The sequence below is a fragment of the Helianthus annuus genome, chromosome 9 (genome assembly GCF_002127325.2).
Source record: "Helianthus annuus cultivar XRQ/B chromosome 9, HanXRQr2.0-SUNRISE, whole genome shotgun sequence".
NCBI lineage: Eukaryota > Viridiplantae > Streptophyta > Magnoliopsida > Asterales > Asteraceae > Helianthus > Helianthus annuus.
In genome coordinates, this window is record NC_035441.2 from 34,593,962 (window position 1) to 34,666,050 (window position 72,089).

The 72,089-nt window shown below is 38.7% G+C and overlaps 2 protein-coding genes, 1 non-coding gene and 1 pseudogene across 3 annotated transcripts; 3 read left to right on the forward strand and 1 right to left on the reverse strand.

The window, feature by feature from the left end:
- The first annotated feature begins 2,608 nt into the window (after nucleotides 1–2,608).
- Nucleotides 2,609–2,797, forward strand: LOC118482429. The gene has a single exon (XR_004868468.1). It is a non-coding gene; the product is annotated as a U2 spliceosomal RNA (small nuclear RNA).
- A 347-nt stretch (nucleotides 2,798–3,144) lies between these two features.
- LOC118482440 lies at nucleotides 3,145–3,312 on the forward strand (annotated as a pseudogene).
- Nucleotides 3,313–11,424: 8,112 nt separating this feature from the next.
- Nucleotides 11,425–16,203, forward strand: LOC110877407 (sugar carrier protein A). Its single transcript, XM_022125543.2, has 4 exons — nucleotides 11,425–11,722; nucleotides 12,939–13,258; nucleotides 14,263–14,889; nucleotides 15,624–16,203. Exons 1-4 carry the CDS (start codon nucleotides 11,578–11,580, stop codon nucleotides 16,086–16,088), a joined length of 1,557 nt encoding a protein of 518 aa, XP_021981235.1. The 5' UTR covers nucleotides 11,425–11,577; the 3' UTR covers nucleotides 16,089–16,203.
- Nucleotides 16,204–23,744: 7,541 nt separating this feature from the next.
- Nucleotides 23,745–24,234, reverse strand: LOC110875484 (uncharacterized mitochondrial protein AtMg00860-like). Its single transcript, XM_022123682.1, has 2 exons — nucleotides 23,862–24,234; nucleotides 23,745–23,770 (listed from the first exon to the last, which is right to left on the reverse strand). The coding sequence occupies exons 1-2, from the start codon at nucleotides 24,232–24,234 to the stop codon at nucleotides 23,745–23,747; spliced, it is 399 nt and encodes a 132-aa protein (XP_021979374.1).
- Between the last annotated feature and the right edge of the window lie 47,855 nt (nucleotides 24,235–72,089).

Sequence of the window (72,089 nt, forward strand, 5' to 3'; positions counted from 1 at the left end):
TCTGGAAATATCGCTATTCCCTACGTCCCGGTTGCGTTTATTGTTACGCTTGGACCCTTGGTTGCAAGTTTCGGCCTGGTGCTCCGCCTTTGCCATATGCGGTTCAAGGGACCGCTGTGTCTGGGCATATGTCTTGACTGCGGCCATGACATCTTCCCATTTTTTAGGCAAGCCTTCTTTGCCGGAGATGGTCATAACCATCTGCTTATCCTTCACGGCCCTGATGAAATGGTTCCGTGCCATTTGATCTGCCACGTCGCCTATTTCTAGGCACTCTTTATTGTATCGGACAACGAATGCTTCTAAAGATTCGTTGTCTCTGCGCCAGATATTCATGACGTCCAACGAGTCACGCGCGTGACGTCGTTGCTGGCTGAAATGAGCGAGGAACTTTGCATGAAAGTCCTCGAATGAGGCCAGTGATCCCACTAGCAAAGAATCGAACCAAGCCCTGGCCAGACCCGTAAGGGTCTGGGGGAAAAAATTGCACCAAGTGGGTTCGTCCCACTGGCCATTGCACCTTGCGCCTATGAAAAGGTTCATGTGGTCGTCCGGGTCAGATGAACCACTGTATTTCCCAACGTTGAATGGGAATTTTGTTGTAGTGACATGGGCGCGGGCAATTCGCGGAGCGAATTTGGAGTTTTCGGCCGCAGCCTTTGGTCTGTAGGGTTTATTCTCAGGGCGCTTTGCAGCCCTGAGGTATGTACTGCGGGGGTGAGTGTGAGGAACATAGTTGCGTCCTCCCGGTCTGCTGCAGGTGTCATGCGAATCCCCACAATATGTACGGTCGTCCGGGTCGGTACGACCATACCCTTCGGTGTATGGCTGTGGGCCCAACCGGCTCTGAATTCCAGAGCCATGTCGGGATGCGGATCGTTGCCTGTCCTCAACGTAGGGACCTAGGCGGGTATGCACTGGTCCCCTGGTGTGGGACCCGTATGCGGAATCATCCTCGTTGATCGTGTGGACCGAACAGGCGGGTATGCACTGGTCCCCTGGGTGAATGTGCCCTGCCTGCGTATTGTAAAATACGATCGGCGGGGGTGTGCGGTGCTGGGGTGGTCCCAGCTTGTATCTGCGCTTCCGCACAAGCGCAGTTGTATGTTGCTGTCAGCAAGACTGCCTGCTGGTCGTACCAGGCGTGAACGTCCATGCCTGGTGGGATCACAGATGCGTACTGTGATAAGTCATGTCCAAACGTAAGGGAGGGACCCCTTTGTGTGGACGTGCCGATGTGTCCGGGTTGCGATGTTGAGGGATTGACCCCTACCGGACTTAGATTTGTGGGATTTTGGTTATCCCCGGTGTTGTTTTGGTGATCAGTCATGATGTGAGAGAGGGAAAAGGATGGTTTGAAAAGTGCTATGAGTAGCGGTGGGCGCCAATGATGAAACAATGGTTAACCGGGCAGAGTTAACTCACTGGTCTCGTCAAGAAGGGTTAATCCCTTCCTCTCGAGGATCGCTGGCTGGATCACCGGTGGGTTGATCTCCTGCACAAGGAAACAAACCGTGACTCGTAACAAGGAGGATGGGGTGGGGGTGCTCCTTGTTACCACTCTCCGGCGTGAGAATCAGTAATTTGCTTGAGAAGCAAAGTAAGATAGTAGTAGTAGTGAGAGAGTTGTGAAGAGATACCTCAAACCTGGTTTGGGGTTGGTATTTATAGCCGAGGAGTGAAGGAGGAGGTGGATGGATAGACTGACGGCAAGCTGCACCTTTGCAGGTGTGTCAGACATGTCGGCCGGGGAGACGACGCCACGTCAGTTTGTCGCTTACGTAGACCTGACAGGTGACTGCCATTGGTTCCACTTGCACTGTGGTGTCAGTCCCACTTGTTGAGCGTATAGGATGCGGTGCGGGCCGCATCGCTGCCTGCGGTAACATCTGATGTTATCGCGTCTCTTGCTTGTGATCAAGAAATACGCGAGATGCGGTGCTGGCCGCATCGTCGCCTGTGGTGACTGTTGCTGTTATCCAGTTTCCTTGTATTGATAGAAGTGTTCACTGGACGCGGTGCGAAGCCGCATCGCTGTGAATACTTCCGTTTTCATACATCAGATGTGATGCTATGTCGCATCACTCTACCGTTCTCATGTTCCAGGTAAGTCCTCCTTCATCACTAGATGGATTGGATTCAACCCTTGTGTCGACGCGTTCTCGCATGGGCACAAGTAGGTTGTTGGCTGGTGGGGGTTTTGATAAGGGTAATGGTCACTCGCGGTCGATGCTGACGCGAGATCTGGGACCATACCCCTTCAATTTGTCTCTTAGCTTCTTCACAAAAAAAATGTTATTACTACTATAAATTGTGAAAGTAGGTAACTAAAAATTAAACTGACCCATGATTATTATGTATAGGAGTAACAAGAGTGAATAATGTCTCTTAGCTTCTTCACAAAAAAAAAATGAAAATGGTAATATCACAATTTCTTTGTATTCTGATGCTGCGGATTCTGTATTAGTTTACCCTTGTATTGGTAGATTGTTAAAGTGACATACCAAAGGAAAAAATTAAAATAATCTCACAATCCCACATTGGCTGATTGAAGAAAATAGAGATAAAGGGTCTGCCTATAGTAACAGTAGCCCAATAATAAAAAGGTGTACCTTTCTCGGTCTGTTGGCTACGTTCAAGTGTAGTATCTGTTCTTATCAGATTAGTGTATAATATGTGGGCCATCGGCCCACTTGATGTTAATCTTACTTTTTTATAGAGAAAAGCCCATCATAATAGCTTGCTATTGGGGCCTTTGAGTATTGCCTTGTGTTGCACTTGGCCTGACACACCCCTTCAATACATAGTTCAATTTTTGTTAAAATTATTACTATTAAGTTAAATGATAACTTATGTTTCTTGATAATATATTAAAATGTTGGTAAATGGTTTAACTTGAATTGAGCTGCGCTATTAATGATTTGTTCATAAAATGTTCAAGCCATCTCAAACAATAAATTAGGTTTTTTTTTTTTTTTTTCTTTTCTTTTCTTTTCTGCCACAACATCATGTTTATGGGAAGCAAGCTTTTGACTGTTGAACCACCAAAGGGAAAACATATCTCATAATTCCACATCGGTCTAGTGAATAACAAAAAGAGACGGGTGCTGCTTATATAAACAATAGTCCAAAACAAGAAAAAGCATACATTTCTCGGCCTTTTGGCTAAGATCAAGTGTAATATTTGTTCTTATTAGTTTAATATTTGATATGCTGGTCATCGCCCCACTTGAGCATCCACCGGCATCACTTGTGTGTTGTATGTGTTTTAATTTGTATGTATGCCGAAATACAAAACGTAAAACAAACAAAAGGAAACTAGTGAATGCCACGTAACATCCACTGATTTGTTACACCGCCGTACTCAATCAATAGCACGCAATTACTTTTTTAAACTTCTTTTCTTTGATATATAGTATAATGTCAAAGAGGCATCTAACGAAACTTCATTTTTGTCGTTTTTTAAAACTGGAAATTTCACATATACAACTCTAAACTTTGTAATATCATATATACCTAATCAAACTTTAAATATCAAATATACATCTTTCTAATGATTGTGGGAGGGCAACATCTGGTTCCTACCCTCTGGAACCACGAACCCGAACCACTAGATCCATGAGAAAGGAATGTACAAGCCAAATGGTTAGATCCAATTTCCCAAATTGACGGTTTTGGGTCGATTCCGATATCTACCCATGAATAACCATTTAAGAACCACAACGGAGAACAATGACACTGGTAATAACGTAACGTGTTAGTTTTTCTTTAATTAAATAAAACTATATTAATGCCATACTCAAATTAAGGAAAAAATAAAATGCCCGTTTTTATAGTGTATTTATTTTTAAACATTTAGAGGGTGTTTGGGATTGAGTTTGAAAATGACTTATTGACTTATTCGCTTTTTGAAAAAAAGCCAATAAGGTATGTCAGGTTACCTTTCCTTCTCGTTACACGCATTATGATATAAGAGGGAGTTCATTTGAGAAAAAAATTAAATTGAGAAGAAAAACAACAAATGGTACAATTGTAAAACATTAAATAGTTTTTCTCTCATCTCATTTATTATTATCTTTAACTAATTAATTAGTCATAAACACTACCATCCTCCACACTAAAATTGTTGTCTAGACACCTCAAAATTTATCCTACACGTTTTTTAAATTTATCCTATACATATTGAAATTTATCACACACAACTCGTAATTTATCTTACACACCTCATAATTTATTGTGACAACTCGAGTTTCCAAGATTCTACTTCCGCATTAATTGCACGTTAATTGTTTAGTTGTTTGCTTGTTTGCCTTGTAATTGTACACGCTGAATTATATGTGGAGATGTTTGTTTGATATGTTATGTATTTAATATGATTAGAGTGTTTAAGATTAAGAACTAACCGATGAAACAACTCGATGGAACAAAGAGTTTCGCCATCAAACAACCCGACGAAACAACTGTGTTTCGCCATAGATCATTTCGACGAAACAGGGCGTTTCGTCATCTTTACCTCGACGAAACAGGCGTTTCGCCGGCCCAATGTACGCCGAAGCCCAGTTAGGGCCCAGTACGTTGTTTCGTGTATAATTACGTGAAACGGTTTCAGTTTCACACACCTTTGGCAAAAATCGAAACCCTAGAGCTCTCTCTTCTGTGTGACGGCAGTTTGAAGTTCTCGAAGCTATTCTTAGTGATCAACCCGTTATTTCTCCTATCTCGGTTAGTGTTAATCATTGTTGATTGAATCATTGTTGACTGTGTAATTGAAATCGGATTTAATTGATTACTATGTAAGGTTCATGTTCATGATTGGATGATGTTTTGATTATAATAGGATCTAGATTAACGGATTACGGATTCGTATGTCGAGAGTGGATTGCTTGATGATTTGTGACTAGTAGATAGGGTTGATATTCTGTCTCGAACCATTTAGACTAAACTCGATGCTCTTGAATGAAATTGTTATGCCACGGTTTATGTTTTGGTTGATATTTTGCATACCATGATCATCACTGGATTGAATATTAAACGAATATACGTTATAACTTTGTGGGTATCAATGATTATTGTGTTGAATGATTACCGTATGATTGATGATGTTGATGACGGCAGTTAGGGTTTATGTGTTTTACGAAACTGTTATGTGATGTAACTGGCATTGTGGACGAAACGCAAATCACGGCGAAACAGAGGGTGTTTCGCCGAGAGCAAATATGACGAAACAGAGGGTGTTTCGCCGAAGGGGTCACGACGAAACAAAGGGTATTTCGTCGAAGAGTTGCACGACGAAACAAGTATGTTTCGTCAAGGGTTTAATCTGCACAGTAAACTTAGTTTCTTTCTGTTAACGGGGTTAGCTAACTGCTGTTAAATGTTAAGCATGACTTGTATGAGCTTGAATACGTGCTTCGTGTTATTTTGGTGATCACTGATTCAATACCCACTGCGATTGTATTTATACGTGAACTTTGTGAATGTAAACTGATTATGTACACGTGCGTACTTTAGGCCTTGACTGATTATTTGTAAGCACATACTTTAGCATACCGAGCAAACCAAGGTGAGTTCACACTCTTTCCAAGGGATGGGATTCCCAAGGGTTGGGAATGGGTAAATGAACTAAACGGTAATTACGACCATCCTTCGTGGGTAGGATGCCAAGAATACACACTGGACCAAACCTCTATCATGAAGTCCCTCATTTATATCGACTTAATCGCCGAGGCCTATGGCGAGCGGGTTATTAGTTAATAGCGCTATTAGGTTTAACAAACCTCACACCGTGTCGTTCGAACGGGCGTGTACTAATGGACTATGGGCAAAGGGTCAATGCTGATAGACATTGACTTAGGGCACCTCTTACATTTTCGTAGCAGTCAATACACACGGTCTAGTAACACATGGGAAGCCCCCACTAATCTTCGCATACATGTCTGGGAGACCGCATTAATACGATACATGGTTTACAAAACGAACATATGATTTACGAAACGAACACTATAACTAAACAACCAACTGTGAACTCGCTCAACTTTGTTGTTGACTCGTTGTTACATGCCTTGCAGGTCGTTAGGTACTTATGGAGCTTGCACAGGGAGGCGCGGTCGTTGTGGGACATGGCAGTGTGTGCCATGCTAAAAACATTACTTTATTTCGTACTTAATACTTACATTGGGTTTTACAATTATGCTTCCGCTAAACACTTAACTATGTTTTTGATTTGAAACACCTTTCATATTGTGTGGTTGAATTTTACTTATTACTTGTTATGTTCAATATGATTGGTGGCTTGATCCTGGCCAGTCACGCCTCCAGGCGGTGGTACTCCGCGTGTGGATTTTGGGGGTGTGACATTTATCCTACACTTTAAATTAATTTTTTGTTTAGAAAAGATTTTTTTTTTTTTTGAAAATAAGTTACAAATTTAATTTAGTTAGCTATTAAAAGGAAGACTAACAATTAATGATCTATCTAAGTTTACCAATATACCCTTACCTCATATTAAATACAAAAATTAAATGAAGTAAAATGAAGCATTCTTACTGGGTGAAATTAGTTCTTTTTTATTCTTACAAAAAAAAATTTCTCATTTGAACCCTCCACTATGATCTAAGACCACCCGTAGTGGTGCCTTTTTGGGCATTTTTTTGTAAAACAATGCCCAACCACACCCACCCAACCGCCCCCTGGGGCGTTTTTGAACATAAAGTTTGAGAAGCGTTTTAAAAACAACGCTCTTGCCCCATTTTGAAGATGTTGTTGGCCCAATCACATGTAACCCTCTTCTTCTTTAGCCAATTATTCTTTTTCAAGGTTTTTTTTATTTCTTTAATTCTTTACACCCATTTTAACATAATGTCCACATTCCCACTACACCCATTTTAGAAAAACGTCCCTTTACTGACTAGGATGACACGTGGCGGACAACGCCCAATGGTGGGACATTATTCACCATAACCACTACACATGGTCTAATACTCAAATACTAATAAAAGAGTATACTTAATGCCAAATGACATTCTCATACTAATAAAAGGCTCGCCAATGATCCTTTGGTGGAGTGGTGGAAAGAATCTATGCCATGTGAGTGGCGCCGGTTCGATCCCCACCTCCATCAAAGGTGAGGCATTGTGGTTTTCCCCAACCCAATGATGGTTTGGACTCCGGTTCGAGCCTGAGGGAACCCGAGTTTTCTACTAGGGTGCATTTACTCCAGCGAGTCGGTCAGTCTCGACAGGCGGCGGCTCGTGTGGAGGGTACAACTTTTGTCGAGTGGCAGGGGGCCTGAAATTTTCTCGGGGAAAGCCAAATGTTCCATTCTACTGAGGCGTGGACCCGATTAAGACAACATAGTCCTCGAGACAGAATGGGGCGGGGCCAGGACTTCTGGCGTAAATTATCCGTCTGTTGAGAAATTTACATTTCAAAAAAAAAAAAATACTAATAAAAGGGTCTAATGCTACATGACATTCTCTCATTCAATTCACTAATATTATTATTATTAGTTAATTAATACAAAACAATGAAAAATTCCTTAACAACTTAATACTAATAAATGTTTTATTGTTTACTTAAGTGTTAATAATTTACTTTTGACTTATCTAAAATACATAATTAGTTATTAGTAACAATTTACTTATAATAAACAATTTCAAATAATGTCAATGTGACAAGATCTTCTTATTCTTTAAAATGATTTTTTACCATATGTTAAAAACATCTATTAAATAAATTGTTATTTTATATTATAATAATAAAAATGGTAAAGAATAGGTTAATCCGATAGTTGAAAACCGGTTTACTTCCATGCTTTGAAAATACTTTAAATGTTATTTAACCCGTGCAATACACGGGTTTAAGGATAGAATTTCTTCTTAATAATTTTGATGTAAGTATATACTCACTCGATGTCCTAAATAGAGTTATATTTTTAGGCTTGCAAACCCATTAAAAATTACCAAAGGTCAGTGTTCCAGTGATGTTATCAAGTAATATTGATCGAAAGAATGGTTTATGTAATGGCACTCGACTACAAGTCCTATCACTAGGTGATCAGGTTATTGTGGCACTCATATTATCCGAAAGTTACTGGCACTCGAACGTTTATCCCTAGATTTCGTTTAATACCGCCAAATAAAAGGATTCCATCTAAATTGAAAAGAAGACAGTTTCCTCTCGTCTATATTTAGCCATAATAATAAATAAAAGTATAAGACAAAAAAATCCACTTATCTAAATTTACGAAGAAAATGTAAAATTAAATAATATAGATAGATGCTAGTAATATATATAACTAGGTGATGCCCCGTCCGCGTTGCGGGGCAATGGCCGAATAATTCTCAACCAATTAAAAAAAAACAGTATTATAGTTTTGCTAGAAAGAAATAGTAAAATGAGTGTTAGGCAGCTTTTTAACACGATTTTTAGATGGGGGCAAAGTCATATTTTTATTTTTACTTGGGGAAAAATCAAAAAATTTTTCCCGAGGGTAAAATCCTAATTTTGAGCTTGGGGACAACCATTTTTTTATTTTGCAATGAGGGCAAAAACGTAATTTTGAATTGGGGGTGATAGTGTAATTTTGCACCCGAGTGGAAGTTCATAAGTTTTAGATGTGGGTAAAAGCGTAAATTTATTTTGAACTGGGGGCAAATACGTAATTTTAAACAGTGGACAAAGCCGTAATTTTAAAGTAGGTATAAAATAATAAACTGGTGTAAAATCGTAATTTTGAACCGGGGGGGGGGAAACAAAATTTTTTTTTGAACTGGGGCGAAAACGTTATTTTCGCTGAGGGTAAAAGCGTAATTTTTTTTACCGAGGGCGAGCAAAAGCGTATTTTTTAACAGAGGGCAAAATCGTAGATTTAAGCCGGAAGGCAAAGTATATATTTAATTTGGAGCAATATCGTAATTTTAAACAGGGGATAAAAATCGTAATTTGACGGGACTTATAAATAACTATTTTATGAAAAAAAAAATTAAACATGGCCCACTTTTGGCCAACCATGTGATTTCCCTATTCCCTTACGTCATCAATCTTGTGATTGTATGTATGGATAATATAGATAGAAGCTAACATTTATTAACGAAAAAAAAAGAAAAAAAAGTAAGGCATAACGAGAAAGCATGTGTTTTTAGTTATAACTTTAGAAACCAATAATTAATTATAAACCAATAATTAATAAAGTAGGTTTAAAGTGTGGTTACGATAATTGTTAAATATAAGAGTTTAACTTTTTAACAAATAATTGTTACATAAGGTTAGATTATAGTGTGAAAGGGAAGAAAAAGAAACATAAAGGTTGAAAAGAGAAATGTGTGCAATTAATTAGCTGTGCTCTATGATGTACTTAAGTCTTATAAGACAACCGAAAATTTGATAAAATATTTGTCACACCAAATATTCTTAATTAACATAATTCGACCAAAAGTAATATGCAAAATGCACAATCTAATTTATTTATATTTTTATTGATAACTATTAACTGATTGATTTTTAAACAACTAATTATATGTAAAAATGATTTGTTTTTTGCACCAAAATAACATAGGCAAATATAACAAAATGGTGTAGAAGTTAGGTAATATAATGGTAACACGATCTGGAACTCCCAAATTCCAACCTTCCTAAGTAGGCCAGCACACATGTGATTTGATAGGTATCAATCATGAACAATTCTCAACTGAAAATGTTTAATATATAGTGAGAGACTTTACAATAAATTCAAGAGTAACTTAGGGTGAGCGGTTACGCACACCCAATCAGGTTATACCACGTTAACTCCCCCCTTAAACTCCCCTCACACCCCAATTTAATGGCGGCACTCCCCTCTTAGGTGAGTTGTTTTTTTATTAAAAAAAAAAATTCATTGGTTGTTACAAGCTATGGCCCCACCTTCTCTCTCCCTCTTCTTTGGTGACTTCTCCCCGAATTCCCTCCCCTCTTGGTTGGCGGCACCATCACCGCTCGGCAACATCATTCCCCGAAGGGAGTCACCGAGGGTGCCCCCCTCACCCTTATATCAAAAATTTTTTTATCAACCTACTAAATCACCAGATAAACATCCTAACATGCTTTCAATCGAGCAAATTAATCCTTTCCTCAATAACGGTCAGAGTTGGATTCATACCCGAGTCACCAGTTCTGGGAAAACCCGCCGCCCGAAAGCTTACTGCGGTAAAATCCGGTTCGGCTCGGTTTCGAACTGGCGATCTCCAAAGAGGCCTAGTTCCAAGCTTCATTGTCATCACCAATGTCCTTCAGAGTGATGCTAATGAAAGTTGAAGTTGAACTTGAAACCTCAAGTAGAGAAACCAAGTGACTAACTATTAGATCAATTTGTGATTAAGTAACTTGTATCATTTTATTTTCTTATTCTGATTTATATTTAACAAGAGATGATGACACTTGTTTACATTTTTCTCTCACATCTTTATTTCTCTTCATCTTTTCATGTGGGTTATTAAGTATAAAAAATAGAACGATATATCATTTCGATATGCAAATAAATTGTCATAAATGGTAAAAGAAGTTGAGTTAAGTGAAAGGATTTTTCTTCATTAAATCATGGATGAAAATATAGAATTCACTTGTTTAGAAAACACCTCTATACTAAAAATAACCATAAAATACATATCACTGGAAATTAGGTGTAATTCTTAAAAACATGAGTTAGATATTGTTTAGGAAATTAATTCTTAAAGTATTACATAGTAGGGGAAGTTTCATTTAAAAAAAATTTAACGTGAGAAGAAAAAGAAGAAAGAGCGTAATGGTAAAACATTAAATAGTTTATAACTCCTCTCATTAATTATGTTATCTCTTATTAATAAAGCAAAAAAACATTTTATCCCACACAATTCAAAATTTGTCCTACATATATCTTACACTTACCGAAATTTACCCTACGCATATCTAAATTTATCATACACATTTATGGATTTTATCCTACACATACTAAAATTTATCCTACACATGTCGAACATTGCCCTTCACCATAGATTATTTTATCTTGAAAGAGTATATTTAAAAGTGAGTTAACAATTTAGTTAGTTAATTATTAATTACAATTAGAAAATTACCTATATAGTATATACCCTTATTAATTACATTGAATACACATATTAAATGAAGTAAATGAAACATTTCAATTAGTTTAAAACTTATTCTTATAAAAAAAAATTTCTCATTTGAACCTTCCACTACCTCCGTATTCTATTATCAAATTAAAGTGTATGAATTTTTATTAATTAATTAATGGATAAAATATGCCACACAGTTGTCAAAAAACTATCTCTTTGTATAAAAAAACAAATATATAAACATATATTTAGAAATAGTTGTAATGACCATCAAAAAAACTTAATCAATACTCTAAAATAAATAGATTAAAGCAGAAGTGAGATATTTGTTTTGGCAACCATAAAGATGAGGTCACCTCAACAAGCACTTATTTATTTCTAGGACCCTCATATCAACAAACCTCATAACAAATTTAATTATTATTGACTACTGAAACTTGAGTCTATCTTTAAAACACCTTTTGTGTGTGTGTTTTGTGTGTGTGTGGAGATGGCAGGGGGGTCATTTGCACCGGCAGGTGTAGCAAAGGACAGAGCAGAGCAATATGAAGGAAAAGTGACTGCATATGTCATCATTGCTTGCATTGTTGCTGCTGTTGGTGGATCCATTTTTGGTTATGATATTGGAATTTCAGGTGATTTTATCTTTTAAAGTTGTTCAACTTAATTATGAATTGAAATTCAAATAAATTGACATCCTTCTGGTATTCTGTTGTTCTGGTGAGTTATGGTTCAGAAAGTTTGATAAGATAGTAATCTAACTTTTTCTATGAGTTGGAATTTGGACCACTTATTACACATTTTTGACAAAATTTATGATTAGATAAATTTTAAGACTATTTAAGTGGTGGTTAAAATAAAAAGAGTAAGTTAATCAGGATTAAGCTTAATGGGTCGAAATTCGCTCAAGGTTAATCTTTAATACATAAAACCACGGGTGCTTATAAACCGATGAAACCGAACAAACCATCCAAATCGAAGCAAGTTGGCCGGTTTGGCTGGTTTAAGATTCATGCGATTGGTTTTGGCGGTGTGATGGTTCAAAACAGGGGTGCAAACGAGCGCGAGCCCGAGCTTGTTTAAATTATGAAAGCTCGAGCTCGGCTCTTTTTTAAATTTATATATAATTTAATTATTTTTTATAACTTAACAAATAATAATTATATATATATTAAATATATTAATTACAAATTATATGAATAATGGGCTCGTTTAGGCTTGCGAACCGGCTTGAGCTGGATAAGTGAAGCTCGGGCTCAGGCTCGATCTCGATTAAGCTCAACTCGTTTCGAGATTTTTTTTTCAAACCGAACTCGAGTAGCTCTCGAGTAACTAGGCTCGTTTACACGCCTAGTTTAGACGAGGATTTAAAACTTAGAGCCGGCCGTGTAACCTTTTTCTAAATTATTTTCAATTTTTTCTTTGGAATATGCAGTTATTTTAAGGTTCTTTTTTTTTTTTTTTTTGAAAGGTAAAAAAAAACAAGCAATTTTGAAAAAAAAAAACCTCATAAAATTTGGTTCAAACTGCCAACTAGCTAAGACCACTAGTTTGGTTTGTTTTTTCTCAAAACCATAGTTAGCGGTTTGAACCATAATATTCAGGACCGTGAACACCCCTACATAAAACCTCCGAAATCATTTTAAATTAGTAAAAAGGTAAGATTTTTGTGATCAAATTTGAGATACCAATTATTTAGAAAATAATACAAATTTTGAGAAAAAAGTGTTCATTTTGACCGAATCCGGACCGAAATTTACCCATTGTGACCCAAACCCATTCCCTGACGTACTCGATAACCACCTCTAGCCGTTAATATGCTACGCTACTAACGGAAAATTATCCAACCAGGAGGGGTGACATCCATGGATGCATTCCTTACAAAGTTCTTCCCCTCGGTGTACCAAAAGAAGAAGCATTCCCATGAAAATAACTATTGCAAGTTCAATGACCAAGGCCTAGCAGCATTTACCTCATCTTTATACCTTGCTGGCTTGGTTGCAACATTGTTTGCATCTCCCGTGACACGAATGTATGGGCGTCGGATCAGCATAATTTGCGGCGGGCTCAGTTTTCTTGTGGGTGCAGCACTTAATGCTTTAGCACTTAACTTTGTAATGCTTCTGTTGGGACGAATCATGCTTGGTGTTGGCATTGGCTTTGGTAATCAGGTAATTTTTTTGACCCGTTTTGATCCAAAGTGGTTCAGTTTGGATGGCAAAAAGTGGCCCGTTTTGGCCTGTTACCCGACCCGCCCAACTAGCACATTTTGCCACATATACTGTGAATGAAAATAGAATGTAGATGTCATCTAAATGTGACAGAATTTAATTTTAAGCCAAATTTTCCACAATGTTGACTATAAATTCAACACACTATTATGAATTTTGAAACGGGTCAATTCGGTTAAAGTTTATCGGCAACAGGTCAAAGACTTTAGCCACAAAAAAAAAAAAAAAAAGAAAAAAAAAACCCCAGGTTGAATAGCATTTACAACCTGCTAGCTTGCCTTTTCAGATACAAATTATTCATGAAATAAAAAAAAAAGATAAAAAAATGTTGATTTTTGGCGAGTCAAGTTTCAGGTTAAACCCGTGAACCCATTTAGCTAAAACACGTCACGAACTTAACACGAAATTCAAGTGTTTGGGCTTAGTCTAAGTGGGTTGGTTGAACCCACAACCCGTTTAGCTAAACGGGCGGCGTTCGTGTCAAACTGGTCGGGTTGGCGGGTTGACCCGTTTAACCCATTTATATTATATTTTATTTTATTTTTATACAATATGTTTATTGTCACAAATTAAATTGTGTGTGTATTTTATGCCGTAATAATATCTTAAAAGGAGAAACTAATATAATTTTTATAATTAAAATGAAATTGTATTGTATACATTTGTGTTTTCAGGTCAACCCGCAAATATCGGGTCGTGTTAGGGTTCATATGTATGCCACAATTTTCGGGTTCGGGTCGTGTTCAGGTTTGTCTAAAAATTTTGGGTTCGGGTTGAACCCGCCAATCCACGGACATGAACCGTTTAACACCCCTAGACTCAACCCGATCCGACCCGTTACCTAACCAGCCAAAAGCATCTCATTTTCCCACATAAAGTTTAATTCAAGTCAAAAGAGTGAGTTTTACAAATGTATATCAACAACGTTTCTGCTACTTTTGAAGGCAATACCACTGTATCTATCCGAAATGGCACCAACCCATCTGAGAGGAGGTTTAAACATGATGTTTCAACTAGCAACCACTCTCGGAATCTTCTCAGCAAACATGATCAACTACGGAACCAGTAAGCTCGACAAATGGGGATGGCGGTTATCACTTGGACTAGCCGCTGCACCAGCACTTTTAATGACAGTTGGCGGCATACTTCTTCCCGAAACACCAAACAGCTTAATAGAACAAGGATCAAGAGAAAAAGGAAGAAAAGTTCTAGAACGAATACGCGGTACCCAACACGTTGACGCTGAGTTTCAAGACATGGTTGATGCAAGTGAGTTGGCTAACTCAGTCAAGCATCCGTTCAGGAACATTTTGGAAAAGAGGAATCGACCGCAGTTGGTGATGGCGATTTGTATGCCGATGTTTCAGATTCTTACTGGGATTAATTCGATTTTGTTTTATGCTCCGGTTTTGTTTCAGAGTATGGGGTTTAAGGGGAACGCGTCGCTATACTCGTCTGCTTTGACTGGAGCGGTTCTTGCTCTTTCTACTTTGGTGTCTATAGCGACGGTTGATAAATTGGGTCGCAGAGTTTTGTTGATTGGTGGAGGGATTCAAATGATTATTTGTCAGGTAAGTTGAATAAATGTTCGGGTTTTTTGTTTAACATTATGAATGGGTCGATTTGGGTTGTTTTAAATTTTAAAAGCGTTAAGTAAAAAGATTTAGCTAAAAAGGAATGGGTCAAACGAGTTGAATATCAACTCAAGTGTATGTTAAAAGCATATAACCTCTTAAAATCGTTTATTTTTTCGAGCCGAATAGGTGAGCTCGAGCTCGGCTCATAAAAACTTCGAGGCAGCTCAAGCCCAATCGAGCCAACTCATTATTTCTTTTATTTTTTTTACATATACTGAGAAAATATAAAACAAAAAAATAAATAAAATTAACACACATTTCTAAAATATATATACACACACATACGAGCCATTGAGTCGAGCCTCGAGTCCATCCATCGAGCCGAGCCACAAGCCGAGAACCCTGTCTTGAGCTCGGCTCGATTACAAAACGCGCTGGCTGGGATCGAAAAGGAAACGAGCTTTTTTAAGCGAGCCTCGAGCCACGAGCTTTTTGAGATTATTATTTTAATAGTTTTGTTGTTGTAGTTATATTTTATGTAATAACTATTTATAAGAAACTAAACAAATATGGACAGGAAGTGATTTTGGGTAAACCTAAGATGACATGCTCCGTTTTGACCCGTACTAAAAACAACCCGTTTTGACCCATTTACGGGTTTCAAACAATTAAGCTAAAAGAACACATGTCAAAAAAAAAAACTACTAATATCTTGTGCTTTGAAACAGGTGATTGTGGGCATAATATTGGGCGTTAAATTTGGAACTGATCAAAAACTCTCGGAGGCTTATTCAATCGTGGTGGTGGTCATTATTTGTCTATTTGTGGCGGCTTTCGGGTGGTCGTGGGGCCCACTTGGTTGGACAGTGCCAAGTGAAATCTTCCCATTAGAGACACGGTCAGCAGGTCAAAGCATTACGGTTGCAGTCAACCTGTTCTTCACATTCATCATAGCACAGTCTTTCCTCTCCCTTCTATGTGGTTTGAAATTCGGGCTATTCCTGTTCTTTGCTGGATGGATTACTCTAATGACAGTTTTTGTTTATGTATTCCTACCCGAAACGAAAGGAGTTCCTATTGAAGAGATGATGCTGATGTGGCAAAGACATTGGTTTTGGAAGAAGATTGTCTCGGATGAAGAGAGTTATGAGAGACCGAGAAATTTGTTAGAAATGGAACGACAAGTTCGTTGAAGGTTACATTATGATTGTAATCTTGTTTTATAGAAAGTTATACAATATATAGAGTTTGCAGGAAACAATGGCTAGTTATTACCATATACCAAAACCTGAAGTTCTCTGTTGATTAGTGTTGCTTTTACCTCTAACGGGTCAAATGGGTTAAAGTCTATGATCTAACAGGAAATGATATGTTTTAGATGGGTCGGATGGGCCTACGGATGGCAATCATGACTCATTTGTTCAAAGAAAATTCCATACGGGTTCATTTGGGTCACCTCAAATTAGATAGCGGGTCAGTTTGGGTATACTATAATTATACAATGGGTCAAAACTGGACGCTCTTATAAAGCTTCTTAACTTAAAACGAATCCAAATAGGTTAGCACCACCGATGACTGTTGTTTGTCTCCACTACATATTTTGTCCACATGATATTTTTATCTACAAACGAATCATTTCAACAGAGTCCATTTTTGTCGGAACCCGTTTTGACTTTTGACCTGAACCAAATTGATACATTTTAAAAATGGCCCTTTTTGACCAGAACTAATTATGCTAAAGACATATTTTGACCCGGCACCCAACTTGACCCGACTGTTTTTCTAGGCTTAGATGGCCCCATAGTTGGCTAAGTATTTTTAGATGCACAAATAAAGACTATTACTAACAATGTTATAACATTGTTAACTTTTTTAAATATATATGGGTCGAGCCGACCCAGCCCAACTCGCCAAAATGTTGTATATGTTATATATGTAGACTACTTTAAGCCCAGCCCAATATCTATGGGCCTTAGAGTTGTGAATTATTGTATTGTGTAATGTATGATATATTAGTGTTGGCTATGATATATTAGTGTTGGCTGATGGAAGAATGAATAAAATAAATCTTTTATTTCTCTCTTGTTTTTACACGTTCTCCCCATTACACTCTCAAAATCCTTATCGTTCATCATCACCAATTTGAACAACAAGAATCAGAGTATTTCAACTCACGCAAGCTAGCTTAGCCCCATAGCTGCCTGGCGGTGATTATCCCACCCGGAATTCAATACTTGGGGTTGCCAAGGCTCGAACCCGGGGCTCTACTGAAAGAAGGGATGAGGCTGGCCAACTGGGACACCCCAGTTGGTTAGGTATATCTCTATATTAATTAGATATAAAAAAAAGTAAACTACCTTTTTGGTTCTGAGGTTTGGTCACTTTTGGTACTTTATTCCAAAACTCAAACATTTTGCATCTGGGTTCCTGTGGTTTCAGTTTTATTGCCATTTTGATCCAAAAATAAAATCAGGTCATATTTGTCTTATAAAATTCTGTTATTTTGTCCTTTTCCTTAGGGGTAAAATTGTCCTATAAAATCACATAAGCATAAATCATAAAAGAAAAAAAAGGTATCCGCTAGTTATCCAAAATAAACAATGTGGTGTTTTCTGGGTCCTTGAACCTCAAAGACAGCTTCTTCAAGAAGCCTTGGTTAGGCCCCCATTATTCCCAAATACCCTATATCTTATTTTCACACCCCTATTGTATACAGGCCGTATACAGTTATACGGCCCGTACAGAATGTTTTTGAATAGGAAAATGCGCAGGGAATGTTTTTTTTGATTTTACTATATACGGCCCGTATATAGTTATACGAGCCGTATACATGTGTATATGATTTGTAAAACGTATACAGTTCAATGGATTTATTTTGTGAGGTTTTTGATGTTACCACATGTATACGGGGGCCGTATAACTGTATATGGGCCGTATATAATGATGTTTTTTCAAGTATCACGTTTTTTCTAGTAAAAACACAATCATACTAAGGTTTCTAAACTTTTCATCACCTTTAACAATATCGATAAATGTTGATCGGAACACACCGCTTAAATCGGAGCACAAGTAGAGTAACGTTACCGATCAGTCCGTTGATGGAAACTTTAGCGATTGCAAAGATCTCTATTCGGTCATCTTTCCAAACTACAACACACGATAACTTTAACTTTATATTGTGTGATTTGACCAGGAATTGATTGGAGGTGATTGCTACTTTAATAAACTGTCATAGTTGTCGAATTCATTGCGTGCATTCATATTGTTTAGACAATAAAAGATAATAAACGGATTGTTGGACTTCTTGTTCCAAATGCACGCCTAAATTCATCTTTTTTACTATTTTCTTCGATTTCAACAAATCTTTTCCTTTTCCTTCAATTTCTAGAACATTCTTTGTAACATGAAGACGTGTCGGGTTCTTCTACTAGTGGTATTTTAATGAAGTATTGAAGATTGAATGTGCAAACCGCAACCGTTTTTTACTACGGAAACGGTGGCTATGCGAAATACAAACCACAATCGTCTGTGACTATGGGAAACACAAGTTTTCTTTTTGAGCTTGATGGATGTCCGTTATCTCAGTTGAGGCGTGCATTGTTTAAATCTGAATATAACTAGATGTTACGTGTAACTTCATTAAACCAAGAACAAAGCCTATTTCAAAACACATGTAGATGAAGTCAAATGTGATCAAACTTGGACATCAGACGTAAATCTTGAAGCAAATATGTGGTTCCCAATTGGTTACAAAAACCACTAGCAGAAGAACTCGACACGTCTTCTATCTAGTTTAAAACTTGAAAATGGATATGATCGTGTCAAGATCTTTATCTATCATGTCATCGACCAACTGCTCGAAATCTCTTTCGTTTCTCATGTTAGGGAGAATGTTCTCGAAATTGAAGGAAAAGGAAAAATGGTTGCTGATGTTTGAGAATTAAACGCATGTACGTGACAAAACAATGATCGTTCTAATAGATTAAAAGAAGGGGTTTACGGTGTTTTGGTAGGTTGAAAGAGGTGAATGGTCTTGAAAGATTTGTTGAAATCGAAGAAAAGAGTAACTAGCAGAAGACGTGTCGGGTTCTTCTGCTAGTTTTTCGGAATGTTTGGAATCATCACAGAAGACATGTCGGGTTTGTATTTCCCATAGCCACCGTTTCCGTATACAAAACGGGTGCTGTTTGCATATTCAATCTTCATTGCTTCATTAAAATTACAACACATGATAAGTTTATACTTTATAGTGTGTGATTTGACCGGTTGTCAAATTCGTTGCGTGCATTCATATTGTTGGACTTCTTGTTCCGAATGCAGCTGTAGGATCCTACTTAAAGGTCTCTCTAAAATGTTTGGAAAATTGCATCAACTCTCCTATATCAACATACTCTTCTCCAGACGTTTAGTTGTTATGAATGACAACTTGAGGGGTCTAGTTAACTTTCAGATTCAGATTCAGGAAACAGATGATTTGTCAAAAGACATGGTCAATGTAGTAAAATGTGAGCTTTTACACCAACCATATCGAGATACTTTGTGTTAGTTTGATTTGAATTTTGAAAGTTTGAAAGATGTATTCGATGGATGTCCGTTATCTCAACGCTTCTCCTTACATTACTGATCTAGAATTTGACAACCGCAGCCGTTTTAGTGCTTCTCAATCAGATATTATTTATTGAATCATAATTGAAACAGTTGGAAAATAACTAAACCAAACCAATGTAGTTGAAGGTGCAAGAGAATGGCGAGTAATCAGTTGTATTTTAATGATTTGTTTCTTATTGGCCATTATTTGACCGAGTAATCAGTTGTATTTTTTTTTTACAGACATGTCGTACATTGTTTAAATCAGAATCATGTTCTCAAAACAAGGATCGTTCTAATAGATTAAAGAGAATAAACCATTGTTTACCCATAGTATACGGGCCGTATAATATTATACGGCCCGTATACAATCATCGTATACATTGTATACGATCTGGTAAATCTTTTTCACTTTGTGTATACGGGCCGATAATTGTATACGGCCCGTATTCTTAGGGTAAAAAATGGTTTATTCTCTTTAATCTATTAGAACGATCCAAAAAACGAAAGGGATTTCGAGCAGTTGGTATTGAACCAAGAATACGAATATCAATAAAGATGAATTGGTATTTAACCAAGAATATGAAGATCAATAAAGATGAATTGGTATTAAACCAATCATTTGTTGATGTATATAACAGAGTAACCCTCGCTCTCAGTCATATCTATAGAGAGAGTGTGGTTTTCAACAAATCTTTGTGAAGTTATTCGGAATGTGCTTGTGCTGTAGAAACCAACAAAATCTGATGGGGGTGATATAGTAATTTTCAATAATGTAGGAAGGATTGTAGTTATAGAACCCGACAAACCAACAAAATCCGAATACTTCAAACATTCTAAACCCTATCTGATGGGGTGAATTTGTGTAGGAAGAATTTGTGTACACAACTGGACGTTCATTACTGATCTGGAATTGGAGAACCGTTGTGTATCTGAATCAGGTTCTCAAACAAACACTACTAAAGAAGAGTTGGTATTGAACCAACATTCCTTCAAACATTCTAAACCCTACCTGGAAACAAACCAACAAAATCCTGATAGTGAAAAACATCAGCAACCATTTTTTCTTTTCCTTCAATTTCGAGAACATTCTCCCCGTGTATGTGCTTGTGCTATAGAAACCGGTGATGAATTTGTGTACACAACTGAACGTTCATTATTGATTTGGAATTGGAGAACCATTGTGTATTTGCTTACTCTGGAATTGGAGAACCGTTGTTTATCTGAACCAGGTTCTCAAACAAACACTACTAAAGATGAGTTGGTATTGAACCAACATTCCTTCAAACATTCTAAACCCTACCTGGAAACCGGTGTATGTGCTTGTGCTGTAGAAACCGGTGGTGAATTTGCGTACACAACTGAAGGTTCAGTGCACGAAAAGTTTCTTACGAAATGTACGTGACAAAACAAGGATGTTAGGAATTAAACGCATGTACGTGACAAAACAAGGATCGTTCTAATAGATTAAAGAGAATAAACCAAGTACAAATCCTCTGCTTTCTGAATCTGAATCTGAATGTTAACTTTGACTCATAAACCCTTGAATCCCAACGCTTCTCTAAAAAAATTTGTTTCTTTCCTTTTCATGAGGTAAAACCGGTTTCAACATCAAGGGTTGTTTTTCACCCTGTGTGAGCATTGGAAGCCCAACAACCAGTCTTGCAATTACGTCTTCAATCAAGACTGCATTGTTAATTTTAATGATGATTCGAAACATTCCGGATAACTAGCACGTCTTCAATCAAGACCGCATTGTTAATTTTAATGATGATTCGAAACATTCCGAATAACTAGCAGAAGAACCCGACACGTCTTCTATGATGATTCAAAACATTCACGAACCACAATAGACTCAGACTCATACTACTCACCCTCCCCTGAGAAAAAGTTTTCCCTATGACTCAGGATAAAGCAGTTGGTTTGTGTTCATATCAGCGTTGTTTATCACCCTGTGTGAGCATTGGAAGCCCGACCACTAGCAAAAGAACCCGACACGTCTTCTGTGATGATTCGAAACATTCACGAACCACAATGGACTCAGACTCATACTACTCACCCTCCCCTGAGGAAAAGTTTTCCCGACGACTCAAGATAAAACAATGGACTCAGATTCATTGTTGCGAATTTGGTTTCTTTGGTACAGGATGATGAAACTGTAACGCCCAAAATTTTTCCGTTTAAACTTATACTACGACATATTATGTCTAACGAAATTTGGGCATGACCCGTTTGTACTACGGGCGGTCCCCTGTTTTTCACAATTAAAATATCATTTAAAATACGCTACGCTTCCAAAAGACATAATATACTACATCAAAACGAACCTTGTTTCACATACAAAACCATTAAGTTAAAGTGACTACCACCGACTAAGTTTTCAAAAGACAAACGGGATAGGACTTAGGTTTTTAACTACTATACATAGACTAAAAAGACAAAATATATTTGACATGATCTTCTTTACAAAAGTTGTGGAACGCATGACGGGCTTGAAGTGTGTTCGGACCGGGCGAAGCTTGACATTAAACTTGAGATTTACCTACATCACAACAACAAGCAAACTTCATTAAAATTAAATTGCTTCCTTTATGACTCAAGATTCAACTCACAATTTCTAAGCCATTACGACATCCGTGAACCTACTAGTTACTCGATACCTTAGTATCGTCATCCTTACTCATAAGTATGTTCCTAGAATGGAACTTCATGTTATCGTTTTCATTCGTACATTCTAGATCTTTTAACCCGTTCGTAAAGGGTCTTCATACATCCTTTCTCTTGCATTTTTAATTTGACATAGTCGACCCATAAGGGGTCCTTCACATGGTACTCATTATGACTAACTCAACCATATCATCATATAGAAAAAAAACAAGGAAAAATTACAAGTTTTGTCCTTTATCTTTATACCATATTTCAGGCGGTGTCCTTTTCAACGAATGTTGACAGGTTTTGCCCTTTATAGGAAATATTGTTGCACGTCTTGCCTTTAGCCCTAACCCAGTTAGATTTTTTTGTTAAATCTGATCATGTGAGTTGCATGTGAGGGTATTTTTATCATTTCACCTGAAAGGACTAAATATGTAAATAACTTAAATCTACCACCACTAGCAGCCACCCTCCTACCACCGTGACTGCCGGCACCAGCCACCACAAAATTTGTAGTTTACTCCAAAAATAAATTCAAACAACACAAACAAATCTAATCACATATTAACTTGTAAATATGAACAAATCATATTTAAACTACTTTAAATTAATTTGTATGTAAAAGTCTGCAGGGAATCGATTCAAGTTGAAATTACACAAACAAATCAAATCAAATCACATCAAAAATCCCAAATCAATTTGTAAATATGAACAGAACATAACATAACCTAACCTAAACTTTTGTAATCAAGAATCAACATACTGAATCAAAATCCTTTTATCCAACAAAATCACGACGCAAGATGCCGATCTCAGTCACAAAATCATGACGAAAACAAGGGGGTTCTTAAGAGTTAACGCTGAATATGCAGATCTCAGTCACAGATCAAGGGTTTCGCCCAACTTGGCAGCGTTCAGGGAGAGAAAGGAGATGGAGTTGGTGTTAGGATTTGTTTGCAAAGGTGATGCAAATGCTGGCCGAATTTGTTGGTCAGGGAGGGAGTAGATGAAGACGGCGGCCAGATTTGGTGGGTGGTGGTGGTGGTTTTTGAGGGTTACGATTGTGTCGGCTGTGGATGTTAGGCGACGGGGGTTCTCGGTTTCTGACGATGGTGGGGTTGGACAATGGTGGTGTTTGTTGGTCAGGGAGGGAGTAGATGAAGACAGTGGCTGGATATGGTGGGTGGTGGTGGTGTTTGATGGATACGGTTATGACGGCTGTGGATGTTAGGCGACAGGGGTTCTAGGGTTCCGACTATGGTGGGGTTGGACAATGGTGGTGCTTGACAGTGGTTGCGGTGGCAGGTGGGTTACTATTGGTGGTGGTCGGTTGATGGTGGTGAGAGGTGGGAGGTGATGGTAGGATCTGTAAGAGTGTGGTAGATAGAAAGAGAGAGAAAGAGTTGTAGATAAAGAGTGTGTGGTATAGAGAGAGAAAGTGTTACATATAATAATAATAGTAATTTTTTTTTTAAAATGTTTTGTTTTATTTTTTAAATAATAAAAATACTAAAATACCCTTGGGTAACCAGATTTAACAAGAAAATCTAACTGGGTTAGGGCTAAAGGACAATACGTGCAACAAAATTCCCTATAAAGGGCAAAACCTGTCAACATTCGTTGAAAAGGATACCGCCTGAAATATGGTATAAAGATAAAGGACAAAACTTGTAATTTTTCCAAAAAACGATAACATGATACAACCATAAATTGTACAAATAACGTACCTCGATCTTGATTCCCTTGTTGCTTTTTTGTTAATTTTGTCAAAGGTAAGGCTATTTTTGAGAAGTCCTGAATAAACCTCCTGTAATAGCCCGCCAGACCCAAAAAGCTTCTCACTTCGCTTGGGTTCTTTGGAGGTACCCATTTCATAACAGCTTCCACTTTTGACGGATCTACTAAGATATCATCTGCATTAATCACATGACCGAGAAATTGTACTTCTCTAAGCCAGAAAACACACTTAGAGAATTTCGCGTACAATTTCTCCTTACGGAGCACTTCAAGAATTTCGCGCAAATGGCATTCATATTCGGCTTTACTTTGGGAATAAACCAAGATATCATCAACAAAAACTATAACGAATTTGTCTAACATGGCCCGACAAACTCGATTCATAAGATTCATGAACGCGGCGGGCGCGTTCGTTAACCCAAAGGACATTACCAAGAACTCGTAATGTCTGCATCGCGTTCTAAATGCCGTCTTCGCCACATCCTCATCCTGTACCCTTAACATGATATAACCATAAATTGTACAAATAACGTACCTTGATCTTGATTCCCTTGTTGCTTTGCTTGACTTGAACTTTCTTCCTTTATACCTAAACAATACCATTCATACTTAGAATTTATGTCTCATACTCGTCTATATACCCTACTTGGTAAGACATCATGAAATCTACATCTACATCATAAACACATTCAAAACACATAGCTTTTATGACTAACATGGCTGAAATCTTTATTAAGGCATTTCATCATACACTTGGTGTGCACAACATTAACAAGGCACAAGGTACAAGTGTTCAAAGCATTGTTCTACTTGTTCATTTCATGGATTATCAAAACAATTTAAATTCATACATTTCTTTTATCCTACATCAACTTACCCAGAATTTCCCTTTTTCATACAAGATTACATATCAAAATTTCACCTATTTGCAACAACTTGATCATCATGTTCATCATACTATTTACATCAAGTGGGTATAGGCTTCAAATCATTCAAATAACCAAATTCTAACAAAATTCTTATTCTATTGTGTTTTCCTAACTCACAACTACACAAATTTCTGCATGCATTCATGATTGGGTCGAAACCCGCTTTCTACAATTCATCAATTTTAGAAATTCGACTTACCACTTTGAAGGACAAGCTTAGATTGTTAGAGAATTGGGTTCATGCATATGATTTGGCTTTGATTTCTCTTCCAAACTTGTTAATTTGTAGAAACTAGGGTTTCCCCCCTTGGCTCCTTCTCTTGGTCGATCCACAGAGAACACACACACAGTGTGTTTTGTGTTTTATTTGTTATTTAATAATTTTCATTCATTATTTACAAATACAGCGCCTCTAATTCCAGTTACTTTATATTAACATACTAACTTCCATTCTTTTTAAACTAACATCGCATTCTTTTAATCTTAGTTGATTTTACATATTTAAACATTTAAAGTAAAACATATAAATTGCATCTTTTTGGGGTGTTACAAGTCTACCCCCCTTAAAAGAGGTTTGCCCCCGAAACCTTAATACGTACCAAATAATGCCGGGTAATGCTCCCTCATATCATCCTCTAGTTCCCATGTAAGATCTGATCCTTTCCGATGTTGCCATTGCACCAAGACGTGCTTTATAGCTTTGTTTCGAAGGTGCGTTACCTTAGAATCCTTGATAGCTATCGATCTTTCAACGTAATTCAATCTTTCATCTAACATAATATCGTCAAGGGGCACGTATGCCGTCTCTTTTACCAAGCACTTTCTTAATTGTGACACATGGAATGTGTCATGTATTCCATCTAAGGTTGGAGGTAATTCCAACCGATATGCTACCTTCCCGACCCGAGCTAGAATCTTGAATGGCCCTATGTAACGAGGACCTAGCTTTCCCCGCTTTCGGAAACGGATTATACCCTTCTATGGAGACACCTTCAATAACACACGATCACCTACTTGAAACTCAATAGGGCATCTTCTTCGATTTGCATAGGCTTTCTGTCGATCTTGAGCCGCCTTTAAACGGGCTCGGACGAGATCGATCTTCTCATTAGTCTTAGCTATTACATCGTTGGGCACAATTTCTCTTTGCCCCACCTCTCCCCAACAAATGGGAGTTCTACATTTACTTCCGTACAACATTTCATACGGTGCCATTTGAATACTATTATGGTACCTATTGTTGTACGAAAATTCCACCAATGGCAAGTGGTCATCCCAGCTCCCCCCGAAATCTATCACACACGCTCGCAACATGTCGATGAGTGTTTGAATGGTTCGCTCAGACTGACCATCCATTTGGGGGTGGTAGACGGTACTGAAATGTAATTTTGTACCCATACTCTCATGAAAACCTTGCCAATATCGAGATGTGAATCGGGTATCTCGATCCGACACAATAGATACAGGGACTCCGTGTCGAGATATTATCTCGTTAACATAGATTTCCGCCATCCTTCCAGAAGAGAAAGTCTCCCGAATGGGTAAGAAGTGTGCGCTCTTGGTGAGGCGGTCCACAATCTCCCATATAGCATCGTGTCCTTTCCTTGTCTTAGGAAGCTTGGTCACTAGGTCCATCGTCACTTCTTCCCACTTCCATACCGAAATTTCTAATGGTTGTAACTTTCCGTATGGTTTCTGATGTTCTGCCTTTACCTGCAAACAGGTCCAGCATTTTGCAACATACTTGACGATATCACATTTCATACCGGGCCAGCAAAAATTTTTCTTCAAATCTCGATACATTTTTGTGGCCCCCGGATGGACCGAAAAATGGGATTTATGAGCCTCATCAAGTAACGTAGTCTTTATCTCGCGTGACCAAGGTATCCAGATTCGACCGAACCTCGTCTTTAACCCATTCACATTTTCCTCCAGCTTATCCGCGAACCCCTTTGTCCTTTCTTTCTTTGGATTCCCCGTGCTCAATGATTTAACTTGTGCCTCTTGTATTATTTCAAGAATTTGAGGAGTAATAATCATCCTCATTGGTGTCACTCGAATTGTAGTTAGGTGACTCTTACGGCTCAAGGCGTCGGCCATGACATTCGCCTTTCCCGGGTGATAGAGAATATCGCAATCATAATCCTTAATGAGCTCTAGCCATCTTCTTTGTCTCATATTTAATTCCTTATGTTCGAAGAAATACTTGAGACTTTTATGATCCGAATAAATCGTACACTTTGTCCCGTACAAGTAATGCCTCCATATCTTTAAGGCAAATACCACTGCTGCTAACTCCAAATCGTGAGTCGGGTAATTTCCTTCATGAGGCTTCAACTGCCTTGATGCATATGCTATAACTTTACCCCTTTGCATTAAAACACCTCCCAACCCCTGATGAGAAGCATCCGTATACACAATCAAATCTTCTACGCCATCTGGTAGAGTCAATACCAGAGAACTTGATAATTTTTCCTTCAATGTTTGGAAAGCCTTATCTTGGTCACTACCCCACACAAACTTCTCATTCTTTTTTGTTAATTTTGTCAAAGGTAAGGCTATTTTTGAGAAGTCCTGAATAAACCTCCTAGCCTGCCAGACCCAAAAAGCTTCTCACTTCGCTTGGGTTCTTTGGAGGTACCCATTTCATAACAGCTTCCACTTTTGACGGATCTACTAAGATATCATCTGCATTAATCACATGACCGAGAAATTATACTTCTCAAAGCCAGAAAGCACACTTAGAGAATTTCGCGTACAATTTCTCCTTGCGGAGCACTTCAAGAATTTCGCGCAAATGGCATTCATATTCGGCTTTACTTTGGGAATAAACCAAGATATCATCAACAAAAACTATAACGAATTTGTCTAACATGGCCCGACAAACTCGATTCATAAGATTCATGAACGCGGCGGGCGCGTTCGTTAACCCAAAGGACATTACCAAGAACTCGTAATGTCTGCATCGCGTTCTAAATGCCGTCTTCGCCACATCCTCATCCCGTACCCTTAACATGATATAACCATAAATTGTACAAATAACGTACCTTGATCTTGATTCCCTTGTTGCTTTGCTTGACTTGAACTTTCTTCCTTTATACCTAAACAATACCATTCATACTTAGAATTTATGTCTCATACTCGTCTATATACCCTACTTGGTAAGACATCATGAAATCTACATCTACATCATAAACACATTCAAAACACATAGCTTTTATGACTAACATGGCTGAAATCTTTATTAAGGTATTTCATCATACACTTGGTGTGCACAACATTAACAAGGCACAAGGTACAAGTGTTCAAAGCATTGTTCTACTTGTTCATTTCATGGATTATCAAAACAATTTAAATTCATACATTTCTTTTATCCTACATCAACTTACCCAGAATTTCCCTTTTTCATACAAGATTACATATCAAAATTTCACCTATTTGCAACAACTTGATCATCATGTTCATCATACTATTTACATCAAGTGGGTATAGGCTTCAAATCATTCAAATAACCAAATTCTAACAAAATTCTTATTCTATTGTGTTTTCCTAACTCACAACTACACAAATTTCTGCATGCATTCATGATTGGGTCGAAACCCGCTTTCTACAATTCATCAATTTTAGAAATTCGACTTACCACTTTGAAGGACAAGCTTAGATTGTTAGAGAATTGGGTTCATGCATATGATTTGGCTTTGATTTCTCTTCCAAACTTGTTAATTTGTAGAAACTAGGGTTTCCCCCCTTGGCTCCTTCTCTTGGTCGATCCACAGAGAACACACACACAGTGTGTTTTGTGTTTTATTTGTTATTTAATAATTTTCATTCATTATTTGCAAATACAGCCCCTCTAATTCCAGTTACTTTATATTAACATACTAACTTCCATTCTTTTTAAACTAACATCGCATTCTTTTAATCTTAGTTGATTTTACATATTTAAACATTTAAAGTAAAACATATAAATTGCATATTTGGGGTGTTACAGAAACCGAAGCTGTTATTTCGGTTGTTCAGTACTTTCGAGACGATTCGAGTGAGTCCTATGAAGCAAGTGTCTGTCTATTCAATTGAGAGGAATCATTGCATTATCATTGCATTACATCCCCGTTGAAAACAAGTGGTTGTGATGACGGAACCCTTGATTTGAAATGAAATCGTTTGTGACTAGGGGAAACACAAGTTTTCTTTTTGAGCTTGATGGATGTTATCTCAACGCTTCTCCTTACAACTCTCATCAAATGCCTCACCCTTCCTTTTATTCTCTAAATATTTAATAAAGTATAACACCATGCCCGTAACCCCGCGTTGATAGCTTCCGTTTTATTACAGTCATACGACGCGGCTTTTTGTTCTTCAATCTTTGTTACTTGTTAATGTTTTATTTTTTTCTACTTTTAGAAAGGTTTGACCACCTCACGACTGTAAAATGTCTCCTGTGATTGGCACCTTAAATCCCTTAAATACTTTGAGAAAAATCTAATTTTCGAAGAATACGGGCCGTATAACAGTATACGGCCCGTATACATCATTCGTATACATTGTATACGATCAGATAAATTATTTTCACATGGTGTATACGGGCCGTATAATGTTATATGGCTCGTATGGAATTAAAAAAACTAACAAAGTCTGCTGGCACAGACTTTGTTAGTTTTTTAAATTCTATACGGGTCGTATAACATTATACGACCCGTATACACCATGTGTAAATAAGTTTTTTCCATGTGTTAATATTAGGATCACTTGTTTATCATCACCATTATAAGCAACTGTAAGCTTCTTCTTCAAGCCCTTAGGGGGTGTTTGGCTTAGCTTTTATTTTTTGGCTTATGCTTATATTTTAAAGTAGCTTATAGCTTATTTTCCATCATTTGATAAGCTCTTTTTAAGTGTTTGGATTAGCTTATAGCTTATTTCTATTATTCTTCAAATAAGCTTAAAAACCATCCTCAAATAAGCTTATTCAAATTAGCTTATATAAGCTAATAAGCATAAGTTTAAAAAGCTAAAACAAACACCAAATGAAGCTTATTTTGTAAAAAAAAAGCTAAAAAAGCTATAAGCATTGTTAAAAAAGCTAGGCCAAACACCCCCTTAATATCCGGGCTACCCACCACCCAAATATCCGAAGCAGCCCGTATATCAAGCAACTGAGCATCCCCATCGCCACCCAATTTCTGATCAGCAATTTTTGTAGTCTCCACCCCCATGCCTTATTATTACTCTTTCTAAACACTTGAGACAGAATAGCCGGCACCGTCAACAAGGCGGCCCCACCGGCTACCACCAAAGGATTCTCCACACCAAAATTAACTATCCCATCAAGATCAGGAGCTGCAAATGAGGAGTCAGAGGCTGTTGTTGATTGGTTAAGTGCTTCTTCATAAGTAAGTGCTTTTGCAAAAGCAGAATTGAAAACAAAGTATATGAGCACTAAACTAGTGCCATTGAATTGGGGTTTTGGGAGCTTGACGTGGGGAATTGAGGGGAAAGAAGAGTGCATTTTGGGTTCTGGTTTGAGAACAGAAATAGGTTTCAAGACAAGTGCAGCATTGAGGGCTTCCATGGCATAATAATTCTTGAAAGTCAAGAAAATAATGGTGGTTAATCACCAGGATAAAATTTTGGTTTCTGAGGGTGGGTGGAGTTGCTGGTGGTGTTGAAACTTAGCGAGAGATCGTTTTCCGATCAAGTCCGCTTCTACCAAAACGAGATCCAAGTTTAACATCCCCTGATAGAGAGAGAGAGAGAGAGAGAGAGAGAGAGAGAGAGAGAGAGAGAAGAGAGAGATAAAGGGGTGTTCGTGTGATAGAAAAAAAGGATAAAATTTTTCTATACAAAGGCGGATGGGTGTTTAGAGAGAGAGTGTGTAGAGTTTATATATTATATAAATTATCTATATAATGATCATTTTGCCCCTGAGAAAAAGGATAAAATAGCAGGATTTAATTTGAGAAATATGTGCTGATTTATTTTTGGACCAAAATGGCAATAAAACTAAAACCACAGGGACCCAAATGCAAAAGGTTTGAGTTTTGGACTAAAGTGGCAAAAGTGATCAAACCTCAGGGACCAAAATGGCAGTTTACTCTATAAAATAAGTATATAACTATCGTTTCGTCTTTGATGTTTAATGAAATCCAAAATAAGGAGTCTAAAGCTAAGATAATTTCCACCTTAACACATAACATTCAACCATGGTTTCGGTTGATATTATGGTTTGGTTTTTGGAAGTATTATATATGTATATTATTAGGTATACTATAGTCATGTATTAGATGTAAGGTAATCCACTAACCTCAAGACACCACATGGATGATTCGTATGGTCATGAATACAAGTATGAAGAATATAACTAAACTATCTATTTGCTAAGTAACCAAGTGAGGTATCACCTAGACGAGTACTTCCAACATTGCGAGATTGGAGTCTTGGTGTAGGTTTGCTCACTTTTTGACTTGGAGATTACTTAGAGTCTTATAAGAAGCTAAAAGAAGGCATATGTACCTTAAAGTTTCTGGAATAAAACCTTAACACAAGTTCTTTAACATGGAAGTTTGTTGGTGACTTCGTTTGGTGTGAAAATGTTCCAAAAACAAAGTAAAGATGAACATATTTATAAAGTTTAACAAAAAAATTAGACCTCGAAAATGGTGGTATACCAACTTTGTTTACCTTGGTAAGTATGTGGTAATACTCCTAGAGATTATCCAATGAAGGAGAAGAAGAAAAACAAGAAGAAAAGTGTAAGAAAGAAGACCAAAACTCACTATTTTGGTTCTTGAATTTTCTATCCAAAGTGGAAGAATTGGAAGATTAGAGAGTGTTTGAGAGTGATTTAGAAGTGGTGAAAGTGTTTAGAAGGTGTTCGGGGTTAGTATTTATAAGTGAGATAAATGGTTGGAATTTTAAATGAGTTGATTGGGGTTTTAAATGAGTTGGTTGAGAGTTAGGAGGGAGGAAATTTCAATTTTAGTCCTTGTGATTGTTTTGTTGGTTATTTGGTGCTCAAAACACATAGTTAAGCATGTTTTTTGGGTGTTTCAAGTGTATGTAAGCATGTGTAATATTAAATCATGTATGAATAATATTTCAAAGAAAATATGATCTCGATGTACGGCTCGGTTTTGAATTATAACACGTATTCACGAAACGTTTACGTATTATGCAACTATGATTAAACACATAGACCAGGAGTAGTGGGCTCAACAACAGAGGTTTGAGCAACAGATCTGGACGCATCTAAAACAGGCTCATCCCCCTTTGTTTGTGGTTTTGAAATTTTTGACTCTATATCCATAAGTCTGGTAAAAATTTCACTTATACGACTATTTATTTGAAAAGCTACACCTTGTTCAAAATCCGTTGGTGACACCTGTTTTCGTAGGTAGTAGCTTAGAAGTCTTGGATACCAAAAAAAACATTATTAGCACCTTTTTTCACATTAGCACCAAATCAGAAAACAGTGCTTGGGATAAATTGTAATCTAATTTTGTTAAAATAGCATATCCAAAATACTGAATTTTTAAAGGTATCTCATTAAATGCGGTGGTCTTGGCTGAGAGACAAGTTAAAAGAGTATTGAAAAAAAATTCACTGGCGGAGGGAAGTTTGACTTGAAAATAGTAACTCCCTTTAATTGTGCATCATACCCTCTTTCAATGAACTCTATATGAAGTTCATGTTTTTCAAAGTTGGTCTTACCTGCTAAGTCGTCCAATGCAAATGTAGTGGAAATTATAGATGGGGAAATTCGAACCAGACTTTTTCCGACTTTAGATGTGATGGCAACCGACTTATTATTTTCAGACTGTATTTCAGCATTAGCCTAAAATTGTTGGAGTGTTTCCATATGAACTGGAGCATCAGCAGTAAGGATTGCTTTGCATTATGATGACGTTAAAATGTCAATTATTGAATGAAAGCTGGTATTTTTGCTGTGGGGAAGTAGTTGTGAGGGTTTTTAATGTTCAGAGCCATGATCGGAAAAGAAGGTGATAATGGAAACTGCCTTTGAGAATTTTGAATTCGAGATGACAGTGGTAGAAGCTCGGTTTGGGATGAAACAGGGTTTATATAGAGTGAAAAAGTGGATGCTGATGTGACAGGAGTTACAAAGATCTGATGGCTAACATCTGTCCACGTCAGAACCTATGTTGTGATAATGGATGACAGTTGTTTGGAAACCTCTGTTGGGCAACAACTGAGGTTGGGAACATTGGCAAGTTAACAGTCGTTAGGATAAACAGAAGTTATGAGAACAAACGATACCTTTCAGCAGTGGATAATTTTTTAGCCAAGCAGAGGTTTCAAAAACAGTTGTTTTCAACAGACTTTTAAGGACTTTTGAAATTTTTTTCAAAAATAACTATTTTTTAAGAATGGACTTTTGATTTTTTGAAGACATTTTAATGCTTTTGATTAACCGATTCAGCAGGATTTGTTGGGACCGAATTTGATTGACTAAACTCAGATACCAGTTGTTAGCATCTGATTTTGATTATTGTGACAATTAAGATGATAACAATGGAAGAAGATAAAACAGAAATGGAAATATGCAGCAGAATAATAAACTTTTTTCTCATAAGAATGAGAAGAATGCTTTCATCATCATGTTTTTACAAAGATTGCAATTAAAATGTTCACCTAGAGAGCAACATTTAATAGCCTAACAAACTCCCAACATCTGCTATTAGCCTAAGCACTATTATTATGAAAACCATTTTTGAGTAGCATATGTTGAATATCATCTGTTGTTCTTTAACATTTGTTGACCCATAGCAGACCTTTGCTTCTTCAGACTTTCTTCATCAGCAGAGGATCACTTCAAGCATATGTTCTCTTTTTGGCAGACTTTAGCTTTGACAGACCTTTACAGTAGCAGATATTGAGTCTTTGTAATTTGGAGGAGTAAATTCTTCAAAAAATTGTTATTCATGATCAAATATTCTAGAATATTTTGGCTTTGCAATCATCTATTCAGCTTTAAACCAACCTGAGGGATTTAAACCTATGTTGACTTACCAAACATCTGTTCAAGCACAATTCAACATCAACATAATCTAAATCAAACTCAGACACAATTTCACATCTACATCAATATCGATCTGTAATCCTAAAATGATATTCAAAACTATATAATAATAATTATGCTTGCTAAAATAAGTAAAAGTAAAATGCGACAAGAAAGATTAATAGGATTAAAATTTATGACATTAAAAGATTAACAACTACATCGAGTACTGAACAAAGAAACTTTCAAATCTAACAATAACACCCAGAAATTTAAGAATCTAACAGCAAGAATTAAGAAATTTTAGCTTCAACTCCATCGAGTGCTGAAACTCTCGATGTATATGCTTGAGCATCGCCATGAACTCCACGTCTCTATCACCGCACTCTATATTACTGACAACACAAAGGTCACGAACGGAAGTTGAAGGCATCGCCACCAGGTTTCTAGAAACCTGGTCTCTGTGAACAGACTAAGGTTCAGTCCATCAAAACATCTCTTCAGCTCTTGAAGAGTAATCTTATCCGCATATACTTGATCCTCAACTTGCTTGATAAAGCGCTTCTTTAAATCATTAGACTCTGCAGAAGTGTATGACACCATTCTAAGTTATATATTACTCAACTGATGTGAAAGAAGGGCATATTGGTAGTAAAACGTGATGAAAAACAGGTGAACTGGCAATGATATTATATAGTGAAATATCTAACAGCCCAAAGGTCAGATTTAAATTCACTGTACATTTAATAATCTAGGAGGAAAAAACGTGTACATTTAATATAAACATACAAAATTTATATTTAAAAACAGCAGCCATTTAATGCAAAACCTTTCAAAAATAAGTTTTCATGGGAAAACTATAAAATTAAATATCAAGAAACCCAAAGGACAAATTTTAAACCTTAAAAATAGGTTACCATAATTACGATTAACCTCTTCGTTTACAATAAAGATGCATTTTAAACTCTATAAAAGACTGATAATTAGTTTGATTCAAAACATCAACAATTGTCTTTTAAAAAACTGTCTGTCAAAAAACAAATCAAAATCAGCAACACCAACAATACTCTCGATGGCAAACAGATGCTTCTACCACTGGCCAGACACCAACGATGTTAAAACGCAATTCTCTAGATGGTTGCTCGAAGAAAAGAGAGCAAATGAAGAACTGAACAGAAAAGTGGCAATCATCAGTGATAACAATTACAAGAAAACCTAGAGCAGCATCGGATTGCTTGATGAAGTCCTCCACTCTCCTCCATCTGATTTCAAGAACAATGCAGAAGACTTTATCACACAAATGCTGAAACATGATCAGAAAATCTGCGACATGCTAGCCGATCTGCAAAACAAAAGAAAGAATGAAATCGCATGGAAGAAAGCGAGAGTCTACGAAATCCTAGCAAGTGTTAATTCTAGCGTGTAATATTTTATGCATATTCCAGTATTTAATCTTTCTTTGTATTTAATTTAATACTATCAATATCCATATTAACATATTCTAAAATCTGAGTGTTAATAAAAAGTATCAACACTTGTTTCTTCATAATCAAATTAAATAAGTATAACTACAGTTAAAAAAATAAGCCACAAACCTAACATGCAACTCTCCCATTAAAGAAACTAGCACATGGTCAACCGCAGCCTGTGGTTTTTGTGATTATCTTTGATGGTCTGGTCTATTACAGTTACAGAGTTCCAATAGTTCTAACAGACCGAAATATAAAGTTAGAATTAGAGTAGATCAGTTCAAAATTCAAAATTACAAAAAAAAAACATACTTTCAACGATGTTGGAACGATGATGTGTGATTGGAAGCTTCGTTGGAACGATGATGTGTAAACAAAATCAGTAAATGTTCGAACAAAGATCTGTAATCAGAGATTAACCGGCTGAATCATGGGAGCTCTGCATTTGAGAGAGAGAGTGAGATTGATCGCGGATATGAGAGTGATGAATTGAAATTTGAATGTAGAGCCAGAATCATGTATGTTATATATGTATATGGTTTGAATTTTGAATTTAGAGCTAGAATTTTGAATTTTGAATATGGGTAGAGGTTTTGATGGCAGAGGTTTGAATTTTATATAGATGAATATGGGTAGAGGTTTTGATGGCAGAGGTTTAAATGTATTTTAAAGTGATTTTATACATTAAGATTTATGATGCAATAATGACATAAGAAAGACATTGTTCTTTATATGCATATATTAGCCTCTTAATATGTGTAAATTTATTTCAAAATTATTATATTTTGAATGAATTGCAAATTTTGTTCTTTATATATATACTAAATTTCAGGCGGTGTCCCTTTTCTTTAAATTTGACGAGCTTTGTACTTATTGTTTCAAAATCTTACACGGGATGTCCTTTGACCCTAACCAAAATCGTCCTTGAGGTTTGGACACGTTTGCCATTTTCGTCCAAAATGATCTTTTTGTACCATTTTGCCCCCCAGTTTGGCATTTTTTGCCATTTTCATCGAAATGACTAACTTAGTTAAAAAACACCGTTTAATGAGGGGTATGTTTGAAATTTCACATTTATAAGTAGGGGTATTTTGGTCTTTTGGCTTTATCATTTTATATATTATATAAAAATGTATATCTGATTATTTATTTCCATTTATATATTATATTCAAACCAAAAAAAATATGATCATCATGCTTTGTATAAATGTTCATCATCGCAGACAGTACTTCTCCATCCAACGTATCTCCGAAAACTACCACCACCATCAACCACCACCCCCGCCACTACCTGCCACGACCTCCATCTTCGTCATTAGCCACCACCTCCACTTGGCATCACCGGATTCCTCTCTACCACTGCCCAAAGTTATTGACGAAGCCGATGATGACAGATTTGGCGCGTGCATTCAACTCTCTAAACTCCGACAACTCTGTGGGGGTCATCATACTTTCCGGGTTGGGTCAGTTGTTTTGTTCGGGTGTGGGTCTGACTTCTAGTAAAGATGTGTTCAAGGGAGACGTGAAAGAGGTAGAAATTGACCCAATTGCTCAGATAGAGTGGTGTTACGTTTGCTTTAGTTTCATTCATCATGCTTATTTTGTTTTAGAAACCTTAGAATTCGTTTTAATTGAGTCGAGTATGGCTCAAAGAGATGTCAACAGTTTTTTTTTTACGGGAAATTGAAGAAAAATTGAATTGTTGTTATTTTGTGGAACGAATTTTGATAGAATTGGGTGGGGTTTTAGATCTAACAATGGTGGTTATGGTTGGTGTGGTAGGGTTTCAAATTTGGCAATGGTGGTAATGGCTGGTGGGGTGGTGGTGGTGGTGGTGGAGGTGCAGGTGCAGGTGGGGTGACTAGGGATGAAAAAAATGTTTTTTTATTAAAATAAAATGATAAAGCCAAAAGACCTAAACCCCCTACTTATAAATGTAAAATTTCAAACATAACCCTCATTAAACGGTGTTTTTTAACTAAGTTAGTCATTTGGATGAAAATGGCAAAAAATGCCAAACGTGGGAGGCAAAATGGTACAAAAAGGTCATTTTGTACAAAAATGACAAACATGCTCAAATCTTAGGGACGATTTTGGCAATTAACTCAAATTAATATAATGTATATACAACTTTGTTTCCACCCCGCTCTCTCTCTTTACACCTCCCTCTCTCTCACTTCACCTCTCTCTTCCTCTCTCATCAGTCCTCATCCACCACCAACAACCACCATCCCCACCCACCCCCACCAACCACTACCTCCTGTTCCTCATCTGCTCTCATCCAAATCCACCGCCACTTGCACCTGCCACCCCAATATCCACTGCCACCTACACCTGCCACCCCACATCCACCATTGTCATCCACCTCCCGTTCCCCATCTGCTTTCCTCCAGATCTGAGACGCCACCCACTTCCGTCAACCACCTCTGTCCACGTCCCACCCTTTCCCCACCACCACCATTCACCATTAACCGAAAATAGGTCTCTCTCTCTCTTTCTTACCGGATTTGATTTGTAGATTAGGTGACCGGATTGGGTGGTAGAAGTAAATGGTGGATTTGCAGCGATCGGGCTTCTGACTAAAATCAGAAAATTAAGTGACGACAATTGGATTAGATCAAAAACAATTTCAAACCCCTAATTAGGGGAAAACCACTAGCTGTAGCAGGTAGTGATATAAAAACGTGAAATTGGTTTAATAAAAGAAGAATCTAGACTCGTATATGCTCTTAAAATTAAAATATATTGTTGGCATGGTTTTTATATAGTAGTTTAGTGTGCGTTTGGGATTCCTTTTGAAAAGTATATTTGGAGCTAAGAAGGACTTTTGAAAAGGAAAGGAATCCCAAACACCATCTGAGAAATACTTTTGGAGCTAAGAAGGACTTTTAATTTTGGAGCTAAGAAGGACTTTTATTTTTTTTTAATCTTTTTTTTTTGCTACTAAAAGTAGTGATTTTAATGTAAAAAATATTAAAAAAAAATTTTTGAGTGTTTTTTTTTTATTTTTTTAGGTTTTTTGGGGGTTTAGTTTTTAACATTTTAGCTTGGGGGTTTAATTTTTTTAGCTATTTTAGGTTGTGTTCACATTGGTTCTCGCGGTTCTCGCAATAAAGGTGGTTCTCGCATGAACTTTACCCTATAATTATAATGTATATAAATTAATGAGTTAATTGCCAAAATCGTCCCTGAGGTTTGGGCAGGTTTGCCATTTTCGTCCAAAATGACACTTTTGTATCCAATTGCCCCCAACGTTTGTAACTTTTTGCCATTCTCGTCCAAACCACTAACTTAGTTTATTTTTTCTGTTAAGTTGAGGATATTTGGATGAAACTGGCAAATGTAAAACCACAGGGACGATTTTGGCAATTTACTCAAAGTCTTTTAAATTTCTTTTATTTAATTAATTTTGCTACATATATAATAAAAAAGAATATACATGCAATTTTTATATGAAAAAAAATAATAGATTTGTCACATAATTTTTATAAATTTTCATCCAACCACTAACTAAGTTATTTTTTCTGTTAAGGCGAATGATGTTTATAAACTAAGACAGAAATTAATTTCTAATTTTTTATATAGATCAGTTTTATAAAAATAAAATCTACTTAAATCTCTAAATTTTATAAAACTAAAATGCTGGCGACCTTATTGAAAAAGGTCAAATAAATTTTTTTATCATATGTACCAAGTTTGTAATTCATCTTCTACTATTTTAAATTCGCTCATAAGGAAAAACAGAAGCCAGTGCCCCCCTATCAAACAACGTATGGTTACCAAACCTTAAAATTACCCACAAAATTGTAATTATAATGCTATGAACCAAAAGTTTCTTTACTCAAGTCACTCAGAATAAGTATTAGTTAGTTACCCTCATAATCTTAATTAAATAAATATTTTATTTCTACCAACATATTTCCTAGGTGCTCAACACATTTAAAAAATATGTAACGTTTTACGATTTTTTCTATCTCTACAACTGATAAATACTAAAAGTTGTAATCGATTGTTATGTGTTACACACCAATAACGTTTTCTCTTTATAAAACTGATTTATATAAAGAAGCTGTAAATTAATTTCTGTCTTAATTTATAAAATTTAAAACAACATTCACCTTAACAGAAAACATAAACTGAGTTGGTGATTTGGATGAAAATTTATAAAAATTATGTGACAAAACTATTTATTTTTTTTTGTCTAAAAACTCCATGTATATTCTTTTTATTATATATGTAACAAAAATAATTAAATAAAAGAAATTAAAAAGGGTTTGAGTAAATTGCTAAAATTGTCCCTGTGGTTTTATATTTGCCAGTTTCATCCAAATATCCTCAACTTAACAGAAAAAATAAACTAAGTTAGTGGTTTGGATGAAAATGGCAAAAAGTTACAAACCTTGGGGGCAATTTGGTACAAAAGTGTCATTTTGGACGAAAATGACAAACGTGCTCAAACCTCATGGACGATTTTGGCAATTAACTCTAAATTAATTATTAAAATGGATAATTAATAAATAATAAATTAGTCGAGCCATAGCTGAGCTTGAAAAACTACTCACGAGCGGAGCTCAATCTTTAAAAAATCAAGCTCAAAACTAGGCAAGCAACAAACCTTGGCTAGCTTTGACTGGACTTCACTTGTTTACACTTCTGTCTAACGATTCTCAAGTATAGAGGGTCACCTTTGAGTTGTGTTGAGTGATTGAGTGGTCACGAGTCGTTGTAGAAAGAAATGTTACATGGGAAACAACGGCACATGGGAAGAGGGTCACCTTTGATCTTTTGATCTTTGGTCGAAATATAATTGGTCTCATAACATCATTAATGATTGAACACCGGGCGTGTTGAAATACATCTTTGAATTTAGTTACATCTTTCAATTTAGTTTTGCTAACAAAAATATAATAGAGTAAACTGCCATTTTGGTCCCTAAGGTTTGGTCACTTTTGCTATTTTAGTCTAAAACTCAAACATTTATAAATCTGGGTCCATGTGGTTTCACTTTTATTGCCATTTTAGTCCAAAAATAAAATCAACTGACATTTGGCTAATAAAATCTTGTTATTTTGTCTTTTTCCTTAGGGAAAAATGGTCAATCTGAATTTATTATAAATTTTATTAATTAAATTCATTAAATTAAATATTAAAGATTGACAACGGTTTGCAATAATCCAACAATGGCATACACATACGACTTCTGACTTCTGCTCTTCATCTTCCATTTCTTTCAATCAAAGAACCTTCAATCACCCAATAATTTCTCAATCAAGACTCCCCCAGCCCAAAATCACTCAAATTTCACTATAAGAATCAGTTTCAGAATTAAGCCCAAAAGCCCCAAAACTTTAACCTTCAAGCAAAAATCATATGATTCAATGTACAATTCTCTTGTTCAAGTAGCAGAAGCCTATAATTCTTGTTTTCCAGTAATAGATCTAGAGAGAGAGAGAGAGAGAGAGAGAGTGGGATAGAGAGTAAAGCGAAGGAGACGAGGATAGTGACAAAGGTGTTATGGAGACGGTGGTTATGTTGATTCCTACGGCGGCTGAGGGTGACAGTGGTTTCTGCTGACAAAATGGGGTTAAGTGAAGGTTGCGGTGGAGGTGAAGGTGGGTGGTGGTGTGTGGCGGAGGTGGGCGGTGATGGGTGACGGTGGAGGTTGTTGTGAGGGTTGTTTGGAGAAGAAGAGTGCTGGATGCAAATGACCTACGGTGACTGAAGGTGACGGTGGTTTCTGGTGACGGAAGGGGGTTAAGTGAAGGTTGCGGTGGAGGTGAAGGTAGGCGGTGGTGCGTGGCGGAGGTGGGCGGTGGTGTGTGGCGGAGGTGGACGGTGGTGGGTGACGGTGGAGGTTGTTGTGAGGGTTGTATGGAGAAGAAGAGTGTTAGATTAGGGATTAGGGTTTGGGTGTGGGGAGAAGAAGATGAAGATATATCTGCTTTTATAGGGTAAAGGGATATTTAATTTAATTAATTTAATTAATAATATGTTATATTATATTCATATTAACCATTTTGCCCCTGAGGAAAAAGACAAAATAACAAGATTGTATTAGCCAAATATCAGCTGATTTCATTTTTGGACCAAAATGGCAATAAAAGTGAAACCACAGGGACCCAGATTTAAAAGGTTTGAGTTTTAGACTAAAATGGCAAAAGTGACCAAACCTCAGGGACCAAAATAGCAGTTTCTTTAACAAATGAATAAAGGATTTTGACCCAGTGCCATACTCTAACAAGTTATATATAATATTAAACCAAAGAAGATCTATAGTTGCCTTCTACAGTGCTTCTCCTCTAAACATACATGCATTGATATAATATTATATATAATAATTTTATTGCATCGGGATTATACATTATATGCATCGATATTGCACAACGATTTCTCGGCAAGGGTCTTTCAATTTGCTGCTGCATTAAATGTGGCTCACCTCTATTATTATTAGTATCACAAAATCTTCTCTTTTTTTCATATGGATCCTTTCCCTCCTTTGTTTCTCTGTAATCAAAAGAAGAACCAGCTTCAACAAAAGCATCCACCGTCGGACTACCATGGTGACGGAATCATGTGATGGAGAGACGGTGTGTTTGTGGTGTCCTGAGGCTAAAGAAGACGACGGCAAGCACTCCGGCAGCGAGTTTAGGGATTTTCTGGTTCATTTTTGTAACACCCCGTGTTTTTGAATGTCAAAGTCAAAGTCCAAGTCAACTTTGACTTTCTTTGACTGTAGATAGTCTATTTTATGTTTTAGTTGTATTCTGTGGAGTAAGTGCTGTAATCAGAAAGAATCGAAGTAATTGAATGTTTAATCAATGCGACCGATTTACGACTGTGAATAGTAGGAAGTAACAATGCGATAAAGTTAATCAATCAATAATCAAGTTAATCGACTCATCAATCGAACTCGAGACTCGAATTATGCGAATATTGGTATGTGTGCCTTATGTGTTACTTGTGCGTGTTTACTTTATATTTTTGTGTAGTATTCAAGTGAATCAATCGAAAATCGAATCGAAACTCAAAAGGCAACCGAACTCAATCGAAAACGACATCGAAACGTGGCTTATACAAGATTGTATGTTAGATATAGTAGTTGGGACTGAAAGTAATTTGACTAGGAACTCTATCGTATTCGTATCATCGCTCATCGAAATCGAAACATCGAAAACCATCGCGAAATACTCAAAAAGGGTTGCTGATCGAACAGGAAGCATCCTGATCGAACAGGCCAGCCGATCGGCTAGCACTTTCCTAGCCGATCGAGCAGACCATTCGATCGGAGATCCTGGCCGATCGGCTGACACTTTCCTCTTTTGGAGCCTATAAATAGCCCTGTCATTGTCACCCTTACTATTTTTGGAAAGCTCTGACCGAACCAGCCTTGTTCTTCACCTTTTCTCAGATTTCTCGCAACTCCGGTAAGTTTTCACTCTAATTCTTATACGTTTTTTTTATCACTACTTGATTCTACACCTTTCTATCTTTCAAAACTTGATTTCTAACCGTGAAATCACCAAGATCTAAGTGTTCTTGGGTGATGTCATCATGGTGTTCTTGAAGAACACCATACTTTGGCCTCATCCAACCATGAATAGCTTAGATCTGACCGATTTCCACATAAACAACATAAGATTTACAAGAATCTTAACATTTTCATGAAAGGATCTTCAACTTCCTTCCAACTCTTTTACACTCAAACCTTAAAACCGATAGAAATGGAGCTCGAACCGACTAACTAATCATTCTAACAGTTAAGAGGTTCAAGATCCGGATTCTATCTACGAGGTTCACCGATTTCGGGTTAAACATCAAACTTACCGTTCCGAACAGTTCACCGGCCGGACTTGGGTGATTCCTGTCCGAACCAATGAAGCAAGTAAGAACCCACGTTCTATGGTTTAACTTGCTATCAGAATACCTCAAAATCATATCAAAACAACCAAAACAACCAAGTGTTAGACGAAAGGCCGACCAGGTCAGAATTGCTGGCCGAACGGCTAGACTGTTCGAACAGCCCAGCCGATCGAACATACCAGCCGATCGACTGGGCCAGCCGATCGGCTAGCACATGGTCTCTCACTTTTCAAACTTTATGAAGTATGCTATTGACGAAGTGATGTTCGATCGAATATGCTACTCGATTGGTAAACATTACTCTTCGGATCATGAGATACTATGCTTCAACACTTAATCAATTTTACAACTCGTTCGTAGTATGGAATGCCAGCCGATCGAATAGACTGATTCGATCGAGCGACATCCTGTTGAGAACTACTTCTGAAGTTCCTAACCGATCGGTTAAGCCGGCCGATCGAACGGGTCGTTCGATCGATCGACCTGAAAGGTAAGAACACTTCAGTGTTCTCATATACTACAACAAAAACTTCAAAAGTTCAAACCATCATACACAAACACACCAGAGGAAGAAACAATCCACTCGAATGGTCCAGCCGATTGAGCCTACGGGCCGATCGAACAGGACTGTTCAAACGGACATACCAGCCGACCGAACCGCCCGTTCGATCGAACCTGCTGTTTGATCGACCAGGCTATTCGATCCATTCACACTTGTTTGCATTTCCACGTTACTCATCGTGTGCTATCGAACTATTCAGGCTAATCCTACTCTCAGCGCACCCTTCAATCCATAATCAATCACTGTGAGTATACTCGATCCCTTTTTGCTTTTAGCACTTTTGGGTGTTACATATGTTACTTATATCAAAACACAATCGATCACACTACTCAAACTATTTGAACGCTAACCAATATGCATGTATTACGTGACTGAATGAATGCTTGTTGATTGTGTTTACACGTGGAATGCTGTCTACCTGCCTTAACGACGTAGTACTATAGTTTGGACTCAGCACCCGTCACACGGGGGTTGTTAAGGACAATTACTTGCATGGATTACGATGGTAATCATGTATTGCGAACCGTCTCGGACGGTCAACCCACAGTCATTGGTATCGATAGGTCCATGTCGATAATTAACATGCTTCGTTTTCCTCTGTGTACGTGTTGGTTATGCGTAAACTATTCGAACTCTATATGCTATTATCAAACTTGTATGCTCACCTTTACATTATATGTATTGACTTTATTTTAACGTATATAACAGGTAATTAAGGTGTTTGCTTGCTAGGAAAACGAGGCTAGAATAAGTTTCTAGAAGCCCCCAACAAATAGTTGGCTGCCAAGAACAAGCGTCTAGGGCATAGTTGTCTGTAGATCTTGTCCTCTGGCAGTACAGCCAGAAAGTCAACAGAATAGGGGTCTAGAAGCAGATAAACAATTGCTGTATTTATTTGTGAATCTGAGTTGTCGGAACAGAATTACTTGTTTGGATGTTATCTATAATAATATATTTGTTTATTCGGGATACGGTATGGGACGTATCTTTAACTGGATTATATGAATAGTTGTTATGGAAACTTCTGGACAATCTGTTTCGCTCAGTGCCATGCCCCGATGATTCCGCCATCGGTTAGGGTGTGACAATTTTAATCCTGCGGTGTAGATGTGATTGAACTGGGATTGGTTAAGGTGGACGATGGCTTCATGGCCACCATCTCTGCCAAATAGCACACGTCTCATGCTGGTGATGTTTGGTCCTCTTCTATCCACTTTTTCCCTGCAAGAGAGAAGAGAAACCGACGGGTTTCCAATGATGTTCGTGAACCCATTTTCAACCTATGTGTTTCCGGCTAAAATCGTTGATTCATACTCTGATCAATCTCCAAAACATGGTAGTCTCTGATTTTAGTGTGTATGTTGGCAAAGCAACATGGATGGTGGTGCAACCATCGATCCACTCTGTAATCTAAACAACTTCCTTCACTCAGATGAATAAAGAAATGAGGCGATTTCGGAGGGGATGGTTTCTTAGGGTGGTTGCCCTTCTCAATCAAGTCCGATTTTGACTTAATTCAAATTAGCCATCTTCTTTGACGCCTATGATTTTCTTAATTCACTAACAACCCTTCATCTGATACACACACAAAATCACACAGATTCAGTGTGTTGTTGCTGATATGATTATTGTTGTTTATTAGAATAAATTACATGGGTTAAGTTCAAGATTATTATACTTTGTCTGTTGAAGATGGAAATAATATCCATTTTGAAAGAGGCTATGATGATGAGTTTCAATGTGTCTGAGTTAATTCTAGCAAATGTGAGATTTTCCGTATCTTGGCGGGGCAACCGGATGGTTATGTGATTCACCTATGTTTTCACATGGCAACCGGTAAGTATGCAGCCATGGCGGATTTATCCCCTTTGCTTGATTGTTTACACATTTGAGCCTCATAATCATTTACATTCTGAATCGCACCTTAAAATCATTCCGGTTTTTGTTCTGTAAGTCTTACCAGAAATCTTACAACCTCACCGGAAGTTGGAACTCGATAGACCTCACTCTATCTCTCTTCTCTTTCATATAAGAAAGGTCTAATATGCACCTACTCATTCGTTTCTTATTTCTGAACGGAACCCCTAATATAATGTAATGCCTCGTTTTTGTAACATTCCTTATTTAGAAAGACTATTTATACTGCTACTTTTGGAAACTTGAATTCGAATAGTATTCATATTTTAGTTCCAGCTTCATAATTCGAGACACTGACCCTATTAAAAGTTGAACATTTTATATGAATCACACCTTGAGTATTCATACTTATCTTTCATTTGATTTATTTACATACTTGACACTTGTTCTTCATTCTCGTAAACATTTGGAACCTTGAATTCGAATAGTGTTCATATTTTAGTTCCAGCTTCATAATTCGACACACTGACCCTATTAAAAGTTGAACATTTTATATGAATCACACCTTGAGTATTCATACTTATCTTTCATTTGATTTATTTACATACTTGACACTTGTTCTTCATTCTCGTAAACACATGCTTATTTTACACGTAAATGATCAAAAATACGTATTTTATACAGGTCATAGATGCAAATACATGATTATACATATACGATACTTAATCTATACGTACATACTTGTTTTGTACTTGAAAATATGCAAATTATACTTAAAATATCCTAAAATGTGCCAAATACTACACCACAGGGACTAAAAGTGTCAAAACAACATCAAGTTCCCCGGGCATGGGACGCCGCCACCCGCGACATCCACGACACCCACCCCCATAGGTTGTCGTGCCCCGCGTAAGGTCCGATCCGCAGATTGTTGTTTAAAGCTTGCGGATTGGCCACCTTTTGATCCTTAACTCCCACCTAACTTGCATTTAATCACTTCTAACACCTAACCCTAATCCCCAACTGTATATAGACCCCTTCCCACACTCTTTTCCACTTTACAAACCTTCTAGACACTCTAAATTACCTCTACATATCTCCAAATTTACTGATTTTTGGGCAGAAAGTTTATGAGTGTCAAAGTGAGTTCTAGCTCACTTCCACAACTATTTCTTCTTGTTTCTTTTTTTGTTTTCACTTGGATAACCTCTAGGGAGGTGTTCACAAGATTACCATGGTAATCTAAGGTGAAACCTCGCCATATTTTAGGTCCAAAGTGACTTGTATTTTCTGATTTTTTTCATATTGTTGTAACTTTGTTTTATTGTACTTTTCTCACTGTTTCTTCTTCTACAAAGCTTGGAATACCTATTGGAGTGTTTCCACAAGATTACCAAGGTAATCTAAGGTGGGCATCACCATTTTTAGGTCCCAGCTTTCTGTTTTGAAGAAACTTGGTTAAACTTATATAAAACATACTTTTCTTGCTTGAATCTTGTACCTAGCAACCTCCTAAACCCACCAATGGTTGTGGGAGTTGTTGGGGACGATTCTTACAAGTTTAGAGGTAAAAACAACCTCTAAACTTTCTGATTTGTTAGGGTTCAATACAACCCACAAGTGTTGTAATCACATAAGTTTTCCATAGTTCATATGGTGAGACTTATGTTAGATGCAAGTGTGAACAGTGGATGCTTGGGCATTCCTAACTTAGGTTCCACACCTCACTTGATGTTTTTAGTTGATATTACAAGTAGCTTTCTAGTATCAAAGTAACATAACCTCGTCTAGCCTCCGACACTTAGGATTACCTTTCCATGTCGTGTTGGCTCACCCGGGTTAGAGACTTACTTGGTTACTTGACATGCAATCGTTAGTTCTTTTAGTTCTTATTATTCATGACCCTCCGAATCATCCTTGTGGTGATTTTGTGTAGTGGTGAACCATAAAATGAGGTTAAATTCTCCATGCTTGACTTACATGATAATACATGATATCTATGATGGACTTACCTTAGGTTATTATTATAATTCTATAAGTACATAAATATATATATATATATACAAGAACGTGGCTGAATTTATGATGATAATCGGACCATGATTATTCATCATAAACTTAGGCTACATTATCTACAATCTAAGTCTCTCGTTAGCGATTCTAATGGGCAAACTAGGACCCATGAAACCACATACAACATAGTGTCAAAAACGAGTACTTAGAACTAGATAATACTTTTTGTAAATATATACTTTTCGTACTTTAAATTCTAAATCCCGAATCTAGTCACTCCATAAACATCATATAACCTTACCATTTACTCTTTAAACTCAAACCACTCGTCACTCACGGATAATCGGAAGGCTTTGCAATTTTGTGAGTATAATTGACCCATTTTACCGTTTTTACACTTTTTGGGTACAACATGTTTACATATACAACAACACATTCATCATACATACTTTTATGCAATCATACATACAAACAGTCCAATACATACTTACTATTATGTTATGCTTGATTCGTATTTTTTTGGGTTTGTTCGTTTTGTGATAAACTTGTCATTAACTTCGTACAAGCCTACCATTAACATGTATAGCGCTATAGGAGTAACGCACCGCCTGTGAACGCTGGGTTATGTTAAGGCATTCATTCATACTTGTCACACCCCGGCCGCGTATAACATGCAACCGCGGCGGAAACGCCGGGGAGTGTTGGGACAGAATTAATTGTTTCAAATCCATGGCAATTGAAGTTTCGTTTTATTGATCAAACATGAAAGTTTACGTTGTTTAAACAAGAACCAAATAGTACATAACATAAGTTAACTAGTTCTCGTCTCGTTTTAAGTCACTAAGGCACAGGTCCGCCTAAGTATATCTTGATAAGTCCTATGCATCATCTCCTGAAAACATATGTGAAAATAGGTACGTCAGCATAAAAATGCCTGTGAGATACATTGGTTTTGTGAAAACGGAATTCATGACTTAGGTTTGAGAAAAAGTTTAGTCATGAACCTTGTAATTTGCTTTGTCTTGTAAATCATTTGAAAAACGATAAGATCAGATGATATGTATAAATAAGAGAACACTGTATGGTTAAATGGATGACCATGTAAAATGTGTTTGTATAAGATAGATCGTTTGTAAATCAATGTCTCGTGAAAAGTGTGTTATTTGTATAAAATGTTATATGTCTCAAATTGAAATGATTCAAATAACACTGCGATATGTAATACCATACAAACACTTATATATAGGAAGTACCAGCGGCGTATCCACCATGCTTGTATCATATTACACATGCCTCGTTACTTAGATCACTCCCTCAAACCAAACCATCAAGATGAAATGTTTAACAACGGTAGAAATGTTTATGTATAGTCAAATGTCAAGTGTTATTGTGTAAACCATATCGAAATGTCTATGTTCAATGTAACCCACCAAGTATGTATATCAATGTCAAAATGTTTATGTTTAATGTAGATCATGTAATGTGTATGTTGGTGCATAATGTCTAAAGCCTGCGTCTTTGTAAAGTTAGATTAATGTATATGGTCTAGATAGGTTATTTTGTAATAGTTTAGGGGTTAAAAGTGTAATTTTATGAAAGTTATGAGGTTGGACCGCTTTTGTGACATATGTCCACAAAAGCGAACCAAGCTGGATCGCTCATGTGGACATGTCACATGAGCGGTTCACAAACTCTATAAATACCCCTGTGCTCCTTTCATTTGTAACGTTGTCTTGTGCTGTACGTCGAACTGCTGACCGTTTGGCAATCGTTATCAAGTGAAGTAAAAGTGTTTAAAGTGTAGATCTATCTGTTTTCTACTCCTTTCTGTCACGTATATCTTTGTATCATGCTGAAAATATGTTTCCGCCACATTTTCAGTAAGCACTAGCTCTGATTGACTCCTTCGTGAGATCAAAACCGATCCTACAATTGGTATCAGAGCCAGTTGCGAGTTAGTTGCTAGATACGAAGTGGTTTCTTGGATTTTTGTAGATCTGGACTGATTTAGCGGTGGAAATGGACTGAGATTTGGACAGTAGGTGTGAAACACAGTTATAACAAACCCTTGAAAGTTTCGGATCAAAATTCGGACTATAAGTGACCTAAAAACACTCGTGAAGTTTGGACCGCTCTGACGTCATTTGTGAACCGCTTATATGGACCGCTCCTAAGTACATTCGTAGGTGGATCGCTCAAAATTTTTAGTTCTGGATCGCTCCAAATGGCTGTTTTGATTGTTGAATCGCTCTTCTGGACCGTCTGAAAGACTGTCTTCTGAACCGCTCATTTGTCTTCTCTGGATCTCTTTTCTGAACCGCTCGAAAAGATAAATTTCTGGATCGCTCTTTGTGTAAATTCTCTGGACCGCTCCAGTAAAACCCTTGGATCGCTCTTTAGACAAGTCTTGGATCGCTCGAAATACAACTTTCTGGATCGCTCCTAGTGAAAGTTTCTGGATCGCTCTTCGTACAATTTTCTGGACCGCTTATTTGTGCAATCTTCAGGATCGCTCCAAAGTCTTGTGTTGGCTCGCTCATAGCTACTGCTGTGGATCGCTTATTTGTTTTCTATGGATCGCGTATTGTAACTGTTTGAAAAATTTTTCCGTTACGACTGAAAATGGATAGTCAGGATTTCTATAACATGTTTTCGGGTGTGGGTGCGACTCAAAGCCAAGCAAGTATTATGCAGAATGTTAGTCTAGAAAACGAGCTTGGAATAATGCAGAAACCTCCGAAACTAATGAGTTTGGATGAATATTCGGCATGGTCGGGGAGGTTCAAAAATTGGGTACAAGCCAATCACTTAGAGAGTTGGATAAAAATCGAGAGAGAGTATGTGCCTCCAGTAGACGGGTTGAATATGAGAAAGGCAGTTGCAAGTCTGACAGATGCAGAACAGGTTGAATTCAAAGCTGAGAAGAAGATGGTCAGCATCTTACAACAAGCGATAAAGGAAGACATTTTAGTGTTACTACAACACAATGATAGTTCACAGTCAATATGGCAAGCATTAGAGAAAATATTCAAAGGCAGCGCGTCAATGATTAAAAGTAAAACGGCATTGTTGAAGAAAGAGTTTGACATCTTCACAGGGATCAAGGGTGAATCAACGAAGCAGCTTATCGAGCGGTACTGTCATCTGGTGTTGGAGATGAGAAGGTTAAACATCGAGAAGACACATGAAGAGTGGATAGACAAATTGTGCGATGCACTTCCCTATGAGGAATGGGGAACTTACTTAATGATGTTGAAGAACAGTTCGGATTTCGTGAATTATACTTTGAGTGTGTTCATAGAGAAGAATGAAGCTCATGAGTTAGAGTTGGTGAAAATTAAGAAGATGAATTCGGCGAATATGCCACAGGATGTATCGTTGTATTACAAGAGTAGTCCGGTAGTGTCGAATGTTCAGAGTCCGAAAATTCAAACTGGTTTTTGTGCAGACAACACTTCATCAGTGACTCCAAATGCATATCAGTCAAGTCATTCAACTCCGTTTGCCAACTACGAGCCGAATGTCAAAGTCCCAGATCAAAATTCTCCTCAAAGTTCAACTGGGTCGAATCAACAGACGGTTGTGTCTGGGGTGCATTGTAATATTGCGATTAACATCAAGAATGGAAATGAAATCACCGAAAATGCAGCCAAACAGCACATCGCGTTATTGGGTTCAGTTCTGGAAGCATATGAAGGGTTGGTTGCTGGTAGGATCGGAAATCCTGATATGACCAAAGAGGATTACGATCAGATCGACCCGGAAGAGTTAGAATTGATAGATATTAAGTGGTGTATGGCAAGTTTAGTTTGAAGAGCTCAGCGATTTATGGAGATCACTGGTAGAAATAGTTTGTCAGGTCCGGATCAGAAATTGGGTTTTAACAAGACCAAGGTCACCTGTTTTAAATGCAAAGAGAAAGGTCATTTTAAGCGGGAGTGTCCAAATCGTGAGGTGAAAAATCATCAGAATCCGTTTACCAACGATTATTACAAACAAGCTATATATCATCGCCCGAACCAACAAACTACAGTTCAGAGACCTCAGATTGAGAACAAACCTGAGAAGGCGTTGATCGTAAACCAAGATGATGAGAAGGTTGCATCTGGTTTTAGTTGGGACAAGTATATTCCTGCAAAAGACGATCAAGCGATGATGGCTGAAGTTGTAGAGATTACCGAGACGGATGCTGAGTCAGAAGTTGTAGTTTCTGAGAATGTGGATGAAGAAGTTGCTGAGATTGCTGATTCTGGTTCTGAGGTAGTTGAGGAAACAGTGAATGAAGCTGTTAAGTCTGTTCCTGAGATCGTGGTTGAAGAAGTTATTGAAGTTGTTGATCAGGAGGTTCCGGAGGTCGTTACAGATGTTTCTGTGGAAGATTCTGCTAAAGCTGAGGAATCTGTATCTGATGTTCTTAGTTTTCAATCTCGACGGGAGGAATTTGTCTATACTATGAAATCAATTTTACCTCCTAACGTCTTTGGTTCTTTTGCAGATTTTTTTGAAGATCCAAGAACCGGAACGTGCCCGAGATTCGAAGCAGAGAAAGAAGAAGTCGAGGAGATAATTGATGTGTCGAATGAAATGACGGAAGAAGCTCTGAAGGATATTGCAGATAAAGCACTTATGAGCAAATTGAAAGAGGTAGATTCAGACATTCAGGAGTCAGATGACAAAGTGTCAGGTCTAGGAGAAACTGGAGTCGTAAAGTTCGGCGTGGTCAAGGTGTCTGAGTTGGAGTCAACTCCTGTTGGTAACATTGTTTGTGAGAATGAGATTTTAGTTGAAAAGGTTTCAATCCCTGATACACCGTGTCAGAGTTGTTCACAACCATGCACGGAGTGTCTTGCAAAAGACAATATGTATCGGGAATTGAAACAACATGCAGATCTGATGAAATTTGACTTAGGGCAAGTAAAAGAGGCGTACGACACATTGTCTAGGTCAATAAAAATGATCCAAAAAGAAAGTCTTGAAAACGATAAAGCAACCAAGCTGGCTCAATCAACTTTATTTGACAAACAAAGAGAAGTAAATTTTCATTTAGACACGATCGCATCTTTGCGAAAAGAGCTTGAGTTGACTAAAATAGAAAATGATAGAATTGATCAGAAATTGATGAGTTATGTGGCATCTGCATACGTGTTAGAGCAAATAGTACCACAACAGCCACATGCTACACCCGCCTTCAATAGTGTTCCACCCCCAATGTGGAATCATTATACACAGAAATATCCAGATGGGGTGGAAGCTGCATTAAACATAAAACTGAAAACACTTGAGAATGATTTACCGGATAACATAGATATCACTTTCAATGCGTCTGACATTGATAACCCATCTCAGATTATCAAAAATGTTATTGATCAGGTGTTGGACGATGAGAGTGAGAAATCTGAACAGGCAAAATCAGTGGAGTCCGGGAGTGAGTCTGAGGAAGACGGAAACTTTTTAGACCGTTATTTGACAAAAACGGATAAAAGTGCGAATGATGATTCGATTATGGTGGTCTACACTATGGTTGGGTCGGACAAACTTTATTCCAACACCGAGTTTCCGCTTCAGAATGTTAAATTTGAGACTGTTCAAAAAGTGTTTCAGCTGGTTGAGTTGAGCGTAAATGAGTTAAAGAAAAATGATTTCTTTGCAAAACTGAACAAGTCTGTTGGATCGTCGTGCTCTACTAGTCCAGAAAAAGTAGAGGGGGTGGGTAAAGGCAAAAACAGAAATAACAAATTAAAGAAAAAAGGTATTGGTTTCGAGAAAAGAATGGCTAAGCAGGTGGTAAAGCCGAAAGAAAGAATTGATGATGTATTTGTTTGTGGTCCGAGCACTGAGACTGAAAATGATTATATTTTTAGTCAAAAGGCCGTGGAAGACTTCAATGCAGCGCAAAAGCTGAAAGCAGAAACTGTGAGTAGCACATTTGTCGAATATGACAAACGTGTATGCTATCGCTGCGATGAAGTCGGCCACATGGCAAAGCAGTGTAAGAAAGTGATCGAAAAACCGGTTGTGATAAAAGCTGTTACTAAACAAGTTGTAGAGAAACCGAAGGTTGAAAAACCTAAGGTTGAAAACAACAAGGTTTCAAAACAAAACATTCAAAAACCTCGACCAAAATTACCGGTAGTTGCAAAAGATAAGCAAGTGATGGTTTCGCCGATCCGAATTCTCAAACGGGGTGAAAAGTTGAAGTCGGAGGACAAGCCAAAATCGACTTTCGAGATTGGCGAGTCTTCTAAGTCCCCCAAGACTTCGAAATTTTACTCTAAAGTAAAAACTCTTGAAAAACAATCATGGATCGCAAAACCTAAACCATCTGATGAGATTAAAAAGATGGAAAATGAGTTGAAAAATGTGTCACAGTGTGTGAAAGATGATGTAGTTGAAAATGAGTTGAAAAATGTGTCACAGTGTGTGAAAGATCATGGATCGCGGCATATGACAGGATCCTTAGCTCTATTATATGATGTGAAAGCAATTAATGGAAGCTATGTTGGTTTTGCCGGCAATCAAGGTGGAAGGATAGTTGGTCAAGGAATGCTCACGAACGGCATCATTTCGTTTGACAAAGTCAATTATATTGTTGAACTGACGAACAATTTGTTAAGTATTTCGCAAATCTGCGACAAAGACTTTAGCGTACACTTTACGAAAACAGAATGTTTGGTTTTAAAACCAGGGTTTAAAGTCCCTGACGAGTTGGTTCTGTTGCGCGCCCCTAGGGTTAATGATCTTTACATCTTAGACATGAGCGCTGCAACACCAACAACTCCTCAAAAACAGTGTTTTGTGACAAAAGCTAAAGCAACTGAAAAAGAGTCGGTTATGTGGCACAGAAAGATGGGTCATATACACATTCGTAAAATGAACTTTCTTGTGCATAATGATTTGGTAGAAGGTGTTAATGTTAAAAACTTCCATTTACCTGACGATTGTGTTGCTTGTAAGAAAGGTAAACAGGTACGGAAATCTCATCCGACAAAGATGCTCAACACCATCCGGTTACCTCTTGAGAGATTGCATATGGATCTCTTCGGGCCGGTCAACGTAAAAAGCATCAGTGGAGATTCTTACTGCCTGGTGGTTACGGATGATTATACAAGGTTTTCATGGGTTGTTTGTTTGGAGAAGAAGGATGAGACGTTCGAAGCCTTAATGGTTTTGTTCAAAAAGATGGAGACGGTGTACAAGCTGCCGATCAGAAGAATTAGAAGCGATAACGGAACTGAGTTCAAAAACAATAAAATGTACGAATTCTGTAATGAAAAAGGGATACTTCACGAATTCAGTGCGCCATATACACCACAGCAGAACGGCATGGCTGAACGAAAGAATAGAACCTTGATCGAGACTGCTCGTACTATGTTGGCTGACTCAAAGCTTCCGATCTTTTTCTGGAGTGAAGCAGTGTCCGCAGCTTGCTATACGTTGAATAGAGTTCTGACAGTGAAGAAATATAAAAAGACTTGTTTCGAGTTGTTGCATCGCTATAAGCCAAATCTTGAGTTCTTGGAACCTTTTGGCTCTCCGTGTACGTTCATCGATGCTGATGGTAAATTCGGAGCGAAAGCGAATGAAGGATTTTTCGTAGGATACGCCAGCCCGTTAAAGAGGGTATTTGTACCGTGTCTGGGAAAGGTAATTCAGGTTCTTCATGTGGATTGCCAGAAGCACACACCGTCGCAACAACTTCCCGGACAAAGATTCCTATTTGACTACGACAAACTCTGGGAATCGTTTCATCTACCGTCCGAGCCGAGTGAGGAGGAAATTGCTCTCATGTACTTGTATCAGCAGAGTCAGTCGCAAGAGCCATTATCTAGTCCGCTAGATGTTCCTACGCCCACCGTGGGTACTCACGATGATGAAGCAGGACCGAGTGGAACCGTTCACATCCCGCCAGAGGAACCAAAGGAACCAGCTCCGTCATTTGACGTTTCTGACGACTCAGAGGAGGAACCCGCTCCTACCTTTGACGAGGAACCAAATGAGACTGCAGAGGAGACTGTTGATCAAATCGTTGATCTTGATATTTCAAATCTGGAATCGGAAGTTGTGGTGCCTGATACTGTGATGCCGAGGACACTGTCTTACCATCCATCAGAACAGATTATCTGCGACCTACAGAGTGGTGTCAAGACTAGACACCAGATAGATCGTGCCTTTACTTGTTTTTATTCTGATATAGCTGACATGCAGAAAGAAGTCTCATACAAATGTTTTATTTCGCAGATCGAGCCCAGGACTTACAAAGAAGCATTAACCGAGGACAGCTGGGTAAATGCTATGCAGGAGGAACTACAACAATTTGAGAAGTTGGGCGTCTGGAGACTTGTCGATCTGCCAAAGAACCAGAAGCTGATAAAAACAAAATGGGTATTTAAATGCAAACGTGATGATCGAGGCATCATGGTGAGGAACAAGGCACGGTTAGTGGTCCAGGGCTTCAGCCAGCAGGAGGGTATAGACTATGAGGAGGTCTACGCGCCGGTTGCAAGACTTGAAGCAATCCGCATTTTTCTAGCCTTTGCATCCTGGAAAGGCTTCAAAGTCTATCAACTCGACGTTAAATCGGCATTCCTGTATGGAAAGATTCGAGAAGAAGTTTATGTGGGGCAACCACCGGGGTTTGCAGATCCGCAAAACAAAGACAAGGTGTATCTGCTGGATAAAGCACTATACGGTCTACACCAGGCCCCGAGAGCCTGGTACGAGACGCTTTCGACCTACTTGCTGGACAACGGGTTCACAAGAGGCACAGTAGATAGCACCTTGTTCACAAAAGAAGTAGCTGGCCACATGCTGATTGTGCAGATCTATGTCGACGACATCATTTTTGGTTCCACCAATGACGAGCTGTGCAAAGAGTTTGAAGTTGTGATGAAGAAGAAATTCGAGATGAGCTCGATGGGGGAGATGAAGTTCTTCCTCGGGTTACAAGTTGATCAACTACCCGACGGAATCTTTATCCATCAGACGAAATACGTAAAGGACGTGCTGGATAAGTTCGACATGACAGACTGCAGTCCTGCATCGATCCCCCTTGCACAGAATCACGGTATCTGTCCGGATGAACAAGGCATAAAGATGGATGAAACGTTATACAGATCGATCATCGGCTCATTGATGTATCTTACAGCTTCCCGGCCCGACATCATGTACCCGACATGCTTGTGCGCACGATATCAGTCAAACCCGAAGCAATCGCATCTGACGATCGTCAAACGTATACTACGGTATTTGAAGGGTTGCCCAAGCATCGGCTTGTGGTATCCTCGCTCGGGTGATTTTACATTATCTGGATTTGCTGATTCAGACTTCGGTAGTTGCAAACAGAACGCCAAGTCCACCACTGCTGGGTGCCAGTTCTTCGGAACTCGACTCGTTACCTGGCAGTGCAAGAAGCAAACCGCAGTCGCGCTCTCCACTTGTGAGGCTGAGTACGTCTCAGCCTCCAACTGTTGTTCACAGATTCTCTGGATTCAACAGCAGATGCGCGATTTCGGTCTGCAATTCTTGGATACTCCAATATTTGTGGACAATGAAGCGGCCATCAATGTCACGAAGAATCCGGTTCATCACTCAAAAACAAAACACATTGAAATCCGTCACCATTTTATTCGAGACTGTTATGAAAAGAAACTAATACGGATTGAACATGTGGGCACCGATGATCAGAAAGCCGATTTTTATACAAAACCGTTTGATAAAAAGAGATTTTATTATCTTTTGAAATTAAATGGGTTAAGAAATCTGCAATCTGGGAGGGTTATCGAGTGTGAAGCCGAATTAGGAAATGATCTGACACGAACCGTATCTGGTTGTCAATTTTTTTCTCTTTTGTACAGTTGTATTTTCTGCTTTTTCGTTAAAAACAAAAACACAAAAATATGTTTTAGTTTTAGGGGGAGATATTAGCAGAAAAATACAAAAACATGATAAAATCATAAAAAATCCAAAAACATTAAAACAAAAATGCAAAAAGAGTTGTGTAGAATAGGGGAAATGATAGTACATCAGCTAGACGAACACAGTATGCTAAAGATTTGTATTGTATAAAAGTAACTAAGCAGTATTGCTAAAGATGTACTGATAGCTTTTTACAGCTAGGTTTTACAGAATTAGTAGATCAGATTGGGATATAAACCTAAATTTAACTTGCGTTTGCGTGGGGAACATCTCCAGGATATATAGGTAACCCCTGAAATTTCGTTTGAAAGGTTTCATATTCAGATATACTAGATTTTTCTACTATTTGATGTCTGGGGTATTATTCAGGGACTTCTGCTGAACGGTGGTTCTGACCTAGTCTCTGGATAATACTTTGCTTGAAATGCTTGAAAAATAGCATTATAGCCCTGAGATTGATTAGACAATAAAATTGATAATCATCTGTTGTAGCTAAAAGATCCTCTAAAGGGGACACACTGCAAAGTCGAAACTGATATCTCTCTGCTGAACGGAAGTTCTGACCTGAGATCCCTCAGTTCTCGCATTCCCTAAATTATTTACAGACATCATTTTAGTACAATTATCTGTAAATCTGAAGCTTGAAATTCTGGATACGGGAGTATGTTCTGAGGTGGGAACACGCGTAAACGTTTAAGTCTTAAAAACATTAATCACGTATCCCGAACTGTTTGAAAGTTTTGTAAAAACTTAGGTGGATCAATATATCGGTAATTTTTGTAAACTGTTTAGTACTTAATATGTAATATCAGCTTAACGGTACTCGTGCTCAGTCGGTAGCTGATATGATCCTCTAACACGCTCACAAAAATAGTGTGTGTATATATTTATGTTTGTACAGCTTTAAACCCAAAAAGATTTTCCTTTCTTATTTTATTTTCGACAACTGATACTGGGAATTGGAAGTTCAAAGCCCGTGTGCAGATGATGTCGGTGTTTGATGAGGTTTGGGTAAGCTGTGATTGCAAACAAAGATCTGGTATGATGTTTGTGAGATAAAATTTGCAAATGTTTTGAACGTCAAAAGTTCATTAATTTGAACTGATTTTGAAACAAAACGACAAAGTACTTCATAAAATCGATCATCCAGGGCCATTAACTTGGACTTGGTAGGTCAAAACAGTTGAACAGGGTCATTAGCTTGGACCTGGTCAACTGGGTGTCAGCATGTGAAACTGAAAAAATTGAAAAAATGATTAAAAATTGAATTTTTTTGAAAAGTTAATTGTGGATCGCTTTTATGACATCTTTGGAGCGCCTTTCTGACAAAGCATCAGTGTTGGCCGCTCATAAGAACATGACACAAAAGCGGTTCAGATAACATATAAAAGGAACAGGGTTCGCTTTTTCTGTCATAACCTAAACCGCTTATCTGTCATTTTCTCTGAGGCGATTTGAGCGATCTAAACTGATCTTTGTGATTTCACTGCTGATTGAGCTTGTTTTTACTTGTTCTTGATAGATCACTACCTTTTACATCATGGGCAAGGTAAGTCATCTTTCAATTTCAGTTTTATTGTGTTGAAATCTCGTCTGTCGGCATGTGTATATATACAAATCATGTTTTGTGGTTTTAAATCTCATTTCTGTATGAATTGTTGGTTTGGTTGTAGTCGTCTAATGATTGTGAGTATGATGATATGTTTTAATTGCTGTAATTTGACCTGTCACACCCCAACCGATGGCGGAATCATCGGGGTGCGGCACTGAGCGGAACAGATTGTCCAGAAGTTTCCACAACAACTATTATACAAATTCAGTTTAAATGATACGTCCCATACCGTATCCTAAATAAATAACAAGTTATCTTAGAAAGCAACTAAACAATTAACACTGTTCCGACAACTCAGATTTAATTATTACAAACCAAATAAAATATTGTTTGATGTTTCTAAGACCCCTATTTTGTGGACCCCTCTGGCTACAATGCAAGTGGCAAGATCTACAGACAACTATGGCCCCGGATCAGGTTCGTGGACAGAGGCCATGGGTTGTGGGCTCCTAGAAGCTTATTATTGCCTCGCTTTCCTAGCAAGCTAACACCTTAAACACCTGTCACATACGTTAAAATAAAGTCAATACATATAATGTAAAGGTGAGTACACAAGTTTGATATAGCATATAGAGTTCGAATAGTTTACGCATAACCAGGCACGTACACAGAGGAAAACGATGCATGTAAATTATCAACATGGGACCATCGGTACCAACGACTGGGGGTTGACTGTCCGAGATAGTTCGCAATACATGATTACCACCGTAATCCATGCAAGTAATTGTCCTTAGCAACCCCCGTGTGAACGGGTGCTGAGTCCAAACTATAGTACTATGTTGCTAAAGCAGGTAGATAGCACTCCACGTGTAAACATAATAAACAGCAATCATTTAGTCAAGTGGCACATGCGGATAGGTTAGCGTTCAAATAGTTCGTGTTTGATTGTGATTTTGATAGATAATGTATGTAACACCCAAAAGTGCAAAAAGCAAAAAGGGATCGAGTATACTCACAGTGAATTGGTATGGATTGAAGGGAGCACTGAGAATAAGTTAGCCTGAATAGTTCGATGGTATAACGATGAGTAACGCAGAAAAGATAACGAGTGATAATGGATCGATTGGGCCGTTCGATCGGACAGCTGGTTCGATCGGGCGGGCTGTTCGTCTGGTTTGAAAGTCCGTTTGAACATTCCCACTCGATCGGCCGGCAGGCTCGATCGGCTGGTCCTTTCAAGTGGATTGTTTCTTCCTTTAATGGGAAGGATGTGTTTGTGTATGATGGTTTGAACTTTTGAAGTTTTAGTTGCAGCATTTGAAAACATCAAAGTGTTCTTACCTTTCAAGTCGGTCGGTCGAACGGTCGTTCGATCGGTTAGTCCAACCGATCGGTTAGTCACTTTAGTGTAATCAATTGGCAATGTGTCACTCGATCGGGTGGCATGCTCGATCGGGTGACATTCCAATGTTTTGAAAAGGTTAAGTGTTGAAATATAGTATCTCATGATTCGAGTAGTAATGTTACAATCGAGTGATAGGTTCGATCGGACATCACCTCGTCAATACTACACTTTGTGAGTTTGTGGGCCCAGGTGTTAGTCGATCGGATGGCCCGGTCGATTGGCTGGTGTAGTCCGTTCGGTTGGGCTGTCCGATCGGACAGCCTAACCGTTCGGCCAGCATTTCTGACCTGGTTAGCCTATCTTCTAACACTTGGTTATTTTGATTGTTTGTGGTGATTTGGAGATAGTTTGATAACGAGTTGAACCACAAAACACAAGTCCTTACTTGGTTCACTGTTCCGGGCAGGAATCACCCAAGTCCGGTCAGTGAGCGGCTCAGAACCTTAGTTTAACGTTTAACCCGAAATCGGTAAATCTCGTGGTAGAATCCGGATTTTGAACCATGTGTTTGTTTAGAATGATTTATAAGTCGGTTCAAGTCCCGTTTTCACCGGTTTGAGTGTAAAAGAGTTGAAAGATAGTTAGAAACCGTCTTTCAATCCTTTTCCACCGTGAAATGTTAAGATCTTTGGTAGATTTTAGGTTGTTTATGTGGAAATCGGTTAGATCTAAGCTAATCATAGTGGAATGATGCCAAAACTTGATGTTCTTGAAGAACACCATGATGACATCACCCAAGAACACCTAGATCTTGGTGATTTCATGATTGAAATCCAAGTTTTGAAAGATAGAAAGATGTAGAATCAATAAGTGAACAAAAACGTACAAGAATTAGAGTGAAAAACTTACCGGATTGAGAGAAATCTGAGAAATAGTGTAGAGAAGAGGCTGGTCGGTCAGCGCTTTTCCAAAAGTGGAAAGGATGACAATGACAGCCCTATTTATAGGCTTCCAAAAGAGGAAAGGCCCATTCGTTCGAACAACATTCCTGGTTGAATGGGCTGTTCGATCGAACAGCCTGTTCGATCGGCTAGCCTGTTCGATCAGGATGTCCTGTTCGATCAGAATGTCCCTTTTTGAGCGTTTCGCGACGATTTTTGATATTTCGATTTCGAGGAACGATAATTTGAGTATGGTAGAATTTCCTATTCAAATTACTTTTAGTCCCAACTACTATATCTAGCATACAATCATCCTTACAACATAATTCAAGTTCGATTTCGATTGTGTTTGATTATCCTTCGAGTTTCGATTTGATTTGATTGATTCACCACGCAACACAACGTAAATAAACATGCACAAGTAACACGTAAGGCACACACACACGTATAAAAAGTACCAAAAATTCCACACTTGAGTTCGATGATTGATTCGATTAGCTTGATTATTGCTCTTGTGATCGGTCAAGATCGTACACTTTGTACCATACAGGTAGTGTCTCCAAATCTTTAACGCAAAGACAACTGCGCCTAGCTCGAGGTCATGGGTTGTATAGTTCTTCTCATGGATCTTGAGCTGTCGAGAAGCGTAGGCTATAACCTTGTCTCGTTGCATGAGAACACAGCCAAGACCAAGGTTTGAAGCATCACAGTAGACCACGAAGTCGTTGCTTCCGTCGGGCAGTGTAAGAATCGGTGCATGGCACATCATGTGTTTGAGGGTTTGGAAGGCAGTCTCTTGTGCGGTTCCCCACACAAAAGGCTTGTCCTTATGTGTAAGAGAGGTAAGCGGCACAGCAATCTTAGAGAATCCTTCGATGAATCGTCGGTAATAACCTGCTAATCCGAGAAAAGAGCGAACTTCTGACGGATTCTTAGGCGTAATCCAACCTTTAACTGCCTCGATCTTCGCGGGATCGACGTGTATACCCTGACTATTCACAATGTGACCCAGAAATTGAAGCTCCTCTAGCCAGAATTCACACTTGGAGAACTTGGCGTAGAGTTGATTCCCCTGAAGTAACTCGAGAACCAACCGCAAATGTTGCGCATGTTCGGCCCTCGTCCTGGAATAGATCAAGACATCGTCGATAAACACGATGACGAAACGGTCTAGGAAGGGCTTACACACGCGATTCATCAGATCCATGAAAACCACGGGTGCGTTTGTCAAACCAAAAGGCATAACAACGAATTCGTAATGGCCATATCGGGTTCGAAAAGCGGTTTTAGGTATGTCTTCCTCTTGAATCCGCAACTGATGATAACCTGAGCGTAGATCGATCTTTGAGAAGCATTGAGCACCTTGTAGCTGGTCAAACAAGTCGTCGATTCTGGGCAAGGGGTATCGGTTTTTGATGGTTAGCTTATTCAATTCCCGATAGTCGATGCACATCCGGAACGACCCATCCTTCTTTTTAACGAAAAGGACTGGCGTGCCCCAAGGAGAAGTGCTCGGGCGAATAAAGCCTTTTTCAAGTAGTTCTTGGAGTTGGTTTGAAAGTTCGTGCATCTCGGAGGGAGCGAGTCGGTAAGGGGCTTTGGCTACAGGGTTAGCTCCAGGAATGAGGTCGATTCGAAAGTCGATATCACGACTTGGAGGTAATCCAGGGAGATCATCAGGGAACACCTGAGGAAACTCTCGGACAACTGGAACATCTTTGACTTCAACCTTCTTTTTCTTGTACTCCTCCGCTACAACAATATTGGCCAAGAAGGCTCGATATTCCTTGCGGAGATATTTGCTGGCTTGAAGACATGACATGAGCTTGAGACCTTTCGTAGCAGTTTCACCATACACACATAGAATATCACCATTAGCTAACACAAATCGAATCATTTTATCGAAGCACACAACTTCAGCATGGTTTTCGCGAAGAAAGTCCATGCCTACTATGACATCGAAACTTCCGAGCTGCATCGGAATGAGGTTGATAGGGAAGATATGATTGTTGAGCTCAAGAGTACAATCACGGAGCATAGAATTTACAGCGATGGTTCTTCCAGTAGCAACTTCAACTTCGAATGACGACGAAAGATAAGAGCGCTTACGACTAAGAAGCTTCTCGAATTCAAATGACACAAAGCAGTTATCGGCTCCAGTATCAAACAAACATGATGCATATATACCATTCACAAGGAACGTACCATTGACCACGTTGTTGTCAGCTTGAGCCTGACGTGCATTGATGTTGAAGGTTCTGGCGTGAGCTGCTTGCTGTTGTTGCTGAGGCTGCTGTTGTTGTTGTTGCTGGGGTTGTTGGGCTTCTTGCTTGACTACCCTGTTCGGGCACCGGTTTGCAAAGTGGTTAGGGTCACCACATGCAAAGCAGGTCCGAACATTTGCTGCTGGGGCCTGAGCGGCTTGCTGGACTTGTGGAGCAGGGAGTAGAGCCTGATTGACAGCGGCTTGAGCTTGGGCTTGACGGGGACCATAGCGACAACTCGCAGTGAAATGCTCGTAGAGGTTGCAGTGAGCGCAGAATCGGCAAGCCACACCCACTGGATGATGATAGGAACACGTTGGGCAGAGTGGATGGGGGCCGGTGTACGCACGCTTAGCTGGCGGCGCATTGATCACTGGAGCGGTGCGCTGTGGTTGCTGCTGTTGCGCTGGCACGGACTGAAGAGGAGCAGCATTGGTTGCGGCAGCGCAACTCTTGTTCTTCTTCCTCCTTCTTGAAGACTTGGAGGCTTGAGCAGTGGTGTTGGTAGTTGATGCGGTGGTAACTTGATGCAGAGACTTGGCTTGCTTATCCCAGAAACCAGCCTTCACCCGCTTGTCGTTAATCTCAGCGGCGAGCAGGTAGGTTTCCTTGATTGTTGCGGGCTTAGAGGCGTAAACAAAATCCGCTACGCAGTCTGGAAGAGCACGGATGTACTTCTTGATGGTCATCTCGGGAGTCTTGACCTGATCGGGACATATTATGCTCAACTGCTTGAAGCGAGCAGTGAGACCAGCATTGTCTCCCTCTTTCTGCTTGATACTCCAGAATTCATCCTCCAACTTTTGGCGTTCGTGGGGAGGACAGAACTCGTCCATCATGATCGCTTTCAATTCCTCCTGTCACACCCTGGCTTTGCGGAAGCGTGGTTAATTTGTGTGACTTCTTATTACCATAGCTTAATCATAACAAAGCTATATGAATTTAAAAACCATGCAAGTCATCCATTAAGTTTTTGAAAACATCATACAATACCATTGTTTTTAACATGCAACCATAACCTCGTTCAGTAACATTACAACTTATAACAAAACATAAACGTGATTTAGGGATTTGTGTCTTGTCCAGGTAAGAAACACAACCCTAAACCCTGATGACTTCATGACCAGTGCAGCGGAAAACGTTCCATACTGTGCCAGATCCGTTTAATTTCCTGAAATACATGTGAGTTGAAAAATCAACAATAATGTTGAGCGAGTTCACGTGTAGGTGAGTATGTAAAACATTTGTGAGTATAAAAATAGTTGTGGTATGTAGCAATGTAAGAGGACTTGTGATCATCAATGGTTTGCAAGGCCACTGACATATGTGAAGTGCAAATAGGGAGACTCAAACCTAGCAGATTTCGCCACGGCAAAGTATGTGGACAAAGTCACCCCACGGTCCGTTTCTAGTTTGGCCGGGGGCTGGGCTCGCTACACCCAGATAGATCTACCGCTCCTGTCCCTCGGTCCCTCCATGAGGACTAATGGCCCCATGTTGTTCCTATCCACTCACATGATCGTATAACACCTCCTTACGTTAAACATACCGTTGTAAAGTACTCGTAAATCATAGTAACATGTATTTCACCCCCGCAGTTAAGTAAACTGAAAACAGTTAGAGAAAAGGGGGACATGAACTCACAGTGAATGCGTATCTCTACCAAGTAATCCGAATATCCGAAGCTGTGCAACGACCTACAGGTGCTAATTCTATTAGACGGATGGCCGTGCCTTAGCTTTATAACTTATATTTTTAGGAGACGGTTAGACAACCGTTTCGTGTACATACTTGGTATTTTACTTTCCTTCCCAAGGATGGGGGATTTAAATACATGTGTATTTATACTATCTCATTAAGTCCCACTTAATATATTTTTATTTCTCATTCCAAAATATAATTATTTTTCTCAAAAATAATATATTTTCTCTTTACATAATACTTTCCAAAATAATACGTTGACAACATACGTGTCGGTGAATATTTCCGCGTAATGCGTAAGTTACGTTTTAATGATTAGGTGGTAATAGAAATTACCGTTGTAACTTTTATGCTTGTCGTATAAGCGTTGGTATTATTTTGGTTTGACAAGTTAGTAAATATTATTTTTACTCTAAAAATAATATTTATACATTTTCACAAAATAATCATAAACAGTGTTGTGACAAAATATATTTTCCGAATATATATTTATCACGTTTAGTTTTGTGAAAATCCCACCTCCGATTATTTATAAATAAAGTCATGGCGAAATATATATGAAAATATGTCAAAAGTAGTCTAACACTTGTAAATAATTCTAAGTGTTAGATTTTAGAAAAATTTCGCCAGAGTTTCCCCTGTAACTGGAGGTGGCCACGCTTTCAAGCGTATCATTTTCTTTTACAAAATCACTTCTTTTATTTCAATCAATCAATTTCCAACATAATAAACAAGTTTCAACACTTCAAATTTGTAGACTAGTATGTAAAATCGCATCGTTTCATGAACTTGTAGTTTTTCCAAAAACCATGGTGTAGATCTCGTTATAATTTATGGATCTAGGTATAAAATGATCTAGTCTTATAAAAACCCAGTTGTTATAACAGTTCTTTCTTTACAACTTCCCGACAACTTTTGTAAAAATGGTTATTTTGTCGGATCTTTCGTTTCACAAGTGTTTATACACTTGTAGACTATAAAAATCACATTTGTTAACATGTTATACAACTTTTATAAAACATGATTTTCTCGACACCCGGTCCTACGAATATACCACTTGTACATACGTAGATCGGCTCGTTTTAAACACTATTTTGCATGTCAAAACACTTTTACACAAGTTCATGTTTCCCGTGTGGTGGAGTTTCACCTTTTAACCCTTGTACTGCTAGAAACAAGTGTATGTCAAGATTCGGGATCTTAACAAAGTCGGGTTAAACGATGATAAGAGCCACCACATCATAGATCGGGCCATAATAACCAACATATTCAAATACTACGACATTTACACGCGTTATGACCTTTTATCCAACGATTTTCATGTTTTAGTAGACTTTTTAGATTCAAAAGGTGGGTTACCGACTTTTAACCGTCAAAAATCCTTTTAACCACTTTAGATACGATTAAAAACGAGTTTTAAACAATATACCTCTAGCTCGAGGCTAGGGAAGAATCTAGTCGAAAACGGCGTGGATAAAAGCAAATGCACGAGGTCCTTTAGCTTCCGTTTGCTCCAAGCTCCGTTGTACGTGATCCCCGACACTAGTGTATGCTTGGAATGTCGAGACTTGAACCGAAAAATGGATGGATAAGTGTGGGTGTGTTCGGCCGAGAGGGAGCACAAGAGGGAGAGAGAGTGTTGTGTTGGTGAGTGTGTGTTCTTGTGAGTGAGAGAGAGAGTTATTTATAGAGATTTCAAGCTCCATCGTCCAACGGTTCTCGAGTCGTTTAGATGTCCGCGTAATCAAATAAAATATAATAAAAGTGTACCATCTAGTTCCATCCCAATGGAACCGGCCCAAGGGGGTGTGGGGTCGCCCGGTTGGGTCTCGATCGTGCAGTTACAGTTTAGTTTGGTTAAAGTCGATTACTTTAGGGATTAACCCCGTTAGTTGTTTAATGTGTTATATTGCGGGTGTTAGGGTAATCAGGGACCCTAACTGGCTCAGAAAAATACCAACAATAATTCTGGCAATATTTTCATGTTCCGGGTATTGTCCGGTTGTTCGGTTGGATAGGAATCCGTTAAAGTGCTTAAGATATCCTTTAAGCGTCGTAAGTAATATTTTTAGCGACACAACTTATTCAGCAAAGTGTCAGGAATAATTCCTTGTATTTTGGCACTTTATTAATTAGCTAGAAGCTAGTGTGTAAATAAAAGTGCTGTGTTTCGTGCTTAAAGTACGTTTTAGGCACATCCAATTTCCGTATCTTATGCCTAGAGACGCAATTATACAACCCTTGTATCTCTACACACACTATGGGTGTAGTAAAATAATTCTGGCTCATTCAGGCCTTTAGAGGCAGTGCTTGCCTGATGCTGGCTATATCAGCATGTTCAATAGGTTATCCGTTCAAATGCTACTGTGCTTTTGTGCATCATGTTTGTCACTAAAGTTCAGTAAATAATTAATGTAGTGACGGGAATCAAAGTATGATGCAGATATGTACAAGTACCAACAATCAAGTAGCAGTTTATCAGAAATCTCAGTTAAGCACAGTAATTAGGCAACAGTTAATAGCTAATTAAGTCGTACGGATACCTGGTTTTGTGAGGGTTGTCACATTCTCCCCCCGTTAAATAAATTTCGTCCCGAAATTTAAGTTCTGCTTGTAGATGCAGAGATTTTAGGAAATAAGTGGGGGTATTTCTCTTTCATCCGGTCCTCACGCTCCCAGGTGTATTCAGGACCATGTCTGGCATTCCAGCGAACCTTGACGAGTTTGACACTGCTCCGGCGGGTCCTGTTAACCTTCCAATCTGTGACCTCGACAGGTGCTTCTACGAAGTGGAGCGTGTCGTCAACACGAATCTCGTCGATAGGAATGGCAACGTCAACTTGAGTTGGACTCTTCTTCAGATTGGATACATGAAATGTATCGTGAACACCATTTAGTTCAGTAGGTAGGTCCAACTTGTATGCTACGGTTCCAATTCTTTCTAGAATTCTGAAAGGACCAATGTAGCGTGGATTTAACTTCCCACGCTTCCCAAAGCGTGCCACCCCTTTCCAGGGTGATACCTTTAATAACACCATCTCTCCAACTTGAAAATCCACATGTTTTTGGTTTGGATCCGCGTAGGCCTTTTGTCTGTGGCGAGCGGCTTCGATGCGTTTAAGAATCTGCGCAATCTTGTCCGTCGTCTCTTGAACGATTTCGGGACCGGCAAGCTGCCTATCACCTGCGTCAGCCCAACATAGTGGTGATCGACACTTGCGTCCGTATAGGGCTTCAAAAGGCGCGACACCAATACTGGTGTGGTAGCTGTTGTTGTATGAGAATTCGACCAAAGGTAAGTGTTTATCCCAGCTACCGCCCAAATCCATAGCACATGCTCTCAGCATGTCTTCCAAAGTCTGTATCGTTCGCTCGCTCTGGCCGTCAGTTTGCGGATGGAACGCAGTGCTCAGATTCAATTGTGAGCCAAAAGCTTCTTGGAAGGATTGCCATATCCTTGACACAAACCTTCCGTCTCTATCAGAGATGATCGAGAGGGGTACTCCATGTCGTGCTACGATCTCTCTCAAGTAAATTTCCGCAAGTTTACTAGTACTGTCTTTCTCCTTGATTGGCAGAAAGTGTGCGGACTTTGTTAGGCGGTCAACAATCACCCAAATCATATCATGACCTCTTGGCGTTCTTGGCAGTTTTGTAACAAAATCCATTGAGATTTGTTCCCATTTCCACTTGGGAATCTCAGGTTGTTGCAGAAGTCCCGAGGGCTTCTGGTATTCCGCCTTGACCTTAGCGCACGTTAAACATTTGCTCACGTAAATAGCAACGTCGCCTTTCATCCTAGGCCACCAGTAGTAATTTTTGAGATCTTGGTACATCTTATCCGATCCAGGGTGGATAGAGTACCGTGACTTGTGCGCTTCATCGAAAATAACCTCCCTTAATCCACCAAATAGAGGAACCCAAATCCTTTTCTCAAAACATAACGTTTCTTCCTCGTTTGGTACCAAAAGCTTCTCCATTCCACGGAGATATTCTTCCTCAAGGTTTCCCTCCTTGAGAGCTTCCTTTTGTGCAGCACGAATGTGCAAGGAAAGATCGGTTCGTATAATCATTTCCAAAGCCCTAACCCTTATGGGCTTGATTCTTTCTTTACGACTTAAGGCATCGGCGACTACATTCGCCTTCCCTGGGTGATACTTTATCTCGCAGTCGTAATCGTTCAATAATTCAACCCATCGTCTTTGCCTCATATTCAACTCCTTCTGGTTGAATATATGCTGTAGGCTTTTGTGATCTGTGAAGATTGTGCACTTCGTACCATATAGGTAGTGTCTCCAGATCTTTAGTGCAAAAACCACTGCGCCTAGCTCTAAATCGTGAGTGGTATAGTTCATTTCGTGCACCTTCAGTTGGCGTGATGCGTAAGCGATAACCTTTTGACGTTGCATCAACACACAACCCAATCCTTGACGCGATGCGTCGCAGTATACCACAAAATCGTCGGTACCTTCTGGTAGAGCTAAGATTGGCGCGTTACAAAGCTTATCCTTTAATATCTGAAATGCTTCATCCTGTTTGATTCCCCAATCAAACTGCCTTTCCTTCTGCGTGAGGAGCGTCAAAGGTTGAGCGATTTTCGAGAAATCCTCGATGAACCTTCGATAGTAGCCAGCCAAACCCAAGAATTGCCGAATCTCGGTTGGCGTTTTTGGCGTTTCCCAATCTTTAATCGCCTTGATCTTGGTTGGATCCACGTGGATTCCATCTCCGTTCACCACGTGCCCAAGGAATTGCACTTCTCGTAGCCAAAACTCACACTTAGAGAACTTGGCGTACAACTGTTCCTTCTTTAGCAGCTCCAGAATGGCTCTAAGATGCTGCTCGTGTTCAGCCTTTGACTTGGAATAAATTAGGATGTCATCGATGAATACAATCACGAATTTATCCAGGTATGGCTTACAAACTCGGTTCATCAAATCCATGAACACTGCAGGTGCGTTTGTTAAACCAAACGGCATAACTAGAAACTCATTGTGCCCATATCGAGTTCTGAAGGCTGTCTTCGAAATACTCTCTTCCTGTATCCGCAGTTGATGGTATCCAGATCGAAGATCGATCTTTGAATAGAAGCTTGAACCTTGAAGCTGGTCAAACAGATCATCGATTCTTGGCAGGGGATACCTATTCTTAATCGTCAGCTTGTTCAACTCTCTGTAGTCGATGCACATACGGAAACTACCATCCTTCTTCTTGACAAACAAAACTGGAGCTCCCCAAGGCGAGAAGCTTGGTCGGATAAAACCCTTGTCTAACAACTCTTGAAGTTGTGTTGACAGTTCTTGCATCTCAGACGGAGCAAGTCTGTAGGGTGCCTTAGCCACAGGCGCGGCGCCTGGAACTAAGTCGATGCAAAACTCCACTTGCCTTTGAGGTGGCAAGCCAGGCAAGTCTTCTGGAAAGACTTCTGGGTATTCCCTCACGACAGGGATGTCTTCGATCTTCGGCTCAGCAGCCTTCTTATCCACAATGTGTGCTAGAAAAGCAACACATCCTTTCCTTAAACACTTCCTTGCTTTCAGGCAGCTAATCATCCTTAACGGCGTCTCACGCTTCTCCCCATGAACAACAATGGTCTCACCATCATCGGTCGGGATACGAATAATCTTCTCGTGACAAACTATCTCTGCCTTGTTACTCGATAACCAATCCATCCCTACTACCACGTCGAAGCTTCCCAACTGGACTGGTAGTAGATCGAGAGCAAACTCACGTTCTCCTAATTCAATCACACAGCCTCTGATCACATCATTGGCTTCTACCAACTTTCCATTAGCCAATTCGATTGCGTAGGGAATGTCTAACTTATTAGCGGCTAGCCCAAGTATATTCTTAAATTCTAGTGATATGAAGCTATAGTCGGCACCAGTGTCAAACAGAACAGATGCATAACGTTGATTTACAGGGAACGTACCAGTGACAACGTTGGGATCCTGGCGCGCTTCCCGTGCACCGATCTGGAACACCCTTCCACGGGCTTGGTTCAATCCCGGGCAATCCTTCTTGAAGTGCCCAACGTCACCGCAGTGAAAACATCCTAATCTTTTTCCACTTCCCGCACCGTCCCCAACTGGCGGGTTGTTTTGATTGGCAGTTCCGGCTTGATTTGCATTGTAGCCTCGATTATTCCCTTGTGGGCGATTTCCCAAACCACCACGATTATCGTTTCTATTCATATATCCTCCCTGGCCTCCCCGGCCTGCACTAGCCCAACATGATTCCTTTGAGTGGCCCGGTTTTCCACAAGATTCACAAACTTTCACGTTACAATTGCCAGTATGGTGGCGTTGGCAGTTGTTGCATTTGGGCTGGGTGCCCTGGTACCCTTTCCCTTTCTTGGTACTACCAGCTGATTTTCCTTTCTTTACTGCCATACTGACGCCTTGTTTGAAGTTTGAAAACTTCCTTTTGTTATCTCCTGAGGACTCAACGTGAGTCTCTGTCTTCTTCGCCTTGACTTCATCAAACTTGTTTAAACGAATTGCCTCCTCAGTGAGAGCCACGCTCAAATCAATGGCTTCCGTAATAGTTGCCGGTTTGGAGGAGGTCACCATGCTAATGATTTGGGGAGCTAATCCCCAAATGAAGCGCTCAATTCGCTTGTATTCAGGCGTGACCATATAAGGAACCACTTGAGATAGGTCATGAAACCTCTGGACGTATTCTGCAACCTTTGGTCCATCCATCTTTAGGTGCCAAAATTCAGTCTCCAACCTTTGAATTTCTGCGCGGGAACAGTGCTTCTTGCGCATAAGCTCTTTCAATTCGGCCCA

Bases quoted from the DNA above. Each gene is read 5' to 3' on its own strand.
- LOC110877407 (XM_022125543.2), top strand. From the start codon at position 11,578: ATGGCAGGGGGGTCATTTGCACCGGCAGGTGTAGCAAAGGACAGAGCA. The intron at 13,259-14,262 runs GTAATTTTTTTG...CTACTTTTGAAG, and splicing joins GCATTGGCTTTGGTAATCAG to GCAATACCACTGTATCTATC. The intron at 14,890-15,623 runs GTAAGTTGAATA...GCTTTGAAACAG, and splicing joins TTCAAATGATTATTTGTCAG to GTGATTGTGGGCATAATATT.
- LOC110875484 (XM_022123682.1), bottom strand. From the start codon at position 24,234: ATGTTAGACAAATTCGTTATAGTTTTTGTTGATGATATCTTGGTTTAT. The intron at 23,771-23,861 runs GTACGTTATTTG...ACCATATTTCAG, and splicing joins ACAAGGGAATCAAGATCGAG to GCGGTATCCTTTTCAACGAA.